Source organism: Chenopodium quinoa, unplaced genomic scaffold (assembly GCF_001683475.1).
Source record: "Chenopodium quinoa cultivar QQ74 unplaced genomic scaffold, ASM168347v1, whole genome shotgun sequence".
Classification (NCBI taxonomy): Eukaryota; Viridiplantae; Streptophyta; class Magnoliopsida; order Caryophyllales; family Amaranthaceae; genus Chenopodium; species Chenopodium quinoa.
In genome coordinates, this window is record NW_018743331.1 from 10,295,909 (window position 1) to 10,367,997 (window position 72,089).

Below are 72,089 nucleotides of genomic sequence, written 5' to 3' on the forward strand. Positions count from 1 at the left end.
TCATCGGTGAGGCATGTACCAAGGCCATGGAGTATATTGTTCAAGTCTCGTTTCCTATGTGGTCTCTCTTTCACGACGCTAGTCGCAGATATGGGATATGTACTACAAACTTCTCTGAAACATTTAACAATGTGTTGAAGGGAGCTCGATTTCTACCTATCATGTCCTTTGTCGAGTTAACTTTCCACAGAGTTAACAGGTATTTCACTTTAAGAAGGGAGTCTTCTGAGGCTAGGTCTGAACAGGGACTTGCATACCCCCCAAGGTCACTGCCATTCTGGAGAACACCACAAAAGCCATATATCACAGTGGATGCGTATAACCTCCGATTGCATATTTACCAAGTTACAACAAAAAGGGGAGAGCTTGGTAGAAAAGGAGGCCATAAACATACTGTTAACATTGAGTTGAGAACTTGTACATGCAACAAACCACGGATATTTCATCTCCCATGTTCTCATGTTCTAGCAGTCTGTGCGACGTACTCACTATCAGAGCGGCTTTGGGTGGACCATGTGCTGCAATCGGAGGCCTATACGAACACCTATGCACCAAAGTTCTGGCCTATCCCCTGTGAGACGACCTGAACACAGTACATCGACCCTAAACTCATTCCGAACGACACCATGTTACGAGGAAAAGGTTGGCCAAAGTCAAAGCGCATACGCAATGAAATGGATGAGACTAACCGACCCCCGAGTAAATGCACCCGTTGTCACCATCAGGGTCACAATCGGACAACGTGTCCATCTAGACCGACCAGGACCTAAGTTTGTAACGTTTGTAACATTTAGATCATTTCTATTTTGAATGTTGTTATTTGAAAATTTTCGTCGATGCCTTTAACTCGTCCAGCTCAAGTTTAATTGATGATCTAGTAATTGTGTTGATAATTGGTGTATAACGTTGTTAATGAACAAATTTCATGGACGAACAAGATAGGACACCCGGACTTGTTGACCCTTCTGTCCTGACACTACAGGACAAACATCGGAGCATTGACATATGGGACCACTTGGTGATATTTCATCCGTCACTTCATGTACTTATGCATGTTAAATTGATATACTATCTGATATTAATTACGTTTTATCAGGTTGATCTAGCAAGGCAGCTGGTTTGCAGGCACTAGACTACCAGGGTTATGGCGGACTGGGTTGTCAATCATCGCGTTATTGCGTACGTCGAGTTGGCTGGCTTGGGTGGTATTCATCGGATGGCGTTTAGGGAGATCGATCGAGCGCTTGTCACTGCACTTGCGGAGAGGTGGAGACAGGAGACGCACTCCTTCCACCTACCTGTTGGGGAGACGACTGTTACGTTGCGGGACGTCGCGATACTCATGCGCCTTCCTATACATGGGACTGCGGTGACAGGACATGCGTTAGTCGATCCCGTTGGTTTGGTAACTCGGGTTCTCGGGGTTCAGCCAGGTCTCGACGAGATCAGGGGGTCCGGGTTGAGGACCGGCTGGATACGCGAGACTTTCCGTGTGCTGCCTCCGGACGCTGATGACGCCATGGCTCAGAGACACGCTCTGGCATACTTGTTCCTGCTCATCTCGGGTGTGTTGTTCGGCAACAAGAGCGGGAGCCATCTGCAACTAATTTACATACAACCGTTAGACCACGACTGAGATCATATCCGTGGCTACAGCTGGGGTAGTGCTTGTTTGGCGACGTTGTATCGCCACCTGTGTAGAGCATCCCACCTTGGTTTTGGCGAGATCGGAGGTCCCTTGATTGTGCTTCAGGTAACTCACCTAATTATCAACAACCTATTTTGTCTGTTACTTACGTAGTTTATACTTAACCTAGTTTTGTATTTTTGTGTTACAGTTATGGGCTTGGGAGCATATCCATGTAGGCAGACTAGGTAGGCTTGTTGTACATCGTCAGGGGCAGCAAGACCGGGATGAGTAGTACCAGGCGTACGATGCTCCACCGCTCCCTAAACCTGACGAGGCGTACGATTGCAGGTTTGTTACAATTGTCATTACTTTAGACTTCATACGGTTTTATTATGCTAGTTGACAAACTAAAACATTTTTTGGTATTAGGTGGGTGGTCCCCAGACTAACACTTGCGCATGCGGCGAGGGGTCTTCCGTACTACCGAGACTCCCTTAACCGACTCACCGAGGATCAGGTGGTAACTTAAAAGGAATTTGTAAACATTTATTTAATATGATTCTTGTCAGTGCACTAACCTATTTACGGTATTAATTTTGATGTGTTTTTGCAGGTGACATGGGATCCGTATGTAGCTGATTTGGTTGATGCCATGCCTGCTCATCTGCTGGATCATCAGGACGAGTGGCGTGCCAGGACCCCCATGATATGTTTTGAGGTTGTGGAGAGTCACATACCCGACCGAGTCATGAGACAGTTTGGACTACGCCAGCCTGTCCCTATGGAGTGTGACACTAGTATCCGCCTGCACGGCATTGACCGTCGGGGAAAGGGGGAGACAAACTAGTCAGTGGAGCATAGGCTCTACATTGACCTATGGCAGCGACGGTTGGAGTTGGTCGTTGGAGGTGATCCGATGTAGGGCATTATGGGTCCTCACGATCCGTACATGGTCTGGTACCGGCGTATTACACGACGTTTCATCAGCCCTAGCTACACACGACCATCCACACATTACCATCCAGCATATGACGTCATTAGCGAATATGTGAGTTTCTTTTATTCTACTTATCTTCATCAATTTTTAAATTTTTATATCATACAACTGACTGATCGATGATTACTGCAAGCGGCGGATATGGTGGCGATGGTTGATGCACTATCAATCGCCCTTGCAGACGGACCCACTAGAGCCCAGGTCAAGCGGGTGCGAGATATGGGCGTGGCTACCTTACAGAGATATGGTCACGGCTATCTCGTCCACCAGCGGGACGGTCATGATGGCCACTCCGTCCATTCACAGTTCGAGCTCGGCCAGAGTGGCGATGGAGGTGATCCTACGTCACCCAGAGACGCAGAGGATTACATCATCCACAGTTTTGCGCACCCCTACCCAGGAGGACCCTTCGTCTAGCCAGCAGACTACCCCATCGCCCCGAGACCCATTCACCACCATTACTCATTAAAGGCGGCGTCTTGTCAAACGGAGGCCCGACAGATAGGTTAAAGAACCATTACCCCGAATAAATGAGTCGGGATAGTATTCTTTGATTTATTTGTTGTAACCGGATTTTCTAGAATGATGTATATAACACTTACATTATTAATATAATAAATATTTTTTGAATGAATCTATGTGTGGTTTGAAGTTTAATTTCCTTATTTGTCCAAATTGGACTTATGTCAGTCAAAATAGATCCTTCTAGGCCGATATATATCAAACACAAGACATTTAGGCTCCATAATGAGAAACGGGGTAGAAGCGATGGCCCGTGGTGGTTAATGTGGTGGCTCATGGTGGTTGGTGTTGTTGGGGTGTTCGGAGTGTTCTGAAGTGCTTAAGGGTGGGCGAAAGTCCCAGGAGGTGGTGGTTGGTGGTGGTCGATGGTGGTGGTAGGGTTGAGGTTGGTGGTGGGGGTGGTTGTAGTGTTGTTGGGGGTGGTTGGAGTGTTTTGAAGTGCATAAGGGTGGTCGAAAGTGGCGAGAGGTGGTGGTTGGTGGTGGTCGACGGTGGTGGGACGGTAGGGGTTGGTGGTGGGGGTGGTGTTTGAGGGTGGTGGCTGATTGAAGGCTGGGGGTGGTATGTTGAGGGCAGAATTTGGAGTGAGGAGGCTGCTGGCTGTTGGTACTGCAGTCTAGCAGAAAAACGTTGTCTGAGACAGTGTTTTATGTACAAAAAAATTGTACATAAAACGCTGCCTCGGACAGCGTCTTGTGTGTATTTGAATTTTTTATTTATTTATTTTTAATTTTTAAAACCAGAAATTAAGAAAATCACAAAAAAAAAAGTCAACAAGTAAAAACGCTGTCTCGAAAAGTGTTTTATACTTAAAATTTAACCGGGGTATAAAACGTTGTCCGAACCCCAAAATCTTAATTTGGTAAATAGTTTTTGCCACGCATTCATTTTGCAAAATATTTTGTCAACAAGGCTTAGTTTGGAAAAAATTCTTCATTTTTGACACGAAGCATCCATCCCTTTAGCTGTAAATACAGTGACCAAGACCGTGTAGGATGTAGCGATTGGCTTCCCTATTGAGTGTGGACTGTGGACAGCTACTTTTTGGTTCGGGCAGGTGTCAGTGCTTTTTCAGCTACAACTCCAAACACACTTTTTCAATTTTCTCTCTCTTCAATCACCTACAATGCTCACAACAAGTAAGAGATATTCCCGAACTTCTTCCCAAAGTAATCAAAATTCCCCTATTTTGACAACAACCCCTGTATTATTATTATTTATTTCACACTATTTTATCTTTTTTTTAAATTTTTTTTATTATGATTTTTGCTTAGTTACTGAAGCAGACAAATTCAACGTTCAAAACCCATACATTGCTTTAGGTCCTTTTCATTCTAAAAAAACAAACCAAATAAGATGTTGATTGTTATATATTGCTAGGGGTGGGACTTTTCAAACCGAACCGTGAAACCGTCCGTTACCGAATCGAACCATCACGGACCGAACCGTTTCTAACCCGCTAATTTTAAACCGAAAACCGAACTGAACCGTATAATGTCAAACCGAAATCGAACCGAACCAATTAATGTTAACCCGTTACGAACCGTAAACCAATAACAAACCAAACCGTTTATAAACCGAAACCGTTTGAACCGATTAATGTTAACCCGCTAACTGTTTAAACCGAACCGTTTATAAACCGAAACCGTTTAAACCGTAGGAAAAAACCGTTTAAATCGAACCATTTACAACCCGCTAACCGTTTAAACCGAACTGTTATAACCCATTAAACCGTTTAAACCGAACTATTTTCAAACCGCAACCCGTTTAAACCGATCCGATTACAAACTATTTAAAACGAACCGTTTACAACCCGTTCCATTCAAATTGAACTATTTACAGCCTTTAACAATTTGTTAGAATTCCACAAATATATTTGATGTTTAATGTAATTTAACAGTACAATTTTTTTTACATATAATTATTGATTTAAATTTGTAAATTTTTTTGCTATTATAAAATTAAAATTATATTCTTGTATAACTAAATTAGGAGTTATAAATTAAATAAGAAAATGAAAAAATTTGGCCACCCACCCAATCCAACCACCCTCCACCCACCCACCACCGTAACTCACCCTAACACCACCCCCGCCGTCACCCCAGACCCACCCTAACACTACCCCCACCCACCACCGTTACCGTAACCCACCCCCACCCCACCACCGTTACCGTAACCCACCCCCACCCCACCAACGTCAACCCAGACCCACCCTAACACCACCCCCGCACCCACCATAATTACCGTAACCCACCCCACCCCACCACCCACCGTAAATACAAAAACCCAGACCCAAACCTTACCCCACCCCATCCACCACCGTCACCGTAAATAATAAAAACCCAGACCCATACCCCACCCCACCTACCACCATCACCGTAACGTACCCCACCCCACCCCCTTAACAAACCCCACCCCATCCCACCCACCACCGTCACTGTAAAAAAAATAAAAAAAAAAAAACCCAGACCCAACCCTAACCACACCCACCACCGTCACCGTAACACACCCCACCCCACCCCATACAAAAAAATCGAAAAAAAACCCAAACCCACCGTAACCCCACCCCACCCACCCCCACAAAACCCAACATCCTCGAAACCCCCCAACTCACTCTAATTGCTCACCCACCATAAAACTCCCTCCCTCCCTCGAAAAATCCTCCCTCCCCACCCACCCGAACCCAGTCTAACCGCCACCGCACCCACCCTAACTCGGCCCCCTCCGTTGCCCACAACTTGAAAAAAAATTAAAAAGAAAAACAGAAAATAAAAAAAGGAAGAACGAAAACACCTTATATATTAATCCTGAATTTGGCCTCGAATTTGGTTTTAAAAGGCCAAATTCGATCATGAAACAACTTGATCTAGAGTTTCGTGGTCGAATTTGACCATAAAAACCGTCGTGCGTGGTGCCGGTGGACGGAGACGGAGAAACGAGATGGAAGAAAGGAGAACATAGACGGAAGAAGGGAGAAGAAGGAAGAAGAAGAAAGGAAGAAGGAAGAGGAGATGAGAGAGAAAACGAGAGAGCAGTGAGCATATTAGCAGCCATGGCTTCAAAAAATTGATAATATTACAGAAGAGGATTAAGAAAACGAGAGAGAAATCAAAAAGAGTACTAAAGAGACGATGGTAAGAGTGATCTGATTGGTGGAAAAGGAAACACACGGATCGTGAATTGGAATGTGTGCGATGATAGGCCGTTAGATGACATGCAAATCAATGGCTGATATTTAATATAAGATGGTGACACGGATCATGGGATAATGGATTTGGATAGTATGTTTTTTTTTATTCATAGCTACGTACTAATAAAAACACTACTGTACTCTTAACTTTATGTAACTTATAAATTGTAAGAAACACAAATGTTTGGAAATTGGAATTGATTCAATATGACATATTTAATGTATATTAGTTATATGTATATCAGTATATGTAATAAATAATAATGTATGGTACGATTGGTATCATACTATCATTGGTATGTATAGATAATCGATAAATGTATCTGATTATTAAAACTTAAAACAGTTGATGATCGATCTAATTGAATACTTCTACTTCCCCACCCGTTTTCTTTAACTTGCAAGTTGCAACATATATATGTTGCAGCCTTGTAGGCACGTAATCTTAAAAGGTGATTAGAGAGGGTAAGACAACAAAGTAATTCAGCAATATAACTTTAACACCAAAATTATGGAATAGTTACAAACAATTGTCAATTATTACTTTATTAGACTAATGGGAAATTGAATAATCGTGATTTTAATTAAACATCCAAATATAGTTCCGTAACATTAAATTATTAGTTTATTACAATATCAATTATCGATTTATCGTATTCAAAGTACCAATTCATGGTTATGACGCGGTCTTTAAAACAATTAAAACAAGAAGCTGATAGCCTGATAATATTTGATAATGAAACAATAATACATTAATACCTTATAAATTTGTAATAGACTAATATTTAATAAACAACAACAAGACTATAACCAAATTTGAAACATAACACATTAACATGATATAGAATGAATGAGAATTTCTGTAATTCTATATAATCTGATATCTGAATCGATTTATCGTATTCAAAGTAGCAACTCATCAAAACATGGTCATGACACAATATCTAAAACAATCCAACAAGAAGCTGATAACCTAATAATATATATTTAATAATGAAACAATAATACATTAATACATTATAAATTTGTAATAGACTAATATGATAATATTGAATAAACAACAACAAGAGTATAACCAAACTTGAAACATAACATATTAACATGATATAGAATAATTGAATAAATGAAGATTTGTGTAATTGTATATAATCCGATGTCTGAAAATAAAGTGACGAAGTCCAAACTTTATATAAAACGAAAATAGCTAACCGGTCAAAAATCTCTTAAAACCCAATTTCTACTCGATCCATTATTTTTTTCACCAACCTATGCCGACCCACTAATGAAATGGAAATACTAGTCCCAACTTGATATAAAACAAAACGCGCTAAATGGTCAAAACCACTTTTTAGAACTCGATTTCAACCCGATCCAATTTAACCGATTACCAAACTAACCCGAACGATTTTAGCACCAAACCGAGTATAAACCGAACCGATATGAATCGAACTAGCATTAACCCGGGTAAACCCGCCCCTGAACCGACCCATTTCAAAATAATCCGTTCATGACCCGAACCGATATGAATCCGGACCGACGTTGACCCGGTAAAACCACCCCTGAACCGATCCGTTTCAAACCGGTCAGATCATGACCCGAACCGTTTATAAACCGAACGGGCATTGACCTAGGTAAACCCGCCCCTGAACCGACCTGTTTCAAACCGACCCGATTATTAACCGAACCGTTTAAAAACCGAACCGGCATTGACCCGAGTAAATCCGCCCCTGAAGCGACCCGTTTCTAACCGATCTGATTATGACCCGAACTGTTTATAAACCGAACCGTTTATGACCCGAACCGAATTTAAATCGTACAAAAATAAACCGAAATCGAACCGACCTGTGACTAATCAAAACCGAACTGAACCGATCCGTCGTCTAAATGAAACCGTTTCAAACCGAAACCGTTTCAAACTGAGGTCAAACCGAACTGCCTGACCGAAGTCCCACCCCTATAATATTGCCCTTTTTCACAGTTTTGTACTTTGGTTGATTTATGAGATCCTTTTGTGTTACAGAAGTCGTCTATAGTCGACGACTATGGTAGAAGCTTCAATAATTATGTGGGTATGTTAGTTGATCTACCAAAAAGGTACAAAGAAATTGTTGTTTGTTTTCCTTCCGATTATAATAATTATCGACGATTTGGAAGGTTGTAACGAAAATGGAAGGCAGGAGCAGAAAAAGGGATGTATTACTTAGCAAATTGTATTCATTTGGATGTATAAAACCAAGTTTTAATGAAGAACATTCACAAATTGGGCAAAGGGGTTATGCAAGAGTGGTGCATTGTAATGATCCAGATAACCCAGAAGCAATTCAGCTCAATTATAGGGAGAATTATGTATCTACTACTAAATATACTGCTGTTAATTTCATACCCAAATCATTGTTTGAGCAATTTCGTCGAGTTGCGAATTTGTATTTTCTTATTGTTGCTTGTGTATCTTTTAGTCCTTTGGCACCTTATGCTGCTGTTAGTATTGCTTTCCCTTTGGCTGTTGTTGTTGGAGCTACTATGGCGAAGGAGGCTGTCGAAGATTGGAGGCGAAAAAAGCAGGTACATTCTCTTTAATTTAACTTTTGAATTGATGTTATGGATTTATAGTCTTGTATATGATTTTGGTTGGTTCTCATAGTTTTTGCAATTGCTGATTTTCTCGGACTGTAAGCTTTGTAGGGATTATAATGTTTGTGGAATACATACTTTATGTGTTGAGATAAGAATGAATACTGGTTTGCATTTACGGAATCGTGATTAAGTAGACAAGAAATTAGTTTTCCTTGGAGCAAAGCATATCAACCGGCTTTTATTGTTGAGTTTTTGGATTTGAAATTAGGCTGCGCTTGGGTTGATGGAAAACATTTAATATGAAATAACTTTCCATGGAAAATAATTTTACAAGGAACAACCTAGAGTTTCTTTGTTTGATTTCTTACATGAAAAGTTGTAAGGATGGATGGGAGGAGAGAATTAAGTAAGTAATGAGGAAAGGGGAATATGTGGCTTTCCCTTCTTTACAAAAGGAATATGATTTTTATTTTTTGAGCGAGTTATTTTCCACCTTTGGGGAAACCGATTTCCATTTCTTCACAAACCAAACAAAGGAAAATGGGAAGAATATAACGTAGAAATATCATAATTTTGGAAAATATATTACACCCAACCAAACACTCAATATATGTAGACTGGAATCTTGTGGTTGCTGTTGCTAGAAAGTGTTGCTCATGTTATGCTAGGTTTTTGTTGTTTGGAGTTTTATAGTAAGTTGTTTGTACAGAAGTTTGGTTAGTGATGTTGTAAGGGGGCTCTTTTTTTCCTAGAATGGCTATCTTGGTTTGTAAATCTAACCTAGCGAGTCAAAGGGCCAGGATGAGGACTTGGGATTTGAGTAGTTTAACCATATAATCCAGTTAATCATACAGTTCATTGATAAAGCTGGAGATGGAATTTCTATCGATGTATGTACAGTGAGTAGCATGTCATTGTTCACAGGGCTCATTTTCCTCAAAACTGTCCTCGTTACATTCTGCATTTAATTACATTATTCAATTATTCCTTCCCACTATTTTTCTTTTCAAATCAACAACAAAAATCCTCAAGGAATTCTTATTTCTCTACATTAGGTTTCAATATTAATGGCAATGAAATTATTAGCTTTATCATTAAAAGGGCAATGTAGGCATCAGGCGTCATTAGGGTAGGACAAATAGGAGACTTGCCCAATTGCGTTTGGGTCAAGTTTGACAGGTGGTGGGGTGGGGATGAAAACCATACCTGCCATGGGTGTTGGGTTGGGGGAGGATGTTAGGTTGAGCCCGTCCGACCCATATATTTATAATTATATACTTGTACTAAGGACTTTCTAAACTAGTAGGAGAATTGGAGGAAGAATGTGATATTTTAACAGGAACGAGTGGATGAATATGCATTTATTGAGTCATTGATTTCTGATTATATATTTTAAAGACATCTTTATAATAATATTAGGTTTATAATAATTAATTTATTATTTTTTGGCATATGATTTTTGAGTTTAGATGATTGTGTATATTAAGGCAGTGTAGTAATCTTTGAGCCGATGTTCCACTTAATGCTAAAAAAGAACTATAATGATAACTCATGGACCTGATGGGTAAAGGACACTCATGTCAACACTGATGTTTAAACCTCTACTAAGATTTCTCCCTAAACTATGGATTTTAGGATTAAGATTTTGATGCTATGGCCTAGAGGGGGAAGGGTCATGTCAACACCAAATTTTGAAATTCTACTCAATTTTTTGCCTAAAGTTTGGAATCTTAGGATCAAGAATTTGATGTTATGGCCTAGAGGGGTAAGGCTGGAGCTAAACATTTTAAATGGTAAGAATTGAATTCTTTTGTGTTCATCGTTCTAACTTGATTTTTTTGCATAATTTTCTTTGTTTCGAGATAGTGTCTCTAAGTGAGAATGTTCAACAAATTTATTCTTAAATTGCAGAAATCACAAAAACTTTTTCTTTGAAATGATAGAATGAAAATCCAACTGAAGTTTTCACTTCAAATTTGTTTGTTTGCATGTTCTCCTTGATGGACTTTTTTGTTTTCAATATGGAATAGAAAATAAAAAAACCTTCCCATAATTTCTCTCTGAGAAGGTACCCAACAAATCGGACAAATATGGTATGAAAATTTGTACTTCTTTAATTGATGGTATGACAATGAAGGTCAATTAAGAAAATATAAAGTGTAAAGGAATGAGCTGCTAGTTATGTAGCTTTGATGAATGATTATAACTAAATTGAAATCAAATGCTCTCATTTCACAAAAATTCTAACCTACATTATCTTCCTTGCCCTCTGCCTAGTCCCATCTTTCGGGTGTAACTATATTTTTCTTGTAAGATCATGTACTACATCCGTTATATATTAGTTGCCACTTTGATTTTTTGCGTTTTTCTATATTATACCTTTGTATTATTGAGTTGTTGTACCCAATGTTTTTAAAAGTAACACACGCCCCTTAGTAGCAATATTTGAAAATATCGTACCCTTTGCAATGTTGCATATGAACGGAAGTTTTCAAAATCTAACAATACCATCCCTAATCCATTCCCACCGTGATAATCACCACCACCTGCCTTTCTCTTTTCTCTTTTCCCCCAATCCACCACCACCTGCCTTTCTCTTTTCTCTTTTCCCCCAATCCACCACCACGGCCACCAATAGTGTCCTCTCCTAGTCCAACTCCCCTAAACCCCTCTTCCTTTCTCTCTCCTTAATTCCATCATTCCCAACTCTCCTCTCTTGCACCAAAAAGACGGTATGATAAACCCAAAAAGACAAGGGTTTCATCCGCTTTGTTTGATTGTTGAGCTTTCGTTCAAGTTAGAGAAGGAACAGAGATTGCTCAAATTTACAAAGTGGATAACCCCAATTTTGCTTAATTGCAGTTGGGTATTGTTGGTTGTCATTTATTCAATAAATTTGCAAGTTAATGGGCTGAAAATTGAATATAAGTTTGGTATATGGATTGATATGTTATTTTTATAGGTGAGTTTTCAGTGGGATAGGTTCGTGAATAATTATAACTACCTAGTAGCAACTGTTCAGCGGCGGAGTTTCTTTTATGACAACAAGTTTATTGGTGGTATGATAGAACAACCTTAAGGTGCTAGTTGTGATGGTGGTTGCAGTTAAGAGAGTGGGTGTGGGGTGACTGTATTAGTCGTGCTAGAAGAGGTTTGGAGGTTAATTGCAATTTAATTAGGAGGAGAAGAGGAATGAGGAAAGGAATGGAGGAAGTAAGGGTGTTATGATGGTGTTTCAGTGATTTGGTTGAGCGAAATTGGGAAGATGATGACGAATAGTAAATCAATGAAAAACCCTAACTTTGAATTGATGGCAAGGTTGTGGTATGTTCAATTACCGGACTTGAGGGGTACAATGTGTAGCTTTCAAAAACAATGGGTACAACTTAGAAAAATTGATAATATCAGTATATAATATAGAAGAACCAATTTTTTTTTACTTGGTCTGTATGGTGTCTACATTCTATGCTCATGAAATAATTTGGTATTTTAATTTTCATCTTGGAACATGTTTTAGTTTTGGGTCTTAGTAAAAATCAGAATTCTTAAACTAATCAAATCTTAAAACCCAAGTTCCCTTTGATTCAACTTCAGTGATGTAAATTAGTTTAGCTCTCTTATCTATCGTAGAAATTAGGCTCCTTTGTAGCATTGGGGTAGTGTTGTTTACAATTACTTAGGTACAAAGTTGGTTGATCTTTTTTATTCAATGCCATGGGCTTATCTTTTGCAACTTTGGGTACATTTGTTTATAGTATAATATCTTAAGGTTTTCATTAGTCAGACATCATCATGGCTTGGGTAGAATTGATTAAAAATTGAAAAGTGGATGTTGCTATTGTGGTCAGTTGTAAAACGATGAAGCTGTGGGCATATCTCATGCAACTTTTGGGTCCATAATCTCAGTATGATATCTCAATGGTTTCTTTGAGGGAATTTCGATCTCTTCTTTCAGGTATGAAAAAATGTTGAGTATAATTTACGTCAGTCAACTAGTCAAGCATTATCGTTTTTTTGGCTAGAATCAATCAATGATACAAAAGAGGATGTTGCTAGTGTGTGATTATTCTCAATCAGTGCCACTTAGCTAATTTACCGTTTTTTAATTAAGCATTAAATGATTACATTTTAGATGTGGAGTAAAATTTCAGACTAACAGATCCTCTTAGATCCATCTGTCATTTCAACTAGTTGTGTCAAGAAATTTGATATGTTAAAATATATTTCTGGAGGCTTATATTATTATATGTATCTCTCACAGAGATCGTTAAATTCTTTGTTGAGGCTTAATTGTTTTTTAAATTTAAATTAGAATATTCTATACTCAATAGAAAATGCATGAATGTGAATTGTTGCTAAAATCTGATGTCATCTTCTTATTGTTTAGTGTTTGCCTTGGCTCATTATGTTCTTTTATCTATTTTATTTTTATTCTATGTTACGTGCATTAATTTGTTTTGTCTTCTACTCCAAGCTATTCTACATTTCTAAAATGAGTGTACTGAGGAAATATCATGCAAGTGATATCTCTGACCCATGCTTCATAAAAATCTATAAAGATCTCTCGATGTTTCATACTTTTTCCCTTTACATTGATTTATTGTCCGGTTAATCAATTTAAATTATTTTAATTTTGCAGGACATAGAGGCCAATAATCGGCAGGTTGAGTTATTTGATGTTAGCAATCATATCTTTGTTAAATCTAAGTGGAAAGAACTTAGGGTTGGTGATGTTGTTAAAGTGTATAAGGATCAACATTTTCCAGCTGATTTGCTCTTCCTCTCTTCAAATTATGAAGATGGGATCTGCTATGTAGAGACCTCGAATCTTGATGGAGAAACAAGTCTGAAATTGAAGCATGCTTTGGAAGTCACATCCTGCTTGCAAGATGAAAGCTCCTTGTGTCAATTTAAGGCAGTAACCAAGTGTGAAGATCCCAATGAAAATCTGTACTCTTTTGTTGGAACCTTATATTATAATGGAAAGCAGTATCCTCTTTCTCTACAACAACTTCTTCTGAGAGACTCTAAACTCCGGAATACTGAATACATTTACGGTGTGGTGATTTTCACTGGACATGACACAAAAGTAATGCAGAATGCTATCAACCCACCATCAAAGAGAAGTGGGATTGAAAAACGATTGGATAAAGTCATCTATATCCTTTTCAGTTTTGTTATAGTGATATCCTTTACTGGGTCTGTTTTCTTTGGCATTACAACTAAAAAGGATATTTATGCTGGAAAATTGAGAAGATGGTATCTTCGACCAGATAAGGTTACTGTTCTTTTTGACCCAAAAAGAGCAGCTTTAGCTGCCTTTCTACATTGGCTAACTGACCTCATGCTTTATGGCTACTTGGTCCCCATCTCGTTGTACATATCCATTGAGATTGTGAAGGTCCTACAGTGTATTTTCATAAATCAGGATCAGCATATGTATTGTGAGGAAACTGATAAGCCTGCTCATGCACGTACTTCAAATTTGAATGAAGAGCTCGGTCAAGTACATACTATATTATCTGATAAGACCGGTACATTAACATGCAACTCTATGGAATTTGTCAAATGTTCCATAGCTGGTATATCATATGGACAAGGGATGACTGAAGTAGAGGCTGCTCTAGCCAAAAGGCAAGGGCAACTAATTCCCCCTGGGGCACTGGGTGCAGTACGTGACCACAATACCTCTGATAAGCCAGCCAAAGCTTTTAATATTAATGATGAACGCCTCATGAATGGAAGGTGGGTCAATGAACCTCATTCAGATGTGATACAGAAATTTTTTAGAGTGTTGGCAATCTGCCATACAGCCATTCCTGATGTCCATGAGGAAACAGGTCAAATTTCCTATGAGGCTGAGTCGCCTGACGAAGCAGCGCTTGTCATATCTGCAAAGGAACTTGGTTTTGAGTTTTTCAGAAGGACACAGACGAGCATATATTTGCATGAGTTGGACCATGAGAATGGACAAATGATAGATAGGTGAGCTTCTATATTCCTTGGTTGGCATTTTAATACTTTTCAGAGTTACAATATTTGCGTACAAATATATGGAGAATAAGCTCATTCTTGTTTGTTTAAGTCAAAATATGTGAACCATGCCCTGTCAGCTTTGAAGTATTATCGTGAATCAGATTATTATACTTGCTCACCATACATATACTTGATTCACTGAATCTGAGAGTTTAGAAGTTAGAAAACTTGCTCTGTTTTTTTAACATTGCAAAGTTTGCAATTTTGACACTATATATTCACACATTCCTCTTTTACCACATATTGTGATTTATGCTTGAAGGAAAAATACAGTCATGTGAGGTCTAGTTCATCATGAAGTATATTTTTACAATATCAACCTATTATAATAACCATTAAATATTTGCAGCATGTTTTATGTGGAAATAGTGATTGTATCAATAATAGAAATATTCATCCTTTTTTTATATTTTTTATTTTTTTTGGTTCAGTAAACAAAATATAATTGATCCTAAGTTCTTTCTTTGCTAAGGTGGAATGCAGAACACTAGGTTTGACTATTACATTGCTTTGTTGAATTCATTTTCAAGGCCAATTCAGCTTGGGGGTGATCATCTATTTTGATCAATGGATTCCAGTTCAGAATACACTCGTCCTTTATTTCAGTTATTGGTCTTGCTTACAGTGCTTGTTCTGTTCTGTGAAATGCATTTTTTGTAGTTAGAAATTCAAGCTGTTTTTAGATTCTAAATTTTCTGTTTAGAAAGATAAGCTATTTGTCTTGATTCTTAAGGACTTTTCTATTTCCAGGGTGTATGAACTTCTTCATGTGCTAGAATTCAGTAGCTCACGCAAAAGAATGTCCGTAATTGTCCGAAATGAAGAAAAAACGCTTCTCCTTCTGTGCAAAGGGGCAGACAGGTTGAGACAGAACATTTTTTTTCTTTTTTCTTTCTCGTTTATTATGAGTATATAAGTTTTATTCTAGAGGTTTCTTTTTTATTTAATTATCTGTATTTGTAGTGTAATGTTTGAGAGACTATCTGAAGAAGGGCGGCAATTTGAAGCTGAGGTTAAGGCTCATATCAAGAAATATGCTGAGGCAGGTTTACGAACCTTGGTAGTTGCATATCGCAAGCTTAATGAAGAAGAATTTGCAAAGTGGGAGGAGGAGTTTCAGAATGCCAAAACTTCTGTATGTGCTGACCGAGATGCACTGGTTGATGCAGCTGCTGATAAGATTGAAAAGCAGTTGATTCTACTTGGCGCTACAGCTCTTGAGGATAAACTGCAAAAGGGGGTATATGATCTAACCATTTTGTAGATTCCCCCTCTTCTTGATGTTTTTAGCTGGCATCGGAAATCAGCCTTCTTTTTTTTTTTTTTTTTTTTTTTTTTTAAAAAAAAAAAAATAATTCTTTTAAAAACTATTGTTGTGCCTACTGCTATAATTCCAGTGGAGGAGAGCTAAGATTTGAAGTATAATTTCTCCTGTGTTTAAAAAACTATTGACCTCTTTTCTTACTTGTGCAACAGGTGCCAGAATGCATTGAGAAACTTGCCCAGGCAGGCATCAGGATATGGGTCCTAACCGGTGATAAGTTAGAAACAGCAATTAATATTGGGTATGGTGACATTGTATACTAATGAATTTTCTTATGTGTTTGCTTATGATATGTTTGAAAAGACTATTCGATGAGTCTAATCATGTGTAAGATTTTTTATGCTTCAAATTCAAACCATTGCAGTTATGCATGTAGCCTATTAAGGCAAGGTATGAAGCAAATTGTGATCTCGCTGGATTCACCGGAAATAATTTCATTGGAAAGACATGGTGACAAGGAAGCCATTGCAAAGGTCAATTGATATAAGCATAAATGTGTAAATTATTAAAACTTTTTCTTGTTACTTGCTTATAATTTTTACACATTACAGGCTTCCCTGGAGAGTGTGAGAAAGCAATTGAGTGATGCCAAATCTCTAATTAGTCATGCCAATTCTCAATTTAGGATTGCCAAGTCTCAAAATAGTGTTTCAAAAGATCGCACTGAATTTGGATTGCTAATTGATGGAAAATCTCTAGCTTACGCTCTGGATAAAAATCTAGAAAAATCTTTTCTTGACATTGCAACTGGCTGTGATTCTGTTATATGCTGTCGTTCTTCACCCAAACAGAAAGCTCTTGTAAGATTCTTACTTGAAGAAACTTGATTTTTCTTTAGATATCTGTTTACAGTCAGTTGCAAATATTGCAAGTGCTACTGACCCCAAATAATCTGATAAAGATTTAGAAAATATACAGGTGACAAGATTGGTCAAAGTACGAACAGGTAAAACAACACTGGCAATCGGTGATGGGGCAAATGATGTTGGCATGATTCAAGAGGCTAATATTGGAGTTGGTATCAGTGGTGTGGAAGGAATGCAGGTAATGATTTCCTGCTAATACTTGCTAATAATAGGTCTGGAGAAATGATGTAAACACATCCCCTGTACGTATCCTTTGTTAGCTTATTGGGAGGTCAATCATTAATCTAGATCAACAATTTGATGGGAGCAGTGATACAGGAGAATCTGAGTTTGGATCTATATATTATCATATGGGTTCATGGACGCATATTTTTCTCCTCTCTAGAATTATAAGTGGGTCTGTTTGACATAGGAAATATGCATCTAAAATGTAGCATCTGGTGTCTTTCTTTTCATGGTTGTTGGCGCTAAAATAGTTTACAATGTATGGACAGTAACTAAATATGCTAGATTCCAAGAGAGAAGAGTGCTTTTAGATTTAAAAATGGCTATGACGGGCTGAAGTTTTGGGTGTACATTAATGCAGCTATCTATCGAGTAGTTGGTGCATCTTTTTAGTGGGATGGCTCTATAGCCTTTTGTTTTTCTAGAAGACCAGAACTAGTTAAAGAACCAGCAGCGATAATTAGAAATTGATGCAGGTCATGCTGCTACCTAGGGGCCGTTTAATTCGTTAAGTTTGGTTAGATTGGGGTGAAATCTCATATTAGGGAGGTATGGATTCTTAATCCCATACTAATTTGAAGTTGTTTGGTTTATATGTTAGAATGGCTTTCCATTTCATTATTAGAATGGAATGTGAATCTTATGACTGAAGTGAGAATGAGATTCTAGCGGGTGGGATAGAATTAGAAACCTCTTAGATTCCATACCTAAAAAGCTTAACCAAACATTAACGTGGATAGAATGCATTATAACTCCTTCTAACCCATTCGAAAAGGCCCAACCAATAAACCCTTTGTTTTTTTGAAGGGTTTAGGAATTTGAGGTGGATGCATGTGTCCCTAAAATATAAAGGAGAATAAATTCTTTTTACCTCGCTAAATATGTGGTACTTTTTTATCTTGGTCAACAACATAATTAAGTGAAATTCGTCATCATTCTTGGAGATAAATTAATTGCATCTAGATCATGCTTAACGCATTGATATATAGTGTAGTGTATAAGGGGGTAGCTTATTTTTTATAAATTTAATATACATACATTATGATTTAGGTTTTGGTTGGTTAAGTGAACCATATGTTTTCATTAGTGAATAGGTTTTGGTTGGTTAAGTGAACCATATGTTTTGTTTCATCTGATTCTGAAATTTGTTTCCTTTAAGAAAAATATGACTTGTATCTCCAGCTTTGTTCATAACCTTTTATATACTTCCAGATAGAGGTAGGTGCATTTAAGGGAGGTTTTTTTGTTCATTAGATTGTATATATATATATATATTTCTTTTTAATTTTTTTTTTCCTCATTTTAAGATTTCAAAATGAGCAAAAACTTTCAAGTTTAGTTTGGTAGCATGCGAAGATCTTGAAATTTGCTAATTTATTTTTGAAAAATTTGTTACAGACCATCTTATAAAATACATCCTCCGTTTTTTTTAATTGCACCATATGCCATTTCACGCTTGTCGATGCAATACTTTGGTAATTAATATCTTTTATTATATTTAAGTAAAAATTAAAAGAAGTTGATATTTGAAAAGTAGACGTCGAGACAATCTAACGAGATCTCACATGACTATGTTCTTTTTACGTATATATTATAAAAGATGGTCAAAAGAGATTGTGTGAATAGTGCAAAATTGCAAATGGTGCAATTAAAAAAACAAAGGAAGTACAAATTTTGTACAAACCACCTTATAATTTTTTTTTTTTTTTTTTTTTTGGTAGAACATAACTGATTAGAAATATTTTTGTCAACAACCACCTTTACCCATTAACCACCTCTCCACCACCCTCACCAGTTTTTGCCACCTTACCACCTACCCTAACCACCTCTCCCACCACCACCAACACCAGTTTTGCCGCCTTACCACCGCCCTAACCACCCTCCCAACTCAAAACACCCCTCACTAGTCTAAAACCCCACACTAACCACTAAAAGCCACCCACCCAACTCGAAAACCACCCTTCTTCGGCCTAAAACCCCACCTTAACCACCCCCAACCCCTAACTACCCTTCTCCGTCTAATTTTTTAGTCAGCAAGATGGCTGGAGCAATTTTCGAGTGGTTATGGTGGAGAATTTGGTTGGTGAGGGGTGGTGTCGGGGTTACGACGGTGGTTTTCGTGTTGTTAGGGTGGGGTTTTTAGCCAGCAAGGGTGGTGTCGGGGTGACAACGGTGGTTTTTGTGTTGTTAGGGTGGGGTTCAGCCAGCAAGGGTGGTGTTGGGTTGGGTGGGGCCGGTGGGCGGTTTCCGGGTGGTTACTAAGGGGTTTTGGGCTAGTGAGGGGTGTTTTCGAGGTAGTTAAGGCGGCAAAGGTGGAGTGAGTGGCAGGGTGGTCAACGCCGAAATATTGGGTTAAACAATAAAATTCTTGGTAAAGTTGGTGATTTACAAAACAAAATTTTTAAATACGTGTGTTTTAACCAAAAAAAAAAATTATTAAGTGGTTTGTGACATAATTTGTGTTTTAAAAGGTGGTTTGTGTTTTATTTGTTTGTTTCTTTGTTTGCGTCTTCTTCTTGAATTGGTGAGTGAAGCTTATGTCTTATGAAAACCTTTGTGTTGGTGAATGGGGCAATTAAAGTTTATCCCCTTGTTAATTTAAATCTTAAATGAGCCAAGCTTAGGAACCTTTTATTTTATTTATCTTATGAATGCAAGCTTTGGAACCTTATTGATTGACCTTGACCTTGAGAATATCTTTTTTATTAGCAAAAGGTATTTGAATTTTAGAAATTTGTGTTTCTATACACATGAAGCAGCCTAGAGGAAAAATAGTAACTTGTGTGTTAAGGGTATACACCTAGCAGTGCCACCCAGCCAGTTTCTTTTTACGAGGCAAGTCTCATTTACATCTGAACCTATAGGTTTTTTCTATCGTTTAAATCACACTTCACTGAGTCGAGTGTTTTTATACTAGGGAAGATGATATGGTCACACAGGCAAGTGTGCTTCATGCTCCTCATGATCTCTAATCTTCATGGACAATTAATTCAGATTTTGAACCAAACAAAACTTTTGCTAAGAAAAATAATCAAAAATTTATAATATTAACACAATCAAATCATAACAAAGAAGTAAATCTATCGTCAAGCTCCAAGCGTAGATTAATCGTTATTAATCCACCATGAGCTAATGAAATCATCATTAATTCACCAAGAACTAGTGAAGGCTCAAAGCACCCAAAGGCGAGGAAGAAAGACTCGGCTCTAAAGCTAACAAGCCTTTTTGCATCATACTCTGTATCCTACAGGACAATCCATCCGTATTAATGGTGTGGCTACATAACATAAAGATACCCTAATCAACTTCTAATTTAGACATACAAGATATATATTAAGAGCTAAGATTAATAATAGTAAAAATGAAGAAAATCTACATTGCATGCTATCAGCATAAGTTATCTGACTGGGTCAGTTTACCTATTAAGTTGGCCAGTCTGGTAATGGAGAAGCTGAAAAACAAATGTTGCAGGAGGTTGCTTGACCCAAGCAGTTCGGTCAATATTGGACAGTTCAGTCAAATCATTTTAAAGCATGTAAATCTCTTCCATTTTGTCATTTGGGCATGATCAGTCATTGAAAAGCTCTTGAACTCAAAGTTCATCTCCAAGTGGCCTAACCTTAGTGGAAAAAAAGTATGGTTGTTCAAAACAACCCTTCTTCAAGCGATGAAGCTCTTATACTCGTTTTCATCATTGCTTCAATCATTGTATTTCCTAAAATCATATACCGTATTTTTCGATGCAATCTCAGGCTGTTAGAAACCATCTTATTTTTTAAAAGAACCATCTCAATAGTCATTTCAGAATGCCACCACATTGATTTCTGGTGATTTAACCAGAATAAGCCCAAGGGGCTCATGTAAGCTCCCTCGTTACCTCATCTAGCCGCATTATGATTTGGCATTTGGGTACACTTTTCATTATTATTATAAACCAAAGCTCAAGAGTTTGATCTCCTTCAATTTTTTATTTATTTATTTTATTTATTTTTTTCCGAGTAAAGAAGAGTTTGATCTTGTTGGGGACAGCGGAAGTATAATGGGTAATTGGATCAGATTAATAAAAAATATTTAGAAATTATATTAGAAATAATTAGAGCTGCAGCACCTACTTTATATATTGAAATAATAATACTCAAGATAAAAAATTTATTTCTTGTAATGATATCAAATGTTACATCATTATGTGTGTATATATATATATATATATATATATATATATATATATATATATATATATATATATATATATATATATATATATATATATATATATATAAGCTAAATTAAGAGAGGTAGAAATTGAATTCTATACCTTACATTGAATACTATATTTATTATATTTACTATTTTTGTTATGATATTCCTTGTTTTTTTTTTATCCTATAATTGCAAATTAACATTTATCTCATAAATCCCCCTCTTAATTTGCTATGTTTAGTATAGTCTTAATTTCTCGAGCTTTTCTGTAGTTATTGCTTAGTAAGCATATCTGCTGGCTGATCATTAGTATTGATGAACTCGAGTTGTATTTCTTCTTCATTGACTAATTCACGTATGAAATGATGTTGAATCTCAATGTGTTTACTTCTTGCATGAAACACTGGATTCTTTGTCATAGCTATAGCAGACATATTGTCACAAAATATCATCGTGGGTCTTTCTTGCTGAAGACCCATGTCTTTTAAAATTCTTCGTAACCAAACTGCTTCACATGCTGCTTCAGTGGCAGACATTGTATTCTGCTTCTGCAGAAGAAAGTGCTACCGTTTGTTGTTTCTTTGAATGCCATGATATTATCTTAGTGCCTAAACAGAAAATGTAGGCTGTTGCACTCTTACGATCATCAATGGAACCAGCCCAATCACTATCTGTATAACCAATCAATTCTTCATTATCTTCACTCTGGTATCTTAAACCTACTTTCTTAGTACCTTGAAGATATTGTAAAATTCTCTTCGCAACGGCAAGATGAATTTTACTAGGATTATTCATAAATCTCGATACCATGTTTACTGCTTGAGCTATATCAGGTCTTGTATGAGTTAAATAGAGTAAAGAACCAACAAGACTTCTGAATATGCTAGGATCAATCTTCTAAGCTCCGTCATCTTGACTAACTTATCATTTAGGGCCATAGGAGTATTCACAGGTTTGCAATTTTTCATGTGAAATTTCTTGAGTAGATCCATTGTATATTTTTCTTGGTTAAAGAAAATTTCTCCCTTGGTTTGTTTTACTTGTATTCCAAGAAAGTATTTCATGAGTCCCAAATACGACATTTCGAATTCTTGCATCATGGATTCTTTAAAACTGTTAATAAGTTTGATATCATTTCCAGTGTAGATAAGATCATCAACATAAAGACAAACAATGAGAAAATTTCCATCATTATTTTCTTTAATATAGAGTGATGGTTCACTTGGACACCTTTTGAAACCATTATTCGTAAAATACTTGTCAATTCTGCTATTCCATGTTGTTGGTGCTTGCTTAAGTCCGTAGAGCGCTTTATGCAACGATAAACTTTTCCTTCTTACCCTGGAATTTCGTAACCTTGTGGTTGCTCCACATATACTTCTTCTTCCAACACTCCATTAAGGAATGCTGATTTCACATCTAGCTGATACATAAATAATTCTTTCTGTGCAGCTATGGCTAACACCGTTCTGATAGTTTCAATATGAGCTACAGGAGCAAATGTCTAATTAAAATCAACTCCAGGCTTTTGAGCATATCCTTTAACCACTAATCTTGCTTTGTGTTTTTGAATATTTCCATCTTGGTCTAATTTTGTTTTATAAACCCATATCAAACAAATAATATCTTTTCCTTCAGGGCAATTTACAAGTTCCCATGTCTTGTTTTTCTCAATCATTGAAATCTCTTCATCCATTGCTTTTATCCAAACTTCTGCTTTTGATGCTTCCGTGAAATTAGAGGGCTCACATGCAAATAGGGCGAATGTTGCCATGTTATTAATTAGTGCTAATCCTGAACAATCATAATCATCTAAATAACCAGGCCTTCTTCTGTTTCTTGTTGGATACCTTGAACCTTGAGGAGGCAATAATGTACCTTGTGAGTCTGCACTTGATATTGAGTTTGGAGAATTCTCCTGATTTTGTAAAGGGCCATTTGTTATTGTGGAAATAGTATCATGTGAAGAGATAGCTTCTTCTGGTACAGGAACTGAAACTTGTGTCTGAATATTTTTATCATTCCATTTCCACTTTGCTGATTCATCGAATATCACATCTCTAGAGACTACAATCTTATTAGTTTGAGGATCTAGAAGACGATATCCTTTAGATTCATCACTGTATCCTATGAAAAGATATTTTCTTCCTTTGGGGTCAAACTTATCTTTACCTTGTTCTTTATTTAAGGCATATACTATGCATCCGAAAATTTTAAGGTGACTTACAACCGGTTTTCTACCGTTCCAAGCCTCTTCAGGGGTCTTGTTATGAACTGCTTTAGTCAGAGAGCGATTCAGTATATAAACAGCTTCGGCCCATAAAGTTTTAGGTAGACCCTTTTCTTCCATCATGCTTCTTGCCATTTCAACAATTGTGCGATTTTTCCTCTCTGCGACTCCATTTTGCCGAGGTGTTCTTGAGATAGTCAATTGACGTTTTATTCCTTCATCTTTGCAAAATTCCATGAAAGGCTTATAAATAAACTCGCCACCTCAATGAGTTCTTAAAGTCTTAGTTAGATAGCCGCTTTGTCTTTCAACAAGTGCTTTGAATTGAAGAAAGGTATTAAAAGCTTCTGACTTTTTATCAAGGAAATAGATCCACATCATTCGAGTGTAATCATCAACGAATAATATAAAATACCTCTTATCTTCCAATGATGGATTTCTAGTAGGGCCAAAAATATCTGCATGTACCAATTCCAAAGGAGCTTAGGCTCTCCATGAAGTCTTTGGGAATGGCAAGCGATGCATTTTTCCATATATACATCCTTCACAAACTTGAATATCTCTATTAATATGTGGTAGTCCTACAACCATGTCTTTCTGCTTTAGTAGTTGTAGTCCATTTTGATTCAAATGACCATAGCGTAAGTGCCAAAGATAAGATTCATCCATGATTGTTGCTTGTAATGCCAACTTTTTGTTTTGTGGTAGATGAAGCGGGAATACTTTATTTTCAGCCATTTGTACTTTTGCCAATATAGTACCAGAATTCTGTTATTCACAAGAAAGTAGGTGTGTGGCAGACATTGCAGACAAACTAAGGGAAAATCGTCTGCGTTGATTTGGGCATGTAAGACGGAGACTCGAAGCCGGTTCGAAGAGTGGAAGAGTAGGACCATGGAGGGGTTAAACGAGGGAGAGGGAGACCGAAAATGACTTGGTTGGAAGGAATTAGGAAGAATATGAAGTATATGGATTTGCATGAGGATGAAGCATTGGATCGTAAAGGATGGAGGAGGAAGATTTTTGTGGATGACTACATGGAATAATCATTTTTAGTTCATGTAGCCGACCCCATTTATGGGATTAAGGCTTTGATTGATTGATTGAGTACTAGAATTCTTGTCTAGGATTATACATTCTCCATCGTCAAACTTTGCTGAATATCCTCTTTGTACTAGCTTCCTGACACTTAAGAGATTATGTGCCAGATTAGGAACATATAAAACATCATGTGTATATTTTGTTTCATTTGATTTGCTATTCATGGCAATGACTCCTTTTCCTTCAACATTTGCCTTTTTTCAATCTCCTAAGGTGATTTGATTCGCTGCACTCATATCTAGTTTGACGAACATATCTTTATTTCCTGTCATGTGTTTACTGCAACCACTATCTAAGAACCACAAATTATCAGATTTATTTTGTGCATCCATGCACGTAAGAAAAACTTGCTCACCTTCACCATTATTTGCGGTGAAATTTGCTTCATTTGTATCTTTTCCATCTCGATGCGAGCAATCCTTGTGGCTGTGATTTAGATTATGACATCGTTTACATCCGTGGTAGCAATCTGATGATTGATGACCAGGTTTACCTCAAATATGACAATGAGTATTGTTTGTTCTTTGTTGATAATTTTGGTATTGTCCACGACCTCTACCTCTGCTTTGTCCTCGACCACGACCAAAATTTTTGGTACCACGACCTCTTCCATATCGGTATCCTCTTTGGTTTTCACGTCATTTTTCAGATTCTCGTTGATATTGTTTGTTTGATACATTTAATTGGGATTGAAATGCTTGATCAATAGATTGATCAGTATTTGAATTTCTTTTCAATCTTTGCTCATGTGATTGCAATGATCCCATTAACTTATGCATCGTGAGAGTTGACAAGTCTTTTTATTCTTCTATTATAAATGTGGCTGAATTATACTTTTCAGTCATAGTTCTCAATATTTTTCGAACTACTATTTTTTCTTCTATAGTGTCACCGAGGCTTCTTATGTGATTGACTATCTCGGTAACTCGAGAGAAATAGAGTTGGATGCTTTATGTTTTCTTCATTTCCAAGTTATAGTTATCAGATTTTGTCCATAGATTTTGTAGTCTAACAGCAACAACCTTTTCATTTCCCAGAAATTCATTCTTTAATGTATCTCAAGCTTCTTTGGATTTTTTCAAGCCAAATAGGCAGAGGAAAATTGTCTTATTTACTGCTGCATGAATATATCGTAATGCGAGTGCATCTTTTTTCTTATTTTCTTTGTATATTTTTTGCTGTACTTCATTAGCACCTTCATCAAGGTCTTCATATACATCTTCCACAAGCTCCCATAAGTCTTGGGATATGAAGAAGGTTTGCATTTGACTACTCCAATAGTCATAATGCTCTCCGTCAAATATACGAAGTGTTGGTTGTGCATAAGAGAAAAATGGGGTTGAACTAGTAGCCATATTAGCTCTGATACCAAATTTGTTGGCAACAGCGAAAGTATAATGGGTAATTGGATCAGATTAATAAAAAATATTTAGAAATTATATGAGAAATTAGTAGAGCTGCAGCACCTTCTTTGTATATTGAAATAATAATACTCAAGATAAAAAATTTATTTCTTGTAATGATATCAAATGTTACATCATTATGATATATATATATATATATAGGGGAAGGTTCTCGTGAAAATCCTCCTTTATGTGAGAACTCTTTCATATATGAGAACACTTTTTATATTCTAAATTTTTACTCGTATGTTCAAAATTTTAAATTTGATGTTCTAAACTTTTCCTCGGGTGTTCCAAATTAAATAGATGTTTTAAATTAGTACTCACATGTTCTAAACCATATATTAGTTAAGTTAGATGTTATAGATTTTAAGTGACTTATTTCAAAATTTTAACTTATATGTTCTAAATTTTAAAATGTGTGTTCTAAGATTTTTAGTTATATGCTCTATATTTGAAAGCATATATTCCAATTTTTACTCACATTTTCTATATTTTATACCAAGTGTTCTAAATTTTTTATTCACATGTTCTAAATTGATAAATCAGATGTTCTAAATTTTACTCATATGTTCTAAATTTCATAAAACAGATTTTTTTAATTTTTACTCATATGTTCTAAATTATTACTCATACAGATGTTCTAAATTATTACTCATATGTTCTAAATTTAAATTGTGGTCACATGTTCTAAATTATAGGTCAGTTCTCATATAAGTATGGATTCTCACATATGACCTATTCTCACCGGATCCTTCCCCTATATATATATATATATATAAGCTAAATTAAGAGTGGTAGAAATTGATAGAATCCTATACCTTACATTGAAAACTATATTTATTATATTTACTATTTTTTTTATGTTATTCCTTATTTTTCTTTTATCCTATAATTGCAAATTAACATGATCTCCTCTTACCTCTTGAATTTTAACTAATACAATTCTCAGTTTATTATATCTTCCTTTCTTTTTTTATTTTTAAATTTTATCTGCATTTGCTACATTGCTATTATTATAGAAAAGCAGCAACTACATTATCTAGATTATGATTCAGTCAATGATTTGTGCAGGCCGCTATGTCAAGTGATGTCAACATTGCTCAATTTCGTTTTCTTCAGCGCTTATTGCTTCTGCATGGTCACTGGTGTTACAGGCGTATATCAATGATGGTATTGACCCATCAAGCCTAAAATAACTAATGGTTATTTTGTGGATATCCTTTATAGCTGTTAATAGACTAATTTGGTTTATTTGGAATGCAGATATGCTACTTCTTCTATAAGAACATTACATTTGGGCTAACTCTTTTTTGGTTCGAAACACATTCTTCTTTCTCTGCTCAACCTGCGTATAATGATTGGTACTTGTCGACCTATAATGTCTTTTTCACTTCACTTCCGGTGATTGCACTTGGTGTATTTGATCAAGATGTTTCAGCGCGGCTTTGCTTAAAGGTAGTAAACATTAAACCTCCTTCAATAGGCAACTTAAATTGGAGTTTCCCATTACCCTAAATTTTCAACTGACTTTTGCAGAATCCTAACTTATATGCTGAGGGCATTGAGAACATCCTTTACAGTTGGCCGCGCATACTTGGGTGGATGTTCAATGGTCTCTGCAGCTCAATGATTATCTTCTTTTTGACCACTAGTTCTCTGAAGCACCATGCATTTCGGAGTGATGGCCGTGTGGTTGATTTTTCAGTGTTGGCAGCTACAATGTACAGTTGTGTAGTCTGGACTGTCAATTGTCAAATGGCACTGTCCATCAACTACTTTACTTGGATACAGCATTTCGTCATATGGGGTAGTATCGCCTTGTGGTACATTTTCCTGCTCATATATGGTACTCTTCCTCCTACCTTTTCAAAATCGGCTTATCTGGTTTTAGTAGAGGTCTGTGCTCCCAGTCCTCTATATTGGATAATTATCATTTTTGTTGTCTTCTCCACTCTTCTCCCTTATTTCGCCTTTAGAGCAATCCAGTTGAGGTTTTGGCCGATGCCACATGATGTTGTTCAGCTTGATCGGAATAGAGGTACAGGGGGTGATGTAAGTAACGGGACATAACATTAGGATCAGAGGATGTAACATGATTGACGCATGTAGTTAGTAATTTATTTCGAATATATATATATTTTTTATTTATACCATGACTTGGAGCTTTGTAGGCCTCAATGTGGATGCTGAGATTTTATTCTGTCATGGTTCAGGACTTAAGGTGAAGCAAATCAGGGATGCAAACCCACTGCCTTATATTAGAGATCTGGCCCTTGTTTTGTTTCTTATACAAGCTCTATAAATTAAACCTAAATTACTTTCATAGAATATGCTTGAAGATGTCATTTACCTAACTATGCCCCTTAAAAAAAATATTGGTTCAAAGTAAAATTGCTAATTGAAATAGTTACCTTAAACCATATCACTAACACAATTGATGATTGTGTCCAAGATAAAACCAGTAGTTCAAGTCCAAGGTACGTAGAAGCACTAACTCAATTGGAAATGAGCATTTTGTTTCCTTTAGACCTAATTGAGTTGTCTTTCTTTTTTGGGAAATTCTTTTTGGTAACACCCAATTTTTCATTTTATTCTTTGGTAAATTGTAAAAATTCTTATTACCATTGGTAGCATTGTTATTTTTGTTACCAAAGATAACAATTATTTTTAATAAAAAATCTTTAACCATGGTCAATTTTTTTATTTTTTAGTATTAAAATAATTTTAGAAATAATTTTTTTAAAAAAAACCAACCCCCACCCCCATCTACATAGCCAAAACCCGAGAATTTAACCTTTCCCCTGGGCGGTGGCGGCCAGCTCCCCACTCCCGCCTGCCGCCGACATTCCGATTCCCTCCCTGCCGGATTCCCCCTCCCTCCCTTGCCGAACTCCCCCCCCCATTCTCTCCACCCCATCCCTCCTCCCAATTCCTGATTTCTACCCAAAACCCTAACCCTAAAAAAATCCCCAATTTCTCTCTTGCAAATCCCAATTTGGAGGGTTAAATTGGGGAGATTTCGAGCCAAAATTCAACGAAAGCGACGATTTATTAGCTTCCTATGACCTGATTTCGTTTGGGGAGAGATTGAGAATTTGAGGGAATTTTCGGGAGGGAGTTTCGGGGGTTGTTGGGGAGCTTGATTCGGGGAAGGGAGTGCTGGTTCAGGGGGAAGGAGAGGTGCAGTTGGGGTGGGGGACGTCAGCGCACCGGTGAGGAAGGGGGTTGGGCGCCAGCGTGGAAGTGTGCGAGGGCGGGGGAGGTGGTTGGCTGGTTGGGTTAGGGGTATTTAAAAAAAATATTCTAAAAAAAAACTAACTATAGTTAAATATTTAGTTAAAATTTATCATTAATGTAATAATTAACATAATATAGAATATTCAAGTTTACCAAGGATAATAAGAATTTTTAGAATTTATCAAAGAGAAAATTAAAAACTATAGTGTTACCAAAGAGAATTTCCCTTCTTTTTTTTTCAAATAATTGAGTTACCTTTCACTTTACTAGAAATATCTAATTCAATTGAATTAAAATTAAAAATTTTGTGTTGATTAATGAAAACTGTAAGTTTGTTTTGTTGGCATGGATGTAGATTATGAATAATATTAAAATGGGACATAGTTAGGAAAATTTGATATCTTGGAACATATTTAATGAAAATGGTTTAAAAATTGACTCACTTGCATATGTTGCCTTGAAACTCAATAAAGCACTTGCCCTTTAAAAAGTAGGGAATAACAAGTAGCGTCCCATTGGTTGCCCATACTTTATTTGATTACTCGCTCTATCCCATAATAACTAACACAGTCAACTTTGCTCACATGTTGATGAACTAGTTTGACTTTATTTAAAAATATAATTAAAATTAATTAAAATTATTTTAAAAATTATATTATAAAACTTTATATAAATACCTATCTAAAAACATATTTTATGACAAAATATGTTTTTATTATGTTAATAAAAAATTATGGTCAAAGCTAATACTTGAATAGTGAAAAAAGTCTAACATTCTAGTTATTCTGGGATAAGAGTTATATATACCATTGTTATTGAATTTGATAAATACAAAATGTCAATTACATGACAGCAACACTAAGTACTACACTCATAGCGTCCAATACTTTAGGTGTATACATATAGACATTACTTTTGTTCCTTGGTTCGAATGGATAGTTCAAAAATGAGATAAGAATTCACATCACTAAACTGGTTCAACAATAAACTTCTATGGATTTTGATAGTGATGGATCTTGATAATTTTCTTTTAGAGGGCAATCAAAACTAAATGTGTTACATATAAATAAAAGTAAACAACTAAAATAATAAAAGCAAATGAGAAAATTGTCAAATTTATTATAATGAACTAAGCTAAATACAAAGCAAAAACCCTAAAATAGCAACTGTCACAATCTCATTCTTAAATGCACAATTAAGTTTTGTAGTATGTACACTTATAAAGTATAAATATATACTACTAAAATTATTTATGGGTACTTGATAAAAGAGAAAACCTTTTGATACAAAAGTACTGTTCATAACTCCCCAAGAATCTCAAATGTCAAATTGATGGTAAAATTCTATTAAATATTATAGTTGTAACCTTTTTTTTTTAAGACTATTATATTTGTAACTTGCAAGTCTCACATTTGCTACACCCTACATTTTATAGAAAAATAAAACAATAAAAAAAAAGAAGCTAAATCAAGATTTTAGAAGATGTATGAAGTATATTAAAGTAGCTAGCTAGGTGGGTCTTAGACTCTTTGGCCATAAAAAAAATAAAAAAATAAATAAATAAATAAATAAAAAAGGTGGAATTGTTGAAATATAAGATGCCAAAAAAAGTTGGGCCACACATTTTTTTTTGGCGCTTGTCCAACATCCCCTCCCCCTAGATAGCCCGTCGTTGTCCATCACGAACCATCCTCCTCGCCAAGTCACCTAGGAGGCCCTCCTCCCAACTTAAACTTAATTAATTTCGACTGGTCACTTTAAAACAACTCATCAGTAGCAGGTGTCGAGACAACAATGATTTTTTCATTGTATCACACACTTTGAATTTAGGCATCACTCTTCCATCCTTTCTCCTCTTCAACAAATATTTCAATACTCACATTGAAAGTGATCATTTTCTAGTAATTAATGCAGCTAAAGGTACTTGGTATGTTCTTGGAAAATTTAACACATCATCATCGACAAACACATTCTTTATCATAGAACCCCACAATGAAAAATCAAACACGTGGAGTAGCAAAATTGATTACAAATTTTGGTCATCTTGTCGATGATAATTGGATACTACCTTTTTGTTTTTCTTCACCAACATTAACCTCTTAGGAAGCATTATGGATAACCTAGCATACTATAAGCAATAAATTAGAAAATAATTCTAAATGATGCATAGACAAAATTGACAATTGATATGGCGTGGTGTACCACTATCCTAAAAGACGATTTAGCGTTACCTTGGTGTAGTAGTCGTGAGGCAATCGGCTTCCAGGATTAGCACCGCGCCATAGTTTGTGTGCACTTAGAAATCAAATTGGATTTTGGATAGTTGCCCAAATAACCGAAATATATTTTTGTAAAAGACGAAGTATTTTTTGTTTAACAGTGTGTTTGGAAGAACTAAGAACCAGCTATATATATCCAAGAAAAAGGCTAATGGCTACAACAAGAAGATAAAGAAATGTATCAGCCCTTAATGGCATAATTAAACATCCAGTAATAATCATCCGTTAATCAAAGCATAACATTAGCAAATCCAACTATAAATCCACATACCCTTCACTCTCACGAATTACATTTCCAAAGATCCAAAGCTTGACCCAACCCAGCTCGGCTCGAAGGGCGAGTGCACGTTTGCGATACAACAACCTACCTACCACTTTTTAATTAGGAGTACTAAACTACTCTTATTTATAAATGTGATAAAACTCATTTTCTTTCAATGTTGGATCTTTCTCACTTTTTTTCCTCTCTCATTCCTTATTTTACATCAAAAATTTTCAACAATCCCACACAGGTTTGAAGATGTGAAAGAAAGAAAGATATTTGTATTTTGGCTAAACAAAACAATTGCATAAGTGTCAATGTCTCACAACTTGAATTCACACACGGTGAACTATAAGATATGATCCCTTTCTTATTAATTGGCCTTCATCTTGAACTTAGTAGGGAGTAAGAACCCCATCACTTAATCCCACAATTGAACATGTATAATATTTTGAAATTCCGCAATTAAAAGTGATGTATTAATTATTCTAGCCATACGTCCAAACCTGGATGCTCATAGGTGCTCCGCTAGAGTATTAGCCCATGTCATACTAATAGAAAGCGACCACACTTCTACACCTAAGGTGGAACCCCATCAAGTGTAGCTAAATCACAACCCTAAAAAAAATTGATATAGGTTCATTAAGAGTCATTTTTTTTAACCTCATTCACAATTGCAGCAAGCACATAACAAAAATATAATGATGGACAAAATAATAGTTTGTCCTTCCGAGTTACTAAATAATGTTCCCCTTTGAACTCATAGTGAGTAGGAGTTCATTACATACAATTCATAGAATGGGATTTAGCCTTATCCTTACTGATGTTTCTAAAACTAGTTTTCTACATAGGCTTTTAATTAACGGATCAGCAACATTTTTCCAGATTTTACATATACTAGTTATACACCCCATTAGACAACAAATATTTGACAATCTTATGTTTCAAACGAATGTGTATCTTCTTCCCATGCATTGTAGGCAAGGTTGTTTGCTACAACAATTGCAGCTTGTGAATCACAATGAAATGTAAATGAAGGAGCTGGCTTCATTCCCCCATAGTTGAACATCTGCAAGCACATTCCTTACTAATTCTTCCTCATTATAATACCTCGCGTCGTATTTTTTACAAGTATTTTCTACTAAATTAATTATTATTTTTTTCCTAAAAGGGGTATTTTGGTAATTTAATTTATTATTTGAATTTTCAAGCCAAAAGACTATTCAATTGTTGGCGCCAAATCTATTTTCAAAACTTAATTATATTTTAGATAGAACTAATCCTGGGCACCGTGCCGTGCCGGGCCGCCGCGGGCCGTGCCTGGCGGGCCGCGGGCTGGTTCGTGTCGTGCCGGTCGTGCCGGCGGGCCCAGGATTTCGTGCCGTGCCGTGCCGGCCATTTTCACAGGCCAGCCCACGGCACGGCACGGCCCTCGTGCCTGGCGGGCTCGTGCCGTGCCGGCCACGTGCCGGGCTGCGGGCTGGCCCGCGCGGGCTGGCCCGCGCGGGCTGGTGCAGTTTTCAATTTTTTTTTTTTTTTTTTTTTTTTTTTTTTTTTTTTTTTTTTTTTAATGACAACATTATTAATTAATAAGTTTATAATGTATATAAGTTATAAAATTATAATTATAAGTTTTATAAGGTAACTTATAAGTTTATAACTTATAAGTTATAAGTTATTAAGTTATGAATTTTATAATTATAAGTTGAATATTTATGTTTTATAATTTGTATATTCAATATTTATATTTATATATTTACTTTATACTATTACTTTAAAATTTAATGTTTATGATTTATTAGTAATTGGTATAATTTTATTTTTTTTTAATATGAATTTACAAATTGTAACAAAACGGGGAAAAAAGGCAAATTGGACTTTGGATGTGAATAATGCGTACTTTATATTATTATTACTTGAGTTGAGAAAATTTTACAATGATAACAATGATAAAAATCATACAATGATGGTATTAAACAAAAATTGGAAAATGATAAAATTGATATTTTTAAAATCGTACAATATACAATAATTGTCTATTCTTCTTCTCCTTCTTCTTGCTCGTCTTCGTCTTCGTCTTCGTCTTCGTCTTCGTCTTCGCCTTCGCCTTCAAGGTCATCGGCTAGTTGCATAGATTGGGAACTAGCCGAACCCGAACCGGAAGCGGAGGTTCCTTCTTCGTTGTCGTTGTTGTCGTAAGAACGGTCTTGTGAGCGATTTTCCGCATCCAACCAATCTTTGAAACACACGCACATTTCTAGTGTTTCGGGTTTTAGACTTGTTCTTCTATCGTCTAAAACCCTTCCGGATGCGCTGAAAGCTCGTTCGGAGGCGACGGAGGAAACTTGGATAGCAAGAATGTCTCGTGCCATTGCCGCCAAAGTTGGATGCTTCGAGCTTTGTTGTTTCCACCATGCAAGGAGGTCGAGGCTGTTTATCTCATCGTCGTCCATGCCTTTGGTGAAGTCGTAACTCAGGTACATCTGCAACTCCGAGACGTCGCTTTGCGTTCTCCTGATTGATGAATCACCTGAAAACCTTGAAATCAAGTTAGTAGCTTGTGAAAATAAATGTTTGGCCTTCTTACTTACGTTTTTAGATGGTTGGGAAGGCCCTGAGCGAGGAACGGTGCCATATTTGGCTTCATAGACTCTATATAAAGCAAAAAACTGATCCTTCACATTAGTCTTATAGTTTTCTACATCATCGTCAAGAAACATGCATTGAAAGTAAATGTCAACTAACATAAATGTGTTTTCATACTTTTGCCTAGGATCTAATATGGAAGCAAAAATATAAATCAAAGGAATCTGACTATAATATTTACGCCACTTTTTTTCCATTGCTGGAAGATACTGATCATAATCACTTTGATCGCGATGATCAGCGAAAAGTTGGGCGAGTAAGCATGCATTAGAAAGAAAGTTTTGAGCACAAGGATTGTAAACAGTAGAAAAACAATACGTCATGTTATATAATAACTGTAAAAATTGCATATATCTTTCACAGTTATTCCAATCATCATCATACAAAGCATTTTGTGGAAATTTTTGGTTGTAAAATAATGTTAACGGGCCCTTGTACTCAATTGCCTTTGTTAACATGTCATAGGTGGAATTCCACCTAGTTGGGCAATCGGTTCTAATTTTTATTACCCTTATCTTTTGTTGTTTTAGAAAACTCTTCCATTCTTGGTATCTCATGTTAGAGCTATTAATAGACATAATAGCATCTCTGATTTTGCTGTAGTATGGGCCAATTGCCCGAACTCCATCCTGTACACATAAGTTAAGTACATGGCAAACACATCTAGTATGAAGAGCTTCACCGTCTAATAGTACATCGGTTAAGTTTTGTTTGATAAGATTAGCTGTGTATGTCATAGAGGTTGCATTATCAAAAGTCATAGACATCATTTTATCTCGAAGGTTGTATTCGTCTATTGCTTGCATTAAATGGTGAGCAATGTTAATGCCGGTGTGTGGGTATTCCAGCATTTTGAAATGTATTATTCTTTTTTGTAACATCCATTGATCATCTACCCAATGGCAAGTCACACATAAATAGTGATATTTATAACCACTATCCCAAGAATCGGCTGTTAAAGATACTCTACAGTTAAGGTTACTCAATTCGGCTTGTAACCGGACTTTGTACTCTAGGAAATTTTTCATTGCTGCGGAACGAACGGTTTTCCTAGAGATTCTTTTATGTTGGGGTTGTAGTGCTTTGTTAATGTAGGTGTTGAATGCGTCACTTTCCGAGAAAAGAAAAGGTTGTTCAGCGTGTACTATCATTTTTCCTAGTTCATCCCTATCCCTCTCATAGTTGTATGTAAAGCCGTATGGATGGAATTGGGAAATTTTGGGCTGGGTTGGATCACTAGCTGGTTTTGCACAAGCTTTCATGTGTCTAGATAAGTGTCCCGTCCCGTTTTTGGTAACTGCCGTGAATACACTATTACATGTTTTACATTTTGCCCATTGTTCACCATCTTTACTTAGGACAAAATAACGCCATACCTCACTCCTTCGGTTTTTCAAAAGTAGCATCTCAGTTTCGGTTAACCATTCATGATGTGTGTATTGGTTAGTAGGGGGACTAGTGGGAGTGGCAGTAGAAGGGGTAGTAGAACCGGAGGGAATTCGGGTACTTTCTTGGCTACCTTGGCTAGAACAATAGTTTTGTTGATTACCGATATAATTAGGTGGAAATTGGTATGGTGGTTGTGGAAATTGGTTTAGTGGTGGTGCTGGAAATCCCGACGTATTATATGGCTCATAGCCCGGGGGGAAGTAAATGGGGTCATTGGTTTGACTCGTAATTTGGGGGCTCGTTGTATTTGGTGGTTCCCTAGAACTACTACTACGGATAAGTCGGCCTTTCCCCCTAGACCTAGATGATGGGTTGTTCGATGCCATAATTAACAATTAATTTTTTAATAAAAAGTGGTTAACTATAATAATAATAATTAATAACAACAATTTTAACAATAAAAATATCAATAATAATAATTAATAACAACAACTATAACAATAACAATAACAACAAAAATAAATAATAACAACAATTGTAACAATAATAATAATTAATAACAACAATTATAACAACAACAATAACAAATTAACAATTAACAACAATAATAATTAAACAAGATTATTCTAATAATAACAATAAAACAATAATAAATTTAAGATTAGTTTAGATCTTACAACCGTGCTTCAACGCTCCACTAATTACGATTACGAACTTTTTAATTTTTTCCGATATTAGGAAAATAATTAGAGAATTTAAGAGAATAATTAGAGAATTTAAGAAAATAAGGATTATTAGAGATTTAGAGAATATAAGAGATAAGAAGAAGAGATTGTGATTTTGTGATTTGGGAATGAAATGGAGGTGAGTATTTATAGAATTTTTGGCAAAAAACTAGCCGTTTATAGCCGTTTAACTAGCCGTTTAACTAGCCGTTGGCCCGCGGGCCGTGCTTTCGGGCCGTGCCTTCGGGCCGTGCCTGCGGGCCAGCACGGCGGGCCTTGCTCGTGCTCGTGCCGGGCCGTGCCTGGGAATTCTCCACCGTGTCCGTGGCACGGCCCGTGGCACGGAAGTCGAACTTCGTGCCGTGCCGGGCTGCTCTTCGGGCCGTGCCGGGCTGCTCCGAACGGCGGGCCGTGCCGGGCGGCACGCGGGCCAACCCGGCCCGTGCCCAGGTTTAGATAGAACTAATTATCCACTTATTCATATATACTTATATATATAATTTTCGGATATTTCACAAAAAATTAATATCTAATTTTCCTTTTTTTTTTGCCCCTTTTTTTTTGTAAAATTTCCTAACCTAATTATCTTTTAATTTTTTGATATCCTAAGCAAAGAAAATCTGATTTTATTACTCGTATGCTAATTGTGTCAAATTTATTAAGTTTTTTCTAATTATTTTATTTATGTATAAAATCATCTTACTAATATTGACGAAAATTATGCATTGATATGACATGTATAATGTGAAAAAAAAACAAATTCATATATGTTTCATGATAGAAAATTATTTTAGACTTTATTTAAAAGAAAAAAAAATAAAATAAAAACTTCCAACATTTCTTATGTACAAAATAAATTATAACATTCAATAAATATCTTATATGTCTATTACGGAGAATTTAAAACAAGATCCATTTAAGATTATTTAAATCAATTAATAGTAAAAAACTTCACAACCTTGTATGATTGTTATATTGTACATCTTAAATTTTTGTAAGACATTGTGGATATTATTTAATTAAATCAAGATCTGCCAAAATTTGAAGACTTTGGGTGAAACCAATCGTACACAAGTATTCCAAATTCTATCAATCTCTCATTTAGATATTATATAGGCAGTCAAATATGAGTACTATTAAAGACATTAAAATCACAATCTATCCTAGAAATATCATTCAATAACATGAAAATGGGTGCTACTCCAAACTGATTTCTTCTAATATATTGATCCGATCATGCTATTTACATCACTTTTAAGAACTACCAAAAAGTCCAAGCTCTTTCTCGAAACTACCCACTGCTTTATGAGGTATAGTAATATTTAAATTTAAATTCATATCAAGTTTCATTGCCAATTTAAGTTCATATCAAGATTCATTATTACGGAGTATTCCAAATTCATGTCAAGCTTCATTGCAATTTATTTAATTGCATGATAATACTTTTCCCATTGCAACTTGCATAGCTCATAATATTATATACTCCTTCCATTTCATATTATTCGCAATAATTAGACATTTTTTTACTCACACTTTGTGTCAAATCATTGCAAATAATATGAAATGGGGGTAGTATTTAATTCATCCAAAAACTAAATTATCAAATCAACGTTTATGGCTTCTTTGGTTTAACAAAGTAGAGTGAACTGGACTGAGAACTCATCTCAAGGTCATATTGATTAGAAACCCAATACCATATTAAATTTGTTTGATTTAGATGTCAATAAATTTATACTTCCTCTGTTTTTTTAATACTTGCAACACACATTCTTAGCACGTGATTTGATAAAATGATTAAACTATGTAAACGAACAAAAAAAGATACTACCTTCATTTCAATTTATTTGCAACAATGTGACATTCATCAACATTTAAGTAAAAATATTTGTAAGTGGTAAATGGAGAGAAAATCTTCGTTACAAATAATTTGTAGTATCCATTTATGGTGGATGTTGCAAAAAAAAAAAAAAAAAAAAAAAAAAATTGAAATGACAATATTATAAAATTTAAACAGCATCAACTTATTACGCTCTTCATATCTGTGGTAAAATTTATCAATTTATTCGTCCGTTTTACTAGTCTAATATTTTCATTAAAGTGCGTGCTAAAGTTGTGTGTTCCAAGTAAATAGAAAGAAGAAGTAGTAATGGAGTAATGTTATGTATTTGTTGGTACATAACATGACAATTCGTAAATATTTTTAAAATTAACAATTCGTAAATATTTTTAAATTAACATTGGTACCACTGAGGTGTGAAGCGTATCACTGTTAGTACATTGGTACTGTAAATAGCTAAAATTACTATATATTGTTACAATGGTATACTTTTGAAGCTAATATATGTACCACTAGGTTGTGAAATCATGTCATTAGAATGTAATGGTATAATAGTAGTTGTAATGGTACTAAAATGACTATAATGATACAATTAAAACCTGAAAATTAAAGTGATAACATATGATCCCATCACCTTTTTGTTGTACTAAGTTACCATTATACCTTTGTTAAGTTGTTATGTAGCAATAGATACATAACATTATTCCCTTTAAAACTCTTTAAATAAAAATGGAGGAAGTATTTAGTAACAGATTGTGTTTAGGGAAAAATGGAAATTAAACTTAAAAAGGGAAGGTGAGTATGAGTTTGAGATTGTAGAAGATTGAAATAGAGTTGGATACTACTTTCAGAAAAATTAATATGGGGTCACATATGTAAATAATAATAAAATGTGTTGATCGTCATATACTTAAGCCAAAAATTAAAATAGCCGGTTAAATGATGAAGTTTGGTTGTGTGATAAATTTCGATGTATTGTGGAAGAAATAATGTGGAGATAGTGGAGTAATATTTTTCACTTTGGTGACTAGTCAAATTAATCGTATTACAATTAAGGTAACATTAATTGGTTATGGCCCCTGGTGTATGTTTTATTAGTGTTTACTCATTAGGATATAACGGAAAAAAGGTGAGTGAAAAGGGAGCAATTATGATACAGACTCCTTATTGAACGTTTTTCCAATTTGAGCTCTAAACGTAAACTAATGACAAAAATGGTTGCGTGGCAAAACTATTTACCAAACTAAGCTTCCAGGGTAAATCGCTGTCTCGGACAGCGTTTTACCCCTGGTTTTTTTTTTAAAAAAAAATTCAACTACAACTATTTTATATGTTCAACATAAAGCGCTGTCTCAGACAGCGCTTTATGCTTGAACATAAAGCGCTGTCTCAGACAGCGCTTTTCTGCTGGAAACAGCAACCAGCATCCAGGCAGAAAACAAGCTTCAGCAAACAGCTTGCATGCTGCAGTCCTCCAACAGCCACCACAACAGCCAGCTCCACAGCCCTACCCCACCACCGTCGACCACCAACTCCGCCACTCCCCACCACGTACCACCACCATATTCTGGGAGTTCCGTCAACTTTAAGCACTGCAGAAAACTCGAAACAGCCCAACAACAGTCCAACCACCAAATTAACTTCAAAGCACACACGGAGTCATTCAAAAAAGATTTATTATATTAATTTCATAAGTGTTATGTACATCATTACACAAAATAACAGGGAATACAACAGATAATACTAGCCCGACTCATTTATTCGGGGTAAAGGTCCTGCCTCCTGAGTGTCGGCCCTCCGTCTGACACGTCGCCGCCTGTAATGAGTGACGGTGGTGAATGGGTCTCGGGGCGGTGGGGGAGTCAGCTGACTGGACGAGGGGTCCTCCTGGGTACCAGAGGGCGCAGTACTGTGGATGTTGTAATCCTCTGCGTGTCTGGGTGACGTAGGATCACATCCACCGCTGCTCTGGCCGAGATCGAACTGTGAGTTGCCATCATGACCGTCCCGCCGGTGGGCGAGATGAGCGTGACCATATCTCCGTAAGGTAGCGACGCCCATATCTCGCACCTGCTCGACCTGGGCTCTAGTGGGTCCGCACTCAAGGGAGACTGATAGCGCATCAACCATCGCCACCATATCCGCCGCCTGCAGTAATCATCGATCAGTCAGATCTATGGCATACAAATATGGAAATTGTTGAAAAGGAGTAGAAAAATAATAACTCACATATCCGCTAATGATGTCATATGCTGGATGGTAATGTGTGGATGGTGGTGCGTAGCTGGGGTTGATGAAGCGTCGTGTGATACGCCTGTACCACACCATGTACGGATCGTCGGGATCCATAGCCCCCTGCATTAGATCACCTCCAACGATGAACTCCAACCGTTGCTCCCATAGCTGAAGGAAACGCCAATGCTCCAGCGCCCAGCTGGTCTCCCCCTTTCCCCGACGATCAATGCCGTGAAGCTGTACACTAGTGTCACACCCCTGTGGGATAGTCTGGCGTAGTCCAAACTGCCTCATGACTCGGTCGGGCAGGTGACTCTCCACAACCACGAAACAGATCAGGGGGACCCTAGCACGCCACTCCGCCTGATGGTCTAGCAGATGTGGAGGCATGGCATCTACCAAGTCAGGTACATACGGGTCCCATGTCACCTGTAAATACACATCAACAGTAATATTATGAATATGTTAGTTCGCAACAAGTACAATGTTAAAACAAAAAAGCTAAAACTGTATTTTAAATTGTTACCTGGTCCTCGGTGAGTCGGTCTAGGGCGTCTCGGTAATACGTTGAGGTTGAGTCGGTTTAGTGTGAGAGGGAGGAGGGAAAGCGTTGAGGTTGAGGTTGAGTTCTTGCGCATTCTGCTGAAGTGAACATGCTGATATATGGCCATGAAACGCTGTCCCGGACAGCGTTTCATTTAAAAAAAAAACAGGGCATAAAACGCTGTCTCGGACAGCGTTTTACCCATTGAATTTTTTTTAAAAAAAACCCAAGGATAAAACGCTGTCCGAGACAGCGTTTTATGCCCTACTGAATTTAAAAAAATACAGAAGGTAAAACGCTGTCTGGGACAGCGTTTACCAGTTGAATTTTTTTAAAAAAAAAAACCAGGGGTAAAACGCTGTCCGACCTGGAAGCTTAGTTTGGTAAATAGTTTTGCCACGCAACCATTTTTGTCAATAGTTTACGTTTAGAGCTCAAATTGGAAAAATGTTCCTCCTTATTTTCATCTGTCGTTACACTTTGATTTCTTTATATCTCATCATTGGAGAATCAAAGGAGCACACACAAAGTTAGTAAAACATAGTACTGGAAGGCTTAATCAAAGAAAATTACTACTGAAAAAGAAATCAGAAGACTAGCTCTCTCTGTCACTAATGACTGTCATGGAAACTCAAGGTATGTCATTCATATAATTAGAGCTTCACTTCTTGAATTTACATGGTTTTATGTTACGTTTTGCGGGTTTAATCTAACAATTGATATCAGAGCCGACCTTGTTTAGATCCATGAAGTTAAATTGAAATTGGAAACAAATATTGCCTTCCCTTGCTATTTAATTTTACTTTATAGCTTAATCCTTCAGCTTGGTTTAATTTGCATGTGGGTTGTTTTGTTTTTTGCCGACTTAGTGTTTGTTTCCAATTGAAGATCCTTTTTAAATGGCATACTTTGGTAAATTAAATGATACTCAAGGGGCTTTTATGTCCAATCTTATAATTTCCCCTTGTTTTACACTTCGTTTACTTCTTATTAGGAGTACTGAGTTTAGTAATATTGAATTAATATGACTAATATTTATATAGTTCTGTGAATTTTTTGGTTTTTGATGGAGTATAATGAAAAAACTACATCACCAAAGTGATCCCTATTGTGTAATTTTCTCATTAAGTAGTGATAAATAATAGAAAAAGCGCTTGTATCTATAATTTATGCGAACAAAAACCTGACCCAAAGGAAGGTGGATGTCTAATCAAGATTAATTTATACACCTGTGATAATAAACATGTAACAATTAACTAGTATAATATGTGAATAATAAATTAACCCAAAGGTGAGTTTATTTTTTTGCATATATTATTGTTACTGTTTGATAATCACATCAAGAGTACCACTAGCTGTTAATGTTACTGTCCAAAGACATAATGTTATTGAGCATTTGGTATCTTATGATAAGTCATTCTATTATTTGAAGTATTGATAATATCCCTAAATTATAGTTTACTTTGAGCATGAATATTTATATTGTTTCCCTTGTTCTTTTTTTTTCCCTTTTCTTTTCAAGCCAATGTTTCTAGCATATTTGCTAATCTGAATTCAATTCCGGTCCTTAACGGTGCCAAATTTAAGGAATGGAAGGAAAATGTTTAGATTGTTTTGGGTTGTATGGACTTAGACCTTGCATTAAGAGATGAGCAACCCCCTTCTCTTACAGACTCTAGTATTGTAGATTAGAAAAAATATTATGAGAAGTGGGATCGCTCAAATCGCATGAGTCTAATGATCATAAAGCGTGGAATTCCAGAAACCTTTAAGGGTGTGGTATCCGATGAGGTTACCAGTGCCAAGGATTTCCTTGCCGAAATTGAGAAGCGCTTTGCAAAAAGCGATAAAGCTGAAATAAGCATGTTGTTGAACAGCTTAACATCCAAAGAATATAAAGGAAAAGGAAATATAAGAGACTACATAATGAAAATCTCTCACATTGTTTCAAGACTCAAGATCTTAAAAGTTGAAATATCATAAGATATTCTTGTACACTTGGTCTTGAACTGTCTTCCTGGAACTTATGATTCATTTAAGGTAAGTTATAACTTCCAAAAGGAGAAATGGTCTCTTAATGAGCTCATTTCATTTTGTGTTCAAGAGGAAGAGAGGCTGAAACAAAACAAGACAGAAAGTGCTCACTTGGCTAGCACCTCTAAGGACAAGGGCAAAAAGAGGAAATCAAGTGTTGCTAAGAATGAAGTTGCTAATGGTTCGAAACAAAAGAAACAAAAGGATGGTGAAAGCAATTGTTTATATTGAAAAAAAACCTAGGCATATGAAGAAGGATTGTACCAAATACCATGCTTGGATAGTCAAAAAGGGGTTGTCTGAGCCACCGCAAGCCAAATAATGCTGAAAGATGCATTTATGTGGGAGATGGAAAATCGGTTGAAGTGGAAGCTATTGGGCATTTTAGATTGTTATTATCTTTTGTTTCTACTTAGATTTAAAAGACACTTTCATTGTACTGTCTTTCAGACGAAATTTGGTTTCAGTTTCCTACTTGGACAAATTAGGCTACTCTTGTTCGTTTGGAAACTCTCAGGTTACATTGTCTTTAAATAAAAGTATTGTAGGAACTGGTTCTTTTGTTGCTTATGACATTCTTTATATGCTTGATACAATAGTTTCCTATCATGAAAGTTTAAATGTTGAATCTCGAGGTACAAAACGCAAAATTGATGATGCACAATCAGGAACTTTATAACACAAACGCTTAGATCACATCTCTAGAAATAGAGTTAAGCGACTTGTCTCTGATGGGATACTTAATTCCATTGATTTTACAGATTTCAATACATGTGTTGAGTGCATTAAAGGAAAACAAACCATACATAAGAAATCAAGTGCATATAGGGCTACAAACGTCTTAGAACTAATACACACTGATATTTGTGGACCATTTACTACTCCCTTTTGGAATGGTCAACAATATTTTGTGTTTTTCATAGATGATTATTCAAGATACGAGTACCTATTTCTTATCCTTGAAAAATCCCAAGTCTTGGACGTGATCAAATCATATAAGGCTGAAGTTGAAAACCAACTCAACCAGCGCATTAAGAATGTTAAATCTGACCATGGTGGTGAACTACTACGGTAGATATGATGGTTTAGGTGAGCAACGTCCAGGGCCGTTTGCCAAATACCTAGAGGAGTATGGGATTGTTCCTCAGTACACCATGCCAGGTTCTCCTAGCACGAATGGTGTAGCTGAAAGACGAAACAGAACCCTTAAAGATATGGTAAGGAGTATGATTTGTCATTCAATCTTACCTGAGTCACTCTAGGGCGAGGCATTAAAGACTGCAACTTATTACATTCTAAACAGAGTGCTAACTAAAGCTGTTGCTAAGACAACTTATGAGCTTTGGATAGGAAGGAAACCGAGCCTAAAGCACTTTCGTGTATGGGGTTGTCCAGTTGAGGCACGACCTTATAGGCCGCATGAAAAGACATTGGCACCCAAGACAGTCCGTAGCTACTTTGTTGGCTATTCAGAGCGATCTAGAGGATATAAGTTTTATGATCCCAATGCTAACACTATTTTTGAGACGGGAACTGCCACATTCTTTGAGGATGTCGAGTTTGGTGGGAGAAATGAAGTTAGAGACATTGTCTTTGAGGAAGAATCGGTCTCAATTCCTGAATTGTCATATAGGTTATGAAGAGGCTCAACAAGACATTGTTATGTCTTCTCCTAATCAAACTGAAAAATGTAGTACATAATGAGCAAACTCGACAACTTCAAGAACATATGCAACAAGAAGAATTACCCTTACGACGATCCACTAGAGAAAGGAGAAGTGCAATTCCGGACGATTACATTGTCTTCCTCCAAGAACATGTGACCAGCATGGAAATAGTGGAAGATGTCCATGTATTTCTCCAAGAACATGAAGAGAATAATGGTTTGGTAGAAGATGATCCCATCAGTTTCCGTCAAGCCATGAAATGTTCTAATTCAGAAAAATGGATCATAGCAATGAATGAAGAGTATAAGTCTATGCAAGATAATAAAGTTTGGGAACTTGTCCCATTACAAAAAGGTGCAAAACCCATTGGTTGTAAGTGGATATTCAAAACCAAAAGGGATTCTAAAGGTAATGTGGAGAGGTATAAAGCTTGTCTTGTAGCAAAAGGCTATACACAAAAGGAAGGGATTGACTATAAAGAGACCTTTTTTCCAGTTTCATCAAAGCACTCTTTTAGAACAATCATGGCTCTTGTTGCACATTTTGATTTAGAACTCCATCAGATGGATGTGAAAACAGTGTTTCTCAATGGTGACATTGATGAAACAATTTACATGGTGCAACCAGAAAACTTTGTATCGAGAGATCCAAAGAAGATGGTTTGTAAATTAAGAAAATCCATCTATGGGTTAAAACAAGCATATCTCGCCATGGTACCAAATTTCATCATTCAATTCTCTCATTCGGTTTTGAGATGAACATCATAGATGATTGTGTATACCATAAATTTAGTGGAAGCAATTTTATTTTTCTGGTCTTATATGTCGATGATATTTTACATGCCACCAATGATAAAAGGGATATGCTATATGGGACTAAGAAATCCCTATCAGATAATTTTGAAATGAAAGATCTTGGTGAGGCCTCCTTTGTGTTAGGAATTGAGATACTTCGTGATAAATCACAAAGTATTCTAAGGTTATCACAAAGGAATTATATTGACAAAATCTTGAAAAGATTTGGCATGCAAGATTGCAGACTAGGAGATACACATGTTTCTAAGGGAGATAAATTTAGCCTTGGTCAATGTCCTAAAAGTAATCTGAATTGAAGAATTGCAGAAGGTTCTCTATGCAACAGTTGTAGGGAGTTTAATGTATGCTCAAGTTTGTACACACCCAGATTTAGCGATCATCGTTGTAATGTTGGGTAGATACCTTAGCAATCCAGGTATGGATCACTAGAAGGCGGCCAAAAGGGTTATGAGATATTTGAAGAGAACAAGAGACTATATGCTCACTTACCAAAGATCTGACAATTTGGAGATCGTTGGGTATTCTGACTCTGATTTTGTCGGGTGTGAAGACTCTAGTAGATCTACTTCAGGATATGTTTATCTACTAGCAGGTGGTGCCATATCATGGAAAAGTGCTAAACAAGGAATCATAGCTACTTCTACTATGAAAGCCGAGTTTATTGCATGTTTTGAGGCATCCAATAAAGGATTATGGCTGCGTAACTTCACCATAGGGCTACAGATCGTAAACGAGGCTGAAAGTCCGATTAAGTTGTATTGTGACAATAAGTTTGCAGTACTTTATTCCAACAACAATAAAAGCTCAAGTAAATAAAAGTATATTATAGTTAAGTATAGAGCTATTAGAGAAAGAATCCAGAATAAAGAGATTTCTATAGAACATATAAGGACAAACTCCATGTTAGCAGCTCCTCTCACAAAAGGTCTGCCAACAAAAGTTTTTCATGAGTATGTTACTCACTTAGGAGTCTTAATGTCTGAAGATTCTTAAGTTCAGTGGGAGTGTTGTCATTTTGATGTTTTATATTGAACATATGCATTTAATTTGTTGTTTATGTTTTGTTTTTCCTTTCTGATCAGAAATAAAGTTTTATTTTCAGTTTACAGTATTTTGGAAGTTGGAGTTGTTAAAGTGCTATAAAGTGCCAATTGAAAAATCAACAAGAATAAGCCACTTTCTTGTGTTTTTCATGCTGCACATTAATGATTGATCTATGTCATTAGCTTATATTAATATTGGTGATTGTTGATAGTATAGATATGGTTTATTCATAATGTTACTGCAATAGTCCTATATTGATATGATCAATGGACAAGATTGTTTTCTTATGACGATATTTTAAGCTCATAAAGAATGACACATTATTACAACACATACGTGACCCAATGGGAGATTGTTAGAAAAATTAATATAGGGTCACATATGTAAATAATAAAACGTGTTGATCGTCATATACTTAAGCCAAAAATTAAAATTTTCAGATAAATGATGAAGTTTGGCTATGTGATATATTTCGATGTATCATGGAAGAAATAATGTGTAGATATCGGAGTAATATTTTTTAATTTGGTGACGGGTCAAATTAATCGTATTACAATTAAGGTAACATTAATTGGTTATGGTCCACGATGTATGTTTTATTAGTGTTTACTCATTAGGATATAACGGAAAAAAGGGGAATGAAAAGGGGAGCAATTATGATACGGACTCCTTATTGTCATCTGCCGTTACACTTTGATTTCTTTATATCCCATCATTGGAGAATCAAAGGAGCACACACAAAATTAGTAAAACATAGTATTGGAAGGCTTAATCAAAGAAAATTCATACTGAAAAAGAAATCAAAAGACTTGCTCTCTTTGTCACTAATGACTTCCATGGAAACTCAAGGTATGTCATTCATGTAATTAGAGCTTCACTTCTTGGATTTACATGGTTTTATGTTACGTTTTGCGGGTTTAATCAAACAATTAATAGTATGAAACTACACCGCATAATATGTCCAGCCAAAAATTAAATTGGACAGAGGTTGATTGAATTCATGCTTCAAATTTTCAGTATGATATGAATTTGTGATCAGGCAAGAGTGGCAGCCTATAGCATAGAAGAGTTTTTTATCATCAAAATCAATTGGACACTAGGGGTGAGCATGGATCGGATATCTGAAAATGCAGATATTTGATATCCATATTCGATCCAAAAATTTTCGGATATTCGGTATGATATTCGAAAAAATTTCGGATCGGATAGTTCGGATATCCAATATCCGACCTCTCTAATAATTTGGTTTTTTACACGAATAATAATGTTAAAATACTAATTTATTGACAAAATTAATTTGTTTTTAAAGGCAAATTAATATATACATTCATGACTGCAAAATCAAACTCATAATTACAAGCTATTCATATATTTTGAGTCTAATAATCCTACAAATTTCAGAATATTATAATTCACAAATTTCAAAATCTAAAATCAAAGATTAACACATACCAATAGAAAAAATTAAAATAAAATAAATATAAAATAAAAACCAAAGATTAATTTGGTATAAATCAGAATAAAAATTAAAGAATCCTTGTAAGACTTATATACAAAATAAATCATTTAAAACCAAATTAAATGAAAAAAAAAAAAAATTTGAATGTAGATGTTTAGTGAGGTGAAATCGGCAAGTTGTGAGAGCTGAGACTTGTGAGGACGAAGGCAAGCTTCCGGTTGTGAGGACAAAGGCAAGCTTCTGGTTGTGACTTGTGAGGACGATGGCAAGCTTGCGGTTGTGAGGACAAAGGCGCGGGGTAGGGGGGTCTGAGTTGTTAAAGGATTTTGGGGAAATGTTAAGGAGAGAGTGAAGCAGCCATGAAGAGGAAGGAGGAGATCTGAATTCTGAGAGAGTAAGGAGGAGAGAGAGAGATGAAGGAGGAAATGGATGATAGAGAGAGAGGAGAGAGAAAGAGGCGATGGGGAATGATATTAGAGCATGCACAATGGTAGGGATTCATGAATCCTCTTAATTCTTCTCTCTCATTCTCTCCTTTTGACACATCATTTCTCTTTCTTCCACATCATTTTCCACTATCTCCATCCTCTTCCTCTTTCTTTATTTTTTCCCACAACAAATGAATCCCCTTCCTTTCTATTTATGCCCCACCATCTTCTATTAAATTAGATATTTGCAAATTTAATATGACAAATTATTATAATTAGATTAATGACAATTTTAATATATTATAAAAATGTACAATTAATGATAATTTAAAATGCATAATTAGTAAATAGAACGGTCGTCACACATATAATAAATATTTAAAAAGGAACATTGCAATACATTATGTAAAAAGACAATTCATGAAATTCGGAAACATAAAAATACATTAAAAGCCGATAATTTAAAAACGAGAAACTAAATCATAAATACGTTTTATTTTTAAGGTGAGTTGACAAAAGTGCTCCCAAACCTAGCCCCTATATGTTCTAGCAAATCATTCTTCAAGATGTATTAATTTGTTTACCACGAAGATTTTCTCGTGTAGCCATCATTGTAGCTAAATTTTGATCTTTATAACGCCCAGGGGTAACGGTGAAAGTTGTTGCTCTTCTCCTTGATGATCCTGCTAGATTCTCAGGTTGTTCGGTGGAAAATTCCGTTGGATCCCAATAATTCATGTAATTATCGCGCTCATCTTTTACAATCATATTGTGCATGATAATACACGCCATCACGATTGTCCATAGCATTTCGACACTCCATGCCAAAGCCGGATGTAATTATTGCAAATCGAGCTTGTAGCACACCAAAAGCACGCTCAACATCTTTTCTAATACTCTCTTGTTTGATTGTAAACAACTTCTGTTTAGGGGTTTGTGGGGAGGTAATATCGGAAATAAATGTTGCCCATTTTGGATAAATCCCATCTGTGAGATAATATCCTTGGTTATAGGTATTTCCATTCACAGTGAAATTAACTTGTGGAGCTCGACCATTTAAAATATGGTCAAAGACGGGAGAACGTTGAAGAACGTTTATATCATTGCACGTCCCTGGCGTGCCAAAAAAGGCATGCCAAATCCGTAAATCCCAAGAAACAACAGCTTCTAAGATCACCGTCGCCCTTTTAGATCTTCCTTGATACATTCCTTTCCACCCAGCTGGACAATTTTTCCACTCCCAATGCATGCAATCGATGCTCCCCATCATGCCAGGAAAACCCCTTTCTTCCCCTTGTTTAAGGAGACAAACAAGATCTTCGGCTTTTGGCTTCCGTAGGTATTCTGTTGAGAATTCACGAATCACTCCATCAACAAAGTGTATAAGACATTCTCTTGCCGTACTTGCCCCAAGTTTTAGATACTCATCAATTTGATCAGTTGGGCAACCATATGCTAACATTCTAATTGCTGCAGTGCATTTTTGAATTCCAGAAGCACCCAGTTGCATTGTGGCATCTGGATGTTGTTGAAAAAATCTATCAGTTGCACTCAACGTATTAACTATCTTCATGAATAGAGGTTTTCGCATACGAAACCTACGTCGAAACTTTTCATCGCTGTATAATGGATGGTCACTAAAGTAGTCTGTAACTAACCGATCATTTGCTCCTTCACGATCTCTTGGAACGATCCACCTTAACATTTTTTCACGTCGTGAACCATGAACTTCTTGTTCTTGTACATCAGTGTTAACAACATATCTTACTGTATCCTCTATCACTTGTTGTTGTCGATTTTCCTCAATAAAATCTAACAACATGAAATCGTATATTTCATCACTAGAAGTAGAAGAACTAGAATCAAAATTCATTTTACGATTTTTTGATAATATTTGTGTAAAACTGAATGTTAATATTTGTATGACATGTGAATGAAACTGGTCAATATATAGACAATTTGATCCACATGAACTAAGTAATAATGCAAGAGATTATTTTAGTAACACATTTCAAAATTTGAATTATGAGACGTCAGAAGATTAGATTTTTGCATGACAATAATCTATAGCTTTGCAGAGATATGTATGGTTTTACAGAAAAGTTGACATATGAAGTAGATGTATCAATGCATGAAGTGACTACACACTGAATTTTGTTTTTTGTTTTTTACCACTACTAATAATAATAATAATAATAATAATAATAATAATAATAATAATAATAACAGTCATAATAATAGTAATTATAATAATAACTATTACAATATGATTAAACATTAATTAAAAACATTAAAAAAAGAAAAAAAAAAACTAATACATTAAAAAAATTAAAAATAAATTCTGAAATATAATATATTAAAAACATTAAAAAATAAAAACTAATACATTAAAAAAAATTGAAATAAATTCTGAAATAAATAAAACATTAAAAAAAACTAATACATTATAAACATGAAATAAATAAAACATTAAAATAACATATAAGAAGAACAACTTCATAAGAACCTATTACTAAATTCCTCTCTAAGCTTCTTGTACATTTCTACCTCAAATTCATCAAGGTTAGGTTTCATCATCAACATATTTAACATTTTGAACTTCATCTCCTCTTCCTTTTGCCTTTTCCTTTCTTCACCTCGCTCTCGTATTAAGTCAATCATTCGTTCTCCTTGGTCATACCTCTTGTCACTACATTATTCAAGAGTTGTATTGAACGAATCAAGGTTTATAGATGAAGACGAAGAACCAGATTCCATTGCTAGTCTCTTCGTCTTTTTTATGCCATCTGGTCGAGTTTGTGGTTTTTTTACCTTCAACAGTTGGTGATTCTGGTTCAGATCGTTTTGCACTTCCTCCGCTTTCAGCTAGTAATTGCATGACCTCATTCAGATCCCATTTTGGAAAATTTTGCATAACTTCAAAACAATGTTGCAAATGGAAATGTTTACCTTTGTCATTGCAAAAGCATTGTGTGCACGTTTTTCAACATCTGCATCTGATTGTCCACTCTTCAGATGTCGTATCTCGTAACTGTATACCTCTACCCACTTGTTCACATTCGAATTAATGTGATCCCAACGTTGTTGTAAGGACTTAGTATTCCTCCTCTTCTGGAGCTCATCAGGATTTGCAAGTCGTGCTTGTTCGTACAATTTACAAGCTGCATTCCAAAATCCAGCCTTAGTCCTTTTTGTATTTTTTGTAACATTTCCCCCGGCGTTGATGTAAGCCGAAACAAATGCGTTATCCTCTGCTACACTCCTTGAATTCCTCGGCATAGTCTCTTCAGGAGCAACTTCAACGACGTCATCAAGATCCTCTAGATGTTACGCTTCTCGTACCTCTTCAGTTGGAGTTGCGTTCGTGCTACCATCTCCTCTCGGAGAATGGTCCATAGGTTGGGTAAAATGTTGAGACAAGGGAAATAATGGACTATCTTGAGAAAAATGTTGGTGATATTGGGTTGTATCATTTGGATTCATTGGTCTTAGTTGATTACCAAACCATTGTAAGGCAGCTTGAAATTGAGGATTATTGAGTTATCAAAATGAGGATTATTTGAATTATTTTGAGAGTTTGGAATATTTTGAAAATTCAAATTTCTTCTTAAATTTGGATTTTTTCGATCCATATTGAAAGATAAAATATAATGACTTTAATTGAATATGAGTGAGATTAATAGGAAAAGGAGAGAAAATATGGAGAAAATAAAGATTTTGAAAATATGGCAAATTTAGGTTCACTTTATAAAGAAAAAAAAAATATAACTGTTGGTGTTTTTTTTATTTAAAAAAATAAGTTACCGTTTTTTTTATTACCGTTTGAATAATTATAACTGTTGTAACTGTCAACCAATTAGAAAACAACAAATGTCAGCAAAAGCAAGCAACACGTGGGCCCCTGCCAGCCCGGCCGGCCAGCAAGAAGCTGCCACGTTGCACTTGCTGGTCCAGCCTTTTCTTTTGACCTTTTTTTTTTTTTTTTTCCCCACCTTTTCCAATCCCCTTCCCCATCTCTTCTTCCTCTTCCCACGGAGCATTCACCATCTTCCTCTTCCTAAGAGGATTCACCATTTCAACTCTACAATCAAGGGGATTCCTCTTAAGAGTAGAGAGAAGGCTAAGAGGAGGGTAAATCCCTACCATTGTGCATGCTCTTAGGGTTTGGCACTTGGGCCTTTGGGGAGTTTCTAAAAACTGATAGTGTACTCGTAAGTGTTTTTTATTTCGGATATCCGAAATTCAAAATTTGGAAATCCGATCCGATATCCGATTCGAAACTTATTTCGAATCTGATATCCATAATTTTCAAATCGGATGCGAATCGGATTTTTGAATTTTCAGACAGTTTTGCTCAACCCTAACTAAAATCAGACAAAAATGCCTTATATAAAGTACGGAGTAATTGAGCATAATGGTTCGGCAGAAAGAAAACATCCAAACGTTAAAGTTCGTTAATTATGCAACAACAGTAGTTCAATACTCTCAATATTTTTCTTTTTTTTTTATTTTTAGAAATGAACTTGTTGATTAATGTTAGGTTTTCTACTCCGTGATGATCACCAACAAGTAAAATAAAAAATCTTTTCATAGAAAACTACCGTATTACTTACAAGTAGGGGAAAAATTGAAAATCCTACTTGCTTGAAATGAGAATCGAACCCATCTACCCTCTAATAGAGATGGAAGGAGAGCCTCCAACCAACTAAGCTAACCTTTATTCTCTAACCTTATTACTCCCTTTGTCCCTTTATTTTTGCCCCATTGTCAATTTTTGGGTCAAATTTTGAAAACTTTGACCATAAATTATCATTAATCTATTAAATAATATAGTCATAAGTGGTCTTGTTAAATTCGTCTCATCATAAATATTATTAATATCATGTTTTTATATTTTTTACATGCATGAAAATAAGGATATAAACGTTTTAAGACACGCCTTAGAGACTGTGCATAGTCAAATGGGGTAAAAAAAATATGGATAGAGGAAGTACTTACTTTTTAGTATATGCAAGTAAGATATCATCTGTATAATTATTTGATAAATATCAATAACTACCTATCCCATGTATTAGCATTAGACCTGGCAATTCTGATCCAAACCCGATGACCCAACCCAAATAACCCGATCCATGACCCAAAATTGATCTGACTCGACCCGAAAGTGGAGTTGACCCAATCTTGACCCGACACCCAAACCGACCCGACCTGAAGTTGACCCGATATCCGATATGAGCCGACCCGAAATTGACCCGACCTAAAGTTGATTTGAAGTGTTTGACCGTACAAACCCGACACCTAAACGTCTAGAACTTAAATTACCTTATAATTAAACTAAAAATGTCTACCGCCAAAAATGACTCAATTTGTTTGTTCATCTCTAACTGTACCCAATCTCATAAACTGAATTGATAATTCTTATTATGGAGTATAACAATAACAAAATATAAAATTATTGATTTGAGCTTGATCCACAAATGGAACAACACGAACATGACTTGACACAATTTTGACCCGAATATGACCCGAACATGCCCGACCCAAAATTGACCCCACCCGATACTTGACCCGAGTCAAACCCGAAACCCAAATCGTCCCGACCCGACCCGACCCATACCCAAACCAAATGTTAGCTGACCCGAAATTAACCCGACCTAGACCCGACCCGAATGACCCATTTGGCAGGTCTAATTAGCACGGACAAGTTCTAGTTAACCCAAATAACATGGTGTGGACACTCTTCTACGATTTAATAACTAAAACATCATGGAATATCTTCAATAGCAGAGAAACCTCCAACTTACCTTGTAAACTAAATTAAACAGAGCAGATCTTATAAAGATATAATGCTACTCAGCTCATGTAAGGTGTCCCTCTACTTTCATCTTCTTCTACTTTCATTTTATACAAGAAAAGGCAAAATGATTTGTTTAGAAGAGGAGAGACATTTATGAATCCTCTACAGAACAAGTAAACATCAATGACTTCCTTAGTTAGGACAGAATTAATCTCCATAGACTTGCCCGGCGACCATAAGATTGAGGCCACCCCTGCACATATACAGTTGCCTACATTCATCTTATACAAGAAAAAGCAATACATACAGCTACTCAATAACAGATGACGGCTTTATTAAATTTATACCAAACTATAGCACATATGGCAATTAAATTTGAAGCATTAAAGGCGTTAGAAGGCAAAGTCTAAGCCTTTTCTGTAATATTATTGACTCACCTAAATAAGTTTCACAAATTGCAAGCATAACATATCCAAAGAAAAAAATAACTTTACAAAAAGTAGCTTGTACCAACCATGCCTAGCAATACCTACAAATTGTATGAATAGGAAGCAAAGACATACTAATAATCTTATTATGCCACAAATTGAGACAAACAAATTCGAAGACCATTCATTTTTACTCTTTCATTTATCACATCAAAATTGAAGGCTTTTCACATTAGAAGGTTGTTGATTATACAATATTGGTGGTTCAATATTCACTATACTACCTCTAAATTCACAGTATAGATTAGAAATTGATCTCCATTATGTAAATCATAAATACTTTCATAGAAAACTACATTATTAACTTGCTTAAGTCGTAAGACTGTAAGAGATCATTAACCCAAAAATAATCCAGAAATAACATGGTGTGGATACTTTTCTATGTTTTATTCAGTAAAGCATCATGGAATATCTTCAATTAGAGAAGAGTCAAGTAAGGCCACCAAGTACATATAAGGTGTCCAAACTCCCAATCCACGGTTTCTTTCATCTTATACAAGAAAGAATAATTCATACAGCTAATCAATAACAAATGACAGAATTATCGTATTTGAACCCAAATCAAAATTCCTAACTACTTTTATTTATAGAGGAGTGACATAATTATGATTTCTCTCCTAATCATCAACTAACTCTTCTGTTAGAAGAGCATTAATCTCCATTGGCCTGCCCAATGATAAGAGGCTACCCCCAGGTACATACTTCCTCCCATTCCTTCTATTTGCAACACAACCTCAACACAAGCATTTTTAGGAGGTCGTTTGAGTAGGTAAACAAACAACTTGATCAAAATAACTTTAACACCAGGAATGGGGAAGGGTTAGGTGCTACGTGTATAAGAGTGCGCCATTAAGTGTGTTGCCACATATTATACCTTCATCATATACAAGAAAGAACAATGGATACAACTGATACAAGATGATAGCTTTATCAAATTTATACCAAACTATAGCACATATGGCAACAAAAATTGAAACACAACAGGCGTTAGAAGGCAAAAGTCTAAGCCTTTTCTGTATATTATTGAATCACCTAAATAAGTTATACAAATTACAAGCATAACACAACCAAAATAAACTTATCAAAAGTAGGTTGTATCAATGATGCCCAGCAATACCTACGAATTGGAAGCATAAACATATACTAAAAAACCATATCACGCCACAAATCAAGACAAACGAATTCGACAGCCCGTTTCTTTTTGACTCTTTCATTCATCACATCACATCAAAATTGCAAACTCTTTTCAATTTTAATTTTTAAGTAATAAAATTAAATTCATAAATAAAGTCTATCAGCCTTATGAGATCGAATCAAACGGGAACATATCTCTTAATAGCATGCTTCATCCCAACCGTGCATCCGACAAGCAACCCACCAACGGCACCAGCAACAGCAGCAGCCCTCGGACCCGAAGCTGCCTTAAACAGAGCACCGGTAGCAAGCCCAGCAACCACACTATTGATAACATCATCGGTATCCCTCCACTTAACGAGCCCACTCTCAAGTCCAGCATACATGAGGCCAATGACTCCAGCTCGGTTCCCCCACTGGCGACCGGTCAAGCCGGAAGAATTGAGGACTCGATTAACCCGAAGCTTCACGGTGTCGCCCTGCTCCGAAGCACGGACAGCATCAACGAATCCCTTAGCAGCGCCGGAGGAAGCTCCGGCCAAGTAGCCGCAACCGGTGTAGTAGGTGAGATTCTCACCCCAAGATCTGCGCTGTCGGAGTGATTCTTCGTGAAAAAGGAATTCGGGTTGTGTAGGAAGTTGATAGAGCTTCTGGGCCTGGATTTCAAGGTCTTGGTATGGATTGTAGAAACGACGTTGCTCGTGATTTTCGTTTTCTTTTGGTTGATTAAACGCCATTGTTGTGAAGTTTTAGGGTACGAGGAGATGATTGAGGGATTAATTTAGGGTTAGGGTTTTGGAAAAGGTGAATTTCGATTTGGGAAGACGGACTATTCTTTGCAACGAACCCTCGAAGCTTTTCCTCTCTCAAGTCTGGTTTTGGGTTGAGGAGAGAAAGAGCGAGGGGGCGTTTGAGTTGGAAGTTTTTCGATGATTCGGGAGAACGCGGAGACTACTTAACCCTCGAGATGACAAGACTCGAAAACACGTCACATAACTAAAATTAAGGCTCTGTTTAGTTTACCTTATTTTTATTTATCTAAATTTATTTGATCTGGTTTAGTCTGATCTGATCTGATCTTATTGTTTGATTTGCCTAAACTTTGACCTCAAGTGTACGATAAGTGGTAAGGAAAAAATATATTAAGTGAGATCTTGTTAGATTCTTAATAATGTGTATTTTATTAATATGTAATTTTCATAATTTTTTTCATTACGAAATTAAAAATATTTAGCAATAAAAAATTGCACATAAAACGATGATCTGATTTGAACTTATTTATTCTGATTTGATCTAATCTGAACTTATTTTTCTGATCTGATGTGATATGTACTTATTTTTTCTAAAATAAGTTAAAATAAGTTGAACTAAACAAGCCTAACTCGGTTGCGTGTAAAATTACATATTCCTCCATTTTGTATTAATTGTAACACTAAGGTGTTTACAAAGTTTAAGAAAATTTATACTCAGTAGGATTGACTCAAAAGAAGATATTTTATAATATAAAGTATTGTTAGTAGGAGAGAGAAATAATAAGGAGTAAAAAAGTAGTATAAGTGGGGTTGGTAAGAAAGAGAAATAATAAAATATATGTGAAAGTGGGGTTTAAAGGTGGGCAACGTGCTGTGCCGGGCTGCCGCGGGCCGTGCCTGGCGCGCCACGGTCTTCGGCGTGCCGGGCCGTGCCGTGCCACCGTGTCAAAGGAAGCGTGCCGTGCCGTGCCACCCAAAATCGCAGACCAGCCCACGGCACGGCCCACGTGCCAAGCTGGCCTGCGTGCTGGCCTGCTGGGCTGGGCTGCTGACTTTGCTTTATTTTTTTTTTTTAAATAATTTTTTTTAATAGTTTATAACCTATAATCTTATAATATTGTTTTTCTAAAATAAATTAACTTTAATATTTATGTTTTATTATTTTTTATATTTAATATTTATATTTATATATTTAGTTTATACTATTACTTTATAAGTTTATAGTTTAATGTTTATAATTTATTATATTATTTTTGTATTATTAATTAGAAAAAATTCATGGGAATAATCCCACCTTTGGACCATTCGTTTTTAATAATCCCACCTTTAAGTTATTTTTTAATAATCCGACCTTTACCCCCCATTCTTTTTCATTGGTCCCAATCAGTCATGTAACCTGTTATAACAGGTTACATGACACGTGGCGGCCTGTTATTGGTCAGAAAAAAATCAATTAAAAAAAAAACCAACCACCCCATTCAATCACAGCCACCCATGAAACCACCCAAATCAACCCCAGCCACCCACGAAACCACCCTATTCAACCCCAGCCAACCACAAAACCACCCAAATCAACCCCAGCTACCCACGAAACCACCCCATTCAACCCCAGCCACCCACGAAACCACCCAAAACCCCTAAACTTGACCACCCCATTCAACCCAAGCCACCTACGAAACCACCTAAATCCGACCACCCCACCCCTTTTCCCTCTGAAATCCGAGCGATCCACCCTACCCCTTTTCCATTTCCCCTTCGACCTTCGGCCTTCGTCCTTCGTCCTTGATGGTTTCATCGAAAATGGCGGTTCGTGGTGGCTAGGAATTTGCAAAGAGAGAATAAGAGAGAGAATGAAGGAGAAGGGGGCTAGGGGTTCGTGGCTTGGTGGCTGGGTTCTGGGTGGGGGGTAGCTCTGCTTTGGAGGTTGTTGCCGAATTCGATTGGTGGTGTGGGCGTTGCGGATGATGGTGGAGCAGCACCGCCGAACTAGGTGGCTGGGTCAGTTGGTAGCTGAGTGAGGGAGCTGCTGTTGTTGTTGTTGTCGGTTTGGTTAGAGCAATGATGGCAGGGGGTGGTTGGTGCGGTGGAGCAGGGGCTAATTTGGGCGGCAGTTGGTGATTGTTTTCGGTGAGGAGGGGCTGGTTTGGGTGGCTTGGGCAGCGGCGTTGGTGGGAGAGGAACAAGGGAGTGTTTTGATTGGTGCGTTAGCAGGAAGCAGGGGGAGAGAGTTGGTTGAGTTGGTGGTTGGGTTCTGGGTGGTGGTTAAGGTGGGGATAGGGCTTGGTTTCGGATGGGGGGTTTGGGGTGGTGGTAATAGTAGGGGTGGCTGGGTTGTGGGTGGGGGGTTTATTTATTTTTAATTTATTTTTTGTTTTTTTACCAATTATATAATGACACGTGTCCATTAATTTTTTTTTTTTAAAAAATTTACCTACTAAACCGGTTTCAGGTAAAATGGGACCAATAGAAAAGAATGGGGGGGGTAAAGGTCGGATTATTAAAAAATAACTCAAAGGTGGGATTATTAAAAACGAATGGTCCAAAGGTGGGATTATTCCCATGAATTTTTCCTATTAATTATTAATTATTATAATTTTTTTTGTTATATTAATTTACAAATTATAACGTAACTGAAAAAAGGCAAATTGGAATTTGGATGTGAATAATGCATACTTCACATTATTATTACTTGAAAAAATTGTACAATGATAATAATGATAAAAATCGTACAAGGATATTAAACAAAAACTGGATAATGATAAAAAAAATCATAAAATGATAATATTGATAATGATAAAAATCGTACAATATACAAAAATTGTCTATTCTTCTTCTTCTTCGTCTTCGCCTTCAAGGTCATCGGCTAGTTGCATAGATTGGGAACTAGCTGAACCCGAACGGTTGGAAGCGGAGGTTCCTTCATCGTTGTCGTTGTCGTCGTAAGAACGATCTTGTGAGCGATTTTCAGCATCCAACCAATCTTTGAAACACACGCACATTTCAAGTGTTTCGGATTTTAGACTTGTTCTTCTATCGTCTAAAACCCTCCCGGATGCGCTGAAAGCTCGTTCGGAGGCAACGGAGGAGACTTGGATACCAAGAATGTCTCGTGCCATTGCCGCCAGAGTTGGATGCTTCGTGCTTTGTTGTTTCCACCATGCAAGGAGGTCGAGGCTGTTTATCTCATCGTCGTCCATGCCCTTGGTGAAGTCGTAACTCAGGTACATTTGCAACTCCGAGACATCGCTTTGCGTTCTCCTTATTGATGAATCACCTGAAAACCTTGAAATCAAGTTAGTAGCTTGTAAAAATAAATGTTTGGCCTTTATACTTACGTTTTTGGATGGTTGGGAAGGGCTTGAGCGAGGAACGGTGCCATATTTGGTTTCATAAACTCTAAATAAAGTAAAAAACTGATCCTTCACATAACTCTTATAGGTATCTACATTATCGTCAAGAAGCATGCATTGAAAATAAATGTCAACTAACATAAATGTATTTTCATACTTTTGCCTAGGATCTAATATGGAAGCAAAAATATAAATCAAAGGAATTTCACTATAATATTTACGCCACTTTGTTTCCATTGCTGGAAGATACTGATCATAATCACTTTGGTTACGATGATCAGCGAAAAGCTGGGCGAGTAAACATGCATTTGAAAGAAAGTTTTGAGCATAAGGATTATAAACAGAAGAAAAACAATACGTCATGTTATATAATAACTGTAAAAATTGTATATATCGTTCACATTTATCCCAATCATCCTCATATACAGCATTGTTTGGAAATTTTTGGTTGTAAAAAATTGTCAACGGATTCTTGTACTCAATTGCCTTGGTTAACATGTCATAATGGAATTCCACCTAGTTGGGCAATCGGTTTTGATTTTTATTGCTCTTATATTTTGTTATTTTAGAAAACTCTTCCATTCTTGGTATCTCATGTTTGAGCTATTAATAGACATAACATCATCTCTAATTTTGTTGTAGTATAGACCAATTGCTCTAATTCCATCCTGCACACATAAGTTAAGAACATGGCAAACACATCTAGTATGAAGTGCGTCACCATCTAATATTACATCGGTCAAGTTTTGTTTGACATAATTAGCAGTATATGTCATTGAGGTTGCATTGTCAAATGTCATAGAGATGATTTTTTCTCGAAGGTTGTATTCATTTATTGTTTCCATTAAATGGTGAGCAATGGTAATACCGGTGTGGGGGTAGTCCAACATTTTGAAAAGAATTATTCGTTTTTGTAACAACCATTGATCATCTACCCAATGGAAAGTCACACATAAATAGTGATATTTATAACCACTATCCCAAGAATCGGCAGTCAAAGACACTCTACAATTAAGTTACTCAATTCGTCTTGTAACCGCATTTTGTACTCTAGGAAGTTTTTCATGGCGGCGGAACGAATGGTTTTCCTAGAGATTCTTTTATGTTGGGATTGTAATGCTTTGTTAATGTAAGTGTTAAATAGGTCACTTTCGGATTAAAGAAAAGGTTGTTCGGCGTGTACTATCATTTTCCCTAGTTCATCCCTATCCCTCTCATAGTTGTAGGTAAAGCCGTGTGGATGGAATTGGGAAATTTTTGGCTGGGTTGGATCACTAGCTGGTTTTGCACAACTTTTCATGTGTCTATTTAAGTGTCCTGTCCCGGACTTGGATTGTGCCAAGTATATATTACCACATGTTTTACATTTTGCTCTTGTTTGGGCTTTATTTAGTAGAAAATAAAGCCATACATCACTTTTGCGGCTTTTGATAGTTACCATGTCACTTTTGGTTAACCATTTCTCTTGTGTGTCTGGGAATTGGATGTTTGTAGATTCGGGGATTGTTGGTTAGTAGTAGAACCGGAGGCATTTAGGGTATCTTGTTGGCTTCCTTGGCTAGAATAAAAATTTGTGGGTCAAAGAAATTAGGTGGGAATTGACCGAATTGTGGAAATTGGTTTGGTGGTGGAAATTGGTTTTGTGGAAATCCGGGCATATTATTCATGTTATAGGGTTGAAAACCGGAAGTACTATCGTGTCTAAATTGTTCAAAGCCTAGGGGGACGTTACCGGGGTGATGCGTTTCTTGATTCGTTTGGTCTTAGGTTTAAACAAGCTTTACTCGTTTGTTTTCGCCTAAGGGTTCTAAATCTGATTTCAAGGCTTCACTCACCTTAATCTCGTGATTTAGGGGTTTTTTGAGGATAGTTTGAATTAGCTTCACTCACTAATTAATCTAACCTCTCTTACATCAGGTTTCACTCGCCTAATCTAAGGGTTTTTATGTTTAACTTCACTCGTCAAACACAAAGAAAACTTGGAAAGAAACGTTCCAAATTAACATGCAATAAAGCTTTTAATCAACAAAACAAACTTGTATAATTTGAAGTTTACAACCTTTATTTATAGACTCAAAACTAATCCTAAACCTAATCAAATTAGAAGACTAATCCTAATTGAATTAGAATCCCATTTGACCTAGAAAACCTAAGAAAACCTAAACTTGATTCCCAAGTTCCTAATTCGGATATGACTAAACTAACTAAGTTTAATTCAACTTAGATTAGGTTATTCAATCCTCCTAAAACTCCTAGACACGCCTAAAAACCAAAGTCAAGTCCTAATCCACTTAGGAATTTACTTTGCTAAAAACAAGTCCTAATTCAAATAGGAACTCTCTTTTGCTAAAGACAAGTCCTAATTCAAATAGGAAATCACTAGACCAAAACAATTCCTAATCCAAATAGAAATCCTAACGCTTAAAACAAGAAAAACCCTTTCAAGTGAAAGGTAAAAACTTGTAAGCCAAAATCTAATCTGAGAAACATTAAAGAAACGGACCAAGAAAGGAAACCTTGAATGCTTCCGCATCACGGGGTCATTGGTCGGACATGAAATTGGGGGGGGGGGGTAATTGGATTAGGTGATTCCCTAGACCTATTACCACGGGCTTTCCTAGAGGATGATGGGTTGTTCGTGTTTGGTGATGCCATAATTAACAATAATAACAATTTTAACAATAACAATAATTGATTAGGGGATTTTTATCCACCAATCACCGCCTGACACGTGGGCCAACCAGGACCCGCCACGTGTCCTTCACGTGGGCCAATGGGAGCCTGCCACATGTCGTCCAGAGATTTGTCCTCCATGGACCGATTGCGACGCGACACGTGTCCATCCATGCCAAATGGATAAAACAGCCAACAAGGCCCAATCTTTGTGGGAGGCCCAGTCAGCCTTAGGTTTGACCTAAACCTAGTACTGGCACGCATCCCAAGGCATATAAATATGCCCATTAATCCTCATTAAGGAGGATTACACACATTAAACACTCTCACCTAGGGAGACCAAATTGCATTTATTTCCGCATTAATTACTCTTTAATCAAGTACTAACTTGACCGTTGGAGGCGGATCTCCAATCATCCGGAGCATCCGTTTGTTTTGCAGGTACAGGCGTCCGGTTCCAGTCTCGGAATTGTAACTCTCCCGTAGGACACAAAAAACCCTGAAACATTTTGGCGCCGTCTGTGGGGAGAGTACTTCTGAGATGGCATCCACGTCTGTACCAACTCCTGAAGAGAGGCGTCCCCTAGACGACCCTCAAGTTCAGTCGGACCATGATACTGAAGAAGAGTTGGAAGTTGAAGCCCATACAGCTTCAGACGGGACCCTAAGGGCCCGGCGCACCCGTCACACCGAAAGGAGAGAACGGGAAGATGTTCAAACTGGACTCAGTAATCCAGTCGGCGCACCGCCTGTTCAGCAGCAGCCGGCTGATGGGTCTGCTCCCGTTACAAGAAACGAACTCATGACCTTCATGAGGGGCTTCAAGGGAGAGATTCAAGAGTTGCTCAACAAGAAGCCGCCTGCTCTGGCCAAGGAGCAGTCGGCTAAGAAACCTTCCTCTTCAGGGAGGAGGAAGCCTGTTCAGGGGCGAGAGGCAACCCCTCATCCTAATTCTAGGAAGTGGGAGCCGCCTGCCCTTGATTTCACAAAGTACCGCTTTCCTACCCCAGGAAAGAGAAAACCTGTTCGTCATATTCAGGCGGACGGTTCGAAGAAAACATACACAGATGCTCGGCTATTGCTAGAGCAGAAAAAGAATGACCGATTGTCAGAGTCGGCCTCTACTTCAGACTTCCAAGATAGTCTGCGCAATACCTCGATGAGGTATACTCAGTCGCATCATGAGAGTCAGTCAGGCGGTACCTCCCGTCAGTCCGACTTTCACAGTGACCAGGCGGTACCAAACTTACCGTTTGTTCCGCAACAACAATATTTCTTGCAGCAACCTCTGTTTGGAGGACATGCGGCAAAGAATGTCCAACCTATGGACTGGCAGCTACGGTTGCTCAGACTTGGGGAACAGCCGTCTTCTCCAAGGAAATTACTGAAGCCGCTCAGCCGGCCAAAGTGAAAAACGTGTTAGTAGGCGCCTATGACGGCACTACTAACCCAGAAGACCATTTGATGGCATTCACTAACCTAATGTACCTTCAAGGGTTGGATGATCCCACCTGGTGCAAGTGTTTCCCAGCGACTCTCAAAGGAATCGCCCAACAATGGTTCGGCAACCTGCCGACTGGTTGTGTAAATAACTTCAGGACGCTTGCTTACTTATTTACCTCCAACTTTGCCATGAACATACCTGCGAAGAAGACGACCCTAGATTTAGGGACGATTCAACAGGGCGAGAAGGAGGGGCTTCGTTCTTACATCAGGCGGTTTAACCTGATGAGAATACAGATTCAAGGGTTACCGGATGAGGTAGCCTATACTGACTTTTTCAGAGGCCTCAAAGACGGGTCAACCTTCAAATTTGATTTGGTTCGAAAGAGGGTGGAGACTCTTCAAGAAGCTTTGATTGAAGCAGAAGCCTATATACAGGCGACTGATCTTTGCAGTACGGGAAAACAGTCGGACGGGAAAAGGTTCGACAAAAAAGAAGGCCGACAGAAACAGCCGTCCAATAAAGATGAGAAAAAGAGAAAAGAGGTCTGGGCGGCTGATTCCTCTAAACAGCCGGCCCAGAAAAAGAAGAGAGAGTTCAAACCATACTCCCCGAAGTTTGCGTTTAACAAGGATAGCCAAGCTATCCTAAAAGAAATCAAGGGAAGAATCTCAATTGAGAAGCCGGCCCCCATGAAGGGTTCTGCGAGCAATCGGAACCAAGAAAAATTCTGTGATTATCATGAAGATGTTGGTCATCAAACCAACGAATGCATCGGTCTCATGCGGTATCTGGACCGCCTGGCTGAGCAAGGCGATCTTGACTCTTATGTCAAGAAATCTAAGGGGAACACTTCCTCGAAAAAGCAGTCGGCCAAAAAGAGTCAACAGGCCGACAGCTCTGATGATGCAGTTGTCTACACCATTGCAGGCGGCTTCTCAGGAGGCGGCCCCACTATTAGGGGCAATAAAGACAATATCAGGCGGCTAGACGTCAATTCCGTTCATCAAGAACGGCCCTCCAAATATTCTTTTCCTGAGATTGTCATCACTGAAGAAGATTTAGGAGGAGTAAGGGGGCCGCATGACGACCCCATTGTCATTGAATGTAAAGTGGCCAACCAGAGAGTTGGTCGAATCCTCATAGATACTGGCAGCTCCTCAGACCTTATCAGTAGCAAATGTCTGTCAAAGCTCAAATATCAGACTGATTGCATACATCCGGTATCTCACCCTCTAGTAGGGTTTGGAGGGGGAGTCGTCCACCCAGTAGGACGAGTCGATTTACCCATCCGCCTGGGTGAAAAAGGGGAAGGTCGACACATGGTGGTCCGGTTCCTGGTTGTTGAGGAACTCTCGGCCTACAACATGATTCTGGGACGACCAACCCTGAATAAATCCAAGGCTGTTATAATCCCATCTCTAATGTTGCTCAAGTTTGAGAGGGACGATGGAACAGTCGGCTCCCTAAGGGGAGATCAGAAGATGGCCCGCGAATGCTATCTCTCGGATATCAAGCCCACTGTCATGGCCGCTGGGTCAAGTGGTGGAAAAACAGATCCTGACAATGTCAAGGAGAATGCGCCTGTTCAAGAAGCAGGCGGCAAGAAGAGAAAGGCGGCCCAGATGGGAGCCGCAAGAAAAGAGAAAAAATAGCAATCACTGGCAGAGGAGCGGTCGGATGAATTCCGCCCTCAGCCGGCTGGTGAGCATACGGACCTGATCTTAGACGACTCGCGTCCTGACCGAACAGTCAAGGTTGGGACGACTGCTCTGAGAGTCCTGGGTAACGACTTTCACCAACTCTTGAGAGAATACAAAGACATCTTTGCATTCGAAGTCCATGAAATGCCAGGCATTAATCCTGACCTGGCGGTACATAAACTGGCTGTGGATCCGAAAAAGAAGCCGGTAAGGCAGAAGAAGCGGAACCATGGCGAAGAGAGAAGTCAGGCGGCAGCCGCCGAAGTTAAGAAATTACTTGATGCAGGGTTCATTTGGCAATGTTACTTCCCAGACTGGGTTGCAAATGTAGTGCTTGTTAAAAAGCCGAATGGTACCTGGCGAATGTGTGTAGACTACACAGACTTGAACAAGGCGTGCCCCAAGGACAGTTACCCTCTGCCTAAAATTGATAATCTGGTCGACTCAACAGCTGGCCATGCTCTAATGAGCTTTATGGACGCCTACTCAGGTTTCCACCAAATTCCTTTATGGAAGAAAGATCAGGAGAAGACGGCCTTCGTCACTGATCAAGGGTTATACTGTTACACGGTCATGCCGTTTGGTCTTAAGAATGCCCCGACCACTTTCCAAAGAATGATAAACATTGTGTTCTTTGATCAAATTGGGAGAAATGTCGAGGCATATATTGATGATATGATTGTCAAGTCTAAGCTTCAGATAGATCATCTGTCGGACCTCCGAGAAACTTTCGCCACCCTCAGGCGGCACCATGTCATGCTCAATCCCAAGAAATGTGTATTTGGAGTTGAGTCTGGGAAATTTCTCGGATTCCTTATCAATCAGAGAGGAATAGAGGCGAACCCTGAGAAGGTGCAGGCGGTCATCGACATGCAGTCGCCTCGCACCGTCCGAGAGGTTCAGAAGCTAACAGGTTGTCTGGCGGCCTTGGGTAGATTTCTAAGCCGATCAGGCGACAAATGCTTATACTTCTTCCAGACCATTAAGAAGAAGGCAAGGTTTGAATGGGGGCCGGATGCTGAGGCGGCCTTCCAGAAATTGAAAGTTCACTTGCATTCCTTGCCGAGGCTGGTCAGCCCTTTGCCCAAAGAAGTACTCTACGTGTACCTGGCCGTGTGATGCTAATTTTGAAAGCGCATCCGCCTGATTGTTTTCTGATCTCGGCACTTGAGTCAGATGAAAATCTTCAAGGGATCCGACTGCTTGTCGTACCGCCTGTAAATACTTGATCATGGCCGGATGGGTTGCTTTGTATTCTCCATTGTACTGACTCACTATCAATTGTGAATCGGAATAGGCGTCTATCTTTCTTGCCCCTGCCGCCTTGCACATGCGGATTCCGGCTAGTAAAGCTTCATATTCTGCCTCATTGTTTGAGGCCTGAAAACTAAAGCGTAGGGCATACTCGTACCTGTCGCCCTCTGGCGACTGACATATGACGCCTGCTCCACAACCATTTGAAGTAGAGCTTCCGTCCACATATACCTTCCAAACTTGGTCTGGAACTTGAGAGTCAGGGGGACGAGTCATCTCAACAATAAAACAAAGGCTTGCCCCTTCACTTCTTTTCTAGGCTCAAAGGTAACTTCAAGGCTCTGAATTTCTATGGCCCATTTGATCATCCGGCCTGACGACTCCATGGTGGTCAATGGCCGCTTGATAGGTTGATCTGTATACACGACGACTGCATGTGCCAAAAAGTAGGGCTTCAATTTTTTAACAGCCATGAAGCGGTCGGTAGGGCTAATGAGTCTGGCAAATTAACTCCCAACTGGGAAGGACCCTACCGAATCTATGAAGAGGTCAGGGACGGTACCTACCGTCTGGAAACACCAGACGGCCAATCGTTGCCTCGAACCTGGAATGTAGATAACTTAAAGAAGTATTATTTTTGAATAATGTAAATAGCCGAGAGCTAATTAATAAAGTTTGCTGTTTCATTCAATTTTGTACAAAGAGGGGCATGCCTACTGACCAACAGTCGTCTACTCTCCATGTTTGGTTTTAATTCTTACTAAAGAGGGGCACGCCGCTTGTTTCACACAACCGGCTACTCTCCCATAACACAGTTCACCAAGAACTATCAAAGGCTCATAGCCGAAATGATCAGACCAGGCGCCAGGCCAACTGATCCAAATATTAAATTAATTCGACCTGTCCCAACATTATAGCAGGCGTCCGGCGGCATCCATCCGGATGAAATTCGTCGCAGAGAGCAGCTCCCATTTGGGTGGAACATTGTTCTATAAAATCATTACACGGCACCTATACGACTGTCTAACTAAGACAACCACGTAGCCGTTTCTCAGACAAGGATACCTCTCACTTAACCGACTAATCATGTCAAACAAGTGTTTGCAGTACCCATCCATGTCAATTAACCGACTAAACTACTTGGGATAAGAACAGTCGGTACCATATGAGTTAATAGCCAACAAACATTGGCGAATCAAGGGGAACAACCGGTACCCACCGCTTGAAACCTCTACTACTCAGTCACTCGGCGACTAAGTAACAACCAAGTTTACTTGGCCACTCCTTAAAACTTAGTATGAAACTACAAAGGTGTTCACATAGCGCCTATTTACACTAAGTTAAATATAGCAGGGACCAGCCGGCCTAGACCGCCTAGAGTCTCTAGCCTAAAAACATGGCAGGTAGGAAACCACTTTCCTACTTGGTCAATTTTACAAATGACAGGACCGCCTACCTAAAGGGGATCCAGTCTTTAAAATGAGTCAAATACCGATTGGATAAATGGCCGACTGATCGCCTAGCCCGGAAACAGACAACCAGTCGTCCAGGGGCATAGGCGGCGTGACTACCTCTTACCTGCCTGCAACTATCGGCCATGCAAAACAGTCGGTATAGTATGCAATTAGATATCAGAGTTTCGATACTTAGCACAAATTCGAAACATTTTGTCAAAAAGGCGACCTAAAACAATGGTCGCCTGAGTTATATTAACAGCCGGCCATAAAGACCGGCATAAATATTCATAACCCCGGCCCCTTGGCCGGTTAAAAGAAACAAACGGCACGCAGGCCGTAGAGAAAAGACAAAAAGCTTAAGAAGGGGGCAGATCTTCAATAATAGCAGCAGCCGCCTGGTCAGCACTCTTTTTGCTGGACTCGGCTTCAGCTGCATCCTTCTTCGATGCATCCACCCCAAGCGGCACAAGCGCCACTACCGGATCCTCCTCCTCCAACGCCTCGTCCTCAGCAGCCGCTAGGATCTCTTGATTATATCTATCAGAGCACTGGCGGTACGTTTTCTCCCATGAGGAAAAGTCGGCATTGGGGAAGAGGCGGCCCCAGGTCAGGCGCTGGATCTGAGCAGAGTCTTCCATCATCTCTCGGACCAGCTCCTTCTTTTCCTGCTCGGCCTTTGCCGAGAGCTCCTTAGTGAGGCTCTTCTCCTGAGTCGCCAGGCGCTCCTTAACACTCTCCAAGGATTTCTCCAAGGTGTCGTATGCGCTCATTTTTTGGCGAAGAGGCCTCAGCTCGGTCTTGAGGTTGGTGATGGTCGTCTCCAGCTCATTGTTCCTCTTCTGGGCCGCCTCTAACTGAGTCCGGATAGCAGAAGTAGCCTGCGCCTGATAATAAAGAATATCAGTTGTCAAAATCTCATTTTGGGCAATTTGAAACATTGCCTTATCATAGTCAGAGGCGGCCATAGCTTTTGCAGCCTTTACCTCTTTGTTCTTCCTGTCAAGCGGCTTGCGAAGGCCGTTTACTCGGAGCAGGGCCTACGTAAAAGAGAACAGGCGTCAGTTTTCAAACAAAAAACAGGCGTCCTGGGATTTAAATAACAAGAATATGCTAAGTATACCTCAGCAAGGACCCCTGCGATCCCGTCTAGGTCAAGGGTGCCGACACCCCTGACCGCCTCCCTTTCAGCCGGAGGGACGGCTTTGATCATAGACTTGGCCACATCGACCAAGTCTGGCTCCTGGGGGCCGGCTGTATCAAGCATAAACAAGCATGTTAGACCTAGCAAAAGGAAAGCAAGTCTGAATTTACAAGGACAATTTCATACTCTTAGGCGGCCTGATTGGAGTTTGAGAAGGGGTGGCCGGCTGTTTCTCAGCCGCCGCATGCCTCCTGGCAGCACCAGGAGAGCTCGCAACAGTCGTCCTCCGGGTCTTGGAGTCCGGCTGTTGGGAAGAAGAGGTTCTTGGAGTGCCCGTCTAAAAAAAAAAAAAAAAAAAAAAAAAAAAAAAACACTCGGTCAGTATATACATAAACCCAACTCCAAAAAGAGAGTGAAAGGCTTGGAACTCACCAAGGGCGCCTCCTTGTTGGGGGAGTCGGTTGAGGATTGTTGCAAAATAGAGGCTCGCAACATGGCCGCCGCAGTCTTGGAAGCGGTGATCTTGCTCATGGCGTCCGTTGCAAAGACAAAAATACCAAGTTAATAACAGATAAACAGTAACGCATGGCAAAAAAGAGTATTCGACAGGCCGGCTACCTCTTGAACACCGACTGCTAAGGCCACAGGCGGCCAAAAAGTACTCGTCATAGAGCCACTTGAAGCTCGGGACGCAGTGCAGGGGTACTTGCTCTCGTACCCCTGTAGTAGAGTCGACCCTCGACTCTACTTTGAAGAGTCCTTTATCCAGGATCTCTTTCTTGGCTTTGGGGGGAACAGGCGGCATGCTGCGGCCGCCTGCAAGAAGAGGCGGATCCCTGTTCCACCTGTTGAATCGCTTGTTCAGCTCTTTGTCTTAACTTTCAATGATAAGGAAGGTGCTCCGCCAATCCTTCCACTTATTTTCTTTACCTCTTGTCATGAGGTAGCCTCTGTGGCTTGTCAATTGATACCAGTCGGTACCGCCTGCCTTAGGGGTCCGGCTGAGGTAGTTCATATGGGCGAAAGCCTCAAAGTTTGGCTCCACCCCGTGCAGTTCGCACCCGGCCACATAGCCGAGAACGTTGAACCAGGAGTTTGGGGCTAACTGCCATAACCCCAACTCATACCCATCCAAGATCCGCTGCACAGCCGGATGTAGTGGGAAGCGCAGCCCAACCCTGATGGCCGCCTCATAGCTGCCAAAGCATGCGCTATCATAACTTGTACCAGCCGGCCAGACGATTGTGTCTTTTGGATCCGGCACAAAAACTAAAAAGCCGGGGCCCATTGTGTGGTTCACAATAAAGCTCCCCACTCTCTCTTGCATGGCCTTGATCCGGCCCTGTGGGACAGTGCACTAGTAAGGGGTATTTTGCTCTCGGTAGGAGGCGGATGGCTCCGCCCAATTGTCCCCCTTCTCAACTGCGTGAGAAAGCCTCGCCTCTTGTAGGCGGTTGTTTTTCTCCTCTGTGTCTAGAGAAGTATGACCAGAAGAGCTAGACTCGGACTCGTCCCCTGACGAGCCCGAAGAGGACGACTCCTCCCCTCTCCCAAAAGGACCCGCCTTCTCTCCTTCAAGAGGAGTAGAAGAGAATGTAGACATGTCAACTGTAAAATGGGAAGGGGCCACCTTGACCCCTCCCTCAGAACTGTCGGCGGGCAAGGCGCCTTGGTTCACTTCAGCATCTGGCGCCTTGTCAGATGTTTCACTAATCGGCACCCTGTGGGAGGAGCCGTCTGAGTTCGAGATCCTAGCAGTTCTTTTTGTTCTAGCCATCATGTTCTGCATAGACACAGAGACAGTCGGACTTTGTATAAAGGGCAAAGACTGGTTCGGAAAAAGGCAGGCGACACTCTTAGTCCTAGATTCAGCCGTCCCCGGTGACCGGCTGATCACTAACCTAGGTCGTGTCGTGTGCTTCCGTGGTGCCATTTCAAAAAAGAAAAAGAAAGAAAAAATTAAGAGTGAGAGAACCGACGGTTACCTGAACGAG

General features: G+C 37.9%; 6 protein-coding genes across 6 annotated transcripts; 2 read left to right on the plus strand and 4 right to left on the minus strand.

Annotated features, from left to right (window-relative positions):
- The first annotated feature begins 8,334 nt into the window (after positions 1-8,334).
- Positions 8,335-28,589, plus strand: LOC110737919 (probable phospholipid-transporting ATPase 8). Its single transcript, XM_021918265.1, has 11 exons — positions 8,335-8,901; positions 13,553-14,898; positions 15,700-15,810; positions 15,913-16,189; positions 16,426-16,514; positions 16,638-16,746; positions 16,825-17,073; positions 17,192-17,317; positions 27,373-27,471; positions 27,565-27,756; positions 27,838-28,589. The coding sequence occupies exons 1-11, from the start codon at positions 8,506-8,508 to the stop codon at positions 28,369-28,371; spliced, it is 3,528 nt and encodes a 1,175-aa protein (XP_021773957.1). The 5' UTR covers positions 8,335-8,505; the 3' UTR covers positions 28,372-28,589.
- Positions 28,590-40,011: 11,422 nt separating this feature from the next.
- LOC110737920 (serine/threonine-protein phosphatase 7 long form homolog) lies at positions 40,012-41,240 on the minus strand. The gene is made up of 2 exons (XM_021918266.1): positions 40,906-41,240; positions 40,012-40,824 (listed from the first exon to the last, which is right to left on the minus strand). Exons 1-2 carry the CDS (start codon positions 41,203-41,205, stop codon positions 40,420-40,422), a joined length of 705 nt encoding a protein of 234 aa, XP_021773958.1. The 5' UTR covers positions 41,206-41,240; the 3' UTR covers positions 40,012-40,419.
- Positions 41,241-43,192: 1,952 nt separating this feature from the next.
- LOC110737631 lies at positions 43,193-44,564 on the plus strand. The gene is made up of 4 exons (XM_021917962.1): positions 43,193-43,399; positions 43,496-43,697; positions 43,957-44,124; positions 44,251-44,564. The coding sequence occupies exons 1-4, from the start codon at positions 43,193-43,195 to the stop codon at positions 44,562-44,564; spliced, it is 891 nt and encodes a 296-aa protein (XP_021773654.1).
- Positions 44,565-49,653: 5,089 nt separating this feature from the next.
- Positions 49,654-50,775, minus strand: LOC110737632. The gene has a single exon (XM_021917963.1). It carries the CDS (start codon positions 50,773-50,775, stop codon positions 49,654-49,656), a length of 1,122 nt encoding a protein of 373 aa, XP_021773655.1.
- An 821-nt stretch (positions 50,776-51,596) lies between these two features.
- On the minus strand, positions 51,597-52,181 carry LOC110737633. The gene is made up of 2 exons (XM_021917966.1): positions 51,852-52,181; positions 51,597-51,767 (listed from the first exon to the last, which is right to left on the minus strand). The coding sequence occupies exons 1-2, from the start codon at positions 52,179-52,181 to the stop codon at positions 51,597-51,599; spliced, it is 501 nt and encodes a 166-aa protein (XP_021773658.1).
- Positions 52,182-56,157: 3,976 nt separating this feature from the next.
- Positions 56,158-57,268, minus strand: LOC110737922 (mitochondrial import inner membrane translocase subunit TIM23-2-like). The gene has a single exon (XM_021918267.1). The coding sequence runs from the start codon at positions 57,056-57,058 to the stop codon at positions 56,501-56,503; it is 558 nt and encodes a 185-aa protein (XP_021773959.1). The 5' UTR covers positions 57,059-57,268; the 3' UTR covers positions 56,158-56,500.
- Between the last annotated feature and the right edge of the window lie 14,821 nt (positions 57,269-72,089).

Excerpts from the sequence above, each read along its gene's own strand:
- LOC110737919 (XM_021918265.1), top strand. The coding sequence starts at position 8,506 with ATGGAAGGCAGGAGCAGAAAAAGGGATGTATTACTTAGCAAATTGTAT. Across the intron at positions 15,811-15,912 it reads CTGTGCAAAGGGGCAGACAG|TGTAATGTTTGAGAGACTAT; the intron begins GTTGAGACAGAA and ends CTGTATTTGTAG. Across the intron at positions 16,515-16,637 it reads GAAACAGCAATTAATATTGG|TTATGCATGTAGCCTATTAA; the intron begins GTATGGTGACAT and ends AAACCATTGCAG.
- LOC110737920 (XM_021918266.1), bottom strand. The coding sequence starts at position 41,205 with ATGAGGCAGTTTGGACTACGCCAGACTATCCCACAGGGGTGTGACACT. Across the intron at positions 40,825-40,905 it reads ATGACATCATTAGCGGATAT|GCGGCGGATATGGTGGCGAT; the intron begins GTGAGTTATTAT and ends TGATTACTGCAG.
- LOC110737631 (XM_021917962.1), top strand. The coding sequence starts at position 43,193 with ATGATCATAAAGCGTGGAATTCCAGAAACCTTTAAGGGTGTGGTATCC. Across the intron at positions 43,400-43,495 it reads TAATGAAAATCTCTCACATT|GTAAGTTATAACTTCCAAAA; the intron begins GTTTCAAGACTC and ends GATTCATTTAAG. Across the intron at positions 43,698-43,956 it reads ACAAAAGAAACAAAAGGATG|TTTCCTACTTGGACAAATTA; the intron begins GTGAAAGCAATT and ends ATTTGGTTTCAG.
- LOC110737632 (XM_021917963.1), bottom strand. The coding sequence starts at position 50,775 with ATGAATTTTGATTCTAGTTCTTCTACTTCTAGTGATGAAATATACGAT.
- LOC110737633 (XM_021917966.1), bottom strand. The coding sequence starts at position 52,181 with ATGCCGAGGAATTCAAGGAGTGTAGCAGAGGATAACGCATTTGTTTCG. Across the intron at positions 51,768-51,851 it reads ATGCTTTTGCAATGACAAAG|CTGAAAGCGGAGGAAGTGCA; the intron begins GTAAACATTTCC and ends TGCAATTACTAG.
- LOC110737922 (XM_021918267.1), bottom strand. The coding sequence starts at position 57,058 with ATGGCGTTTAATCAACCAAAAGAAAACGAAAATCACGAGCAACGTCGT.